At 35.0% G+C, this 72,089-nt stretch overlaps 2 protein-coding genes across 3 annotated transcripts; both read left to right on the forward strand.

Moving 5' to 3' along the window:
- The first annotated feature begins 38,101 nt into the window (after positions 1 to 38,101).
- Positions 38,102 to 41,109, forward strand: LOC145100373 (long chain base biosynthesis protein 2a-like). Its single transcript, XM_079037671.1, has 8 exons — positions 38,102 to 38,708; positions 38,807 to 38,872; positions 38,992 to 39,080; positions 39,221 to 39,366; positions 39,430 to 39,554; positions 39,663 to 39,756; positions 40,034 to 40,582; positions 40,683 to 41,109. The coding sequence occupies exons 1-7, from the start codon at positions 38,583 to 38,585 to the stop codon at positions 40,522 to 40,524; spliced, it is 1,137 nt and encodes a 378-aa protein (XP_078893797.1). The 5' UTR covers positions 38,102 to 38,582; the 3' UTR covers positions 40,525 to 40,582; positions 40,683 to 41,109.
- Positions 41,110 to 44,382: 3,273 nt separating this feature from the next.
- Positions 44,383 to 48,347, forward strand: LOC145102653 (V-type proton ATPase subunit C-like). 2 transcript variants are annotated; one of them, XM_079040105.1, is made up of 12 exons: positions 44,383 to 44,597; positions 44,682 to 44,750; positions 44,829 to 44,956; positions 45,028 to 45,127; positions 45,210 to 45,277; positions 45,372 to 45,513; positions 45,612 to 45,728; positions 45,881 to 46,006; positions 47,221 to 47,304; positions 47,417 to 47,496; positions 47,777 to 47,889; positions 47,995 to 48,347. In XM_079040105.1, exons 1-11 carry the CDS (start codon positions 44,484 to 44,486, stop codon positions 47,871 to 47,873), a joined length of 1,125 nt encoding a protein of 374 aa, XP_078896231.1. In that variant the 5' UTR covers positions 44,383 to 44,483; the 3' UTR covers positions 47,874 to 47,889; positions 47,995 to 48,347. The 2 variants fall into 2 exon arrangements, with proteins under 2 accessions (XP_078896231.1, XP_078896230.1); XM_079040104.1 differs by having other exon boundaries at positions 47,777 to 48,008.
- Positions 48,348 to 72,089: the final 23,742 nt, after the last annotated feature.

A 72,089-nucleotide genomic window follows, 5' to 3' on the forward strand; every position in this document is an offset into this window, starting at 1 on the left:
GAATCAAATCTATCGGAAAGACCACTCCGAAGATCTCCAACCGACATCCTCAGTAGACCAAAGAAGCAGAAACTCCATGTTCGTTGGCGATAGAAACTCGCAACGGACACTCTAGCTCGTCAACTGGCACACCTAACCCCCTACTAAATGTCTAAGAAACAAAGGACCGACTCGCCCCCGAGTCAAATAATACCAAATCAGGCAAGGAGTTTACTAAAAACGTACCTACGCACAGGTACCACATATAAGCATAACACATATATAATAAACAAGGTAAAGGAGAGAAACATACCAGCAACCACATCCGGTTCTGCTCTCGCCTCATCTGCCTTAAGCTGGAAAGCACGCCCCTGAGCCTTCGGAGGCTCGGCCTTAACAGGCCTCCCATCAGCGGTCCTCAAAGTAGCTGGCGTTGGAACCTGCGCCGGCTTAGCGGCTAGCAATGGGCAGTTGGCCTTCACGTGGCCAACCTGATCACAGTGGTAGCACAAACTCATACCCGAAACTGGGGCACCCAAGCGACAATCCTTCGCATAATGCCCCTCCTTGCCACACTTGTGGCATCCGCTACCCGCTCGACATACTCCAGAATGACTCCTACCGCACTTTCCACATGTGCGACTCTGTTGACCCCCAGTCCTAGAATCAGCGGTCTTAGACTGCTTCAGCGCTGGCTGAGACTGTGTCAGGGCCCGACACTGCTCCCTCAATTACAGCTCAATCTCCAACTCACGCCGCCTAGCGGCCTCCTGCAACTCCAACAGAGTATCACATCGTTAGGTAGACACAAACTGAGGGATGTCAGTCTTGAGCATGCTCAGATAACAAGTCACTTGGGCCTGGTCGGAAGCGAACTCTGGGCAGAACATCGCCATCTCTGTGAAGATATGGGTGATCTCCATCACCGACTCTCCATCCTGCCTTAAAATCAAAAACTCATGAGCTAACCGCTCCCACTCCACCTGTGGAACATAGCGGGCGCGAAACGTCTCCATGAACTGCTCCCATGTAACAGCAGCTCTCTGATCATCAATGTACAATCCGGTTGTCAGTCTTCACCAATCCTTGGCCCCTAGCCTCAGCAGGTTCAGGGACATCTGACCTTCTGGTCAGTAGGACAGGAACACATGAAGAAACATCCCTCCATGTCAGATAACCACCTTATAGCTCTAATCGCATCCTGAGTACCATCAAATGTCGGGGGCTTCGTGTTATCGAAGTCCCGGTACTGGAAACCCCGTCCAACTCCCCCTCCTTTTGCCGCTGTTACAGCTGATGCAACTGCGGCGGCAGCCTTCTCTGCAAGAACGGCGTAACGCTCGTCAACATACTCAACCATATCGGTCTTAATAGACCCAAACATCTCTAGTAGCTGCGCCTGGAACAAAGTGGCAACCTCATCATTCAGGACCTCGAATCCTGACGTCTAGCTCATCTGTCCCCATCTGTACCACAGGCTCAGGTGCTACCGGCACCTCCTGGCCTCCGTCCCCTAATCCTGATCCCGACCCGGATTCCGTCACAAAATGTCTCGTCATCACCATGTTGAAAACACACCAACAGATATCACATGGTCGCACAACAATAGGGGACCAACTCCCGACTAAACCCTAGGGGTTGTGACTTCCTTGCTACGTGTATGGGTCTTGTGCTTTCATTAGTACGGGCCCATACTACCTTCCACACCTACCCATATTTGTCTCAAGTATCACCACAACACCCTAACAATATACATCTCGTAGCTAGCGACCAACCCTAATTCCTAGAGGAATGCTAAACTATCTCACGACTGGCCTCACGGCTTCTCACTACCACCTATCCATGAAACTTCCATCAACCCTACAGTACTAGTGAATGCTAGCCATACATAACATTGGACCCTATAGACTTTCGGATATCCGATCCCACCCTAAGGTAGAATTAAACATTCTCAGGCTATAAGATCTTGATTATATACAGTCGTGTTGCATACACAAGTAACTACAGTAATGATGTCAATCTCATATAAGGAAAACCCTAGGCTAGCAGGCATCATGTAATCATGCAATTCTATCATGCAATTCCTGAAGATCCCTAGCCTAGTACTAACATGCTATCCTAGCATATCACATAATCAAATAACTGTATGGTATTTTGGGGTCTACTTACTGGCTCCGGCTGATCGTACGCCCTGCATCCTCTTTTACTTATTTTGAAAACCATTTTAGAAATCATTTCAGAAACCTTTCCTTGATTTGATACTGGATTCACATGAGTGTTCCTCCAATTCACTCAAACGAAGGCTCTGATACCAACTTGTAACACCCATGAAAATCAAGCCAATTTTAAACTTTTAAAATGCTTCCCAAACTCAATAGTTATTACAAAACATGTTTCCAAAATATTTTATATCAGAGTTGTTGGATTAGTGTCTAAGTCCACAACTATTTTGGTATGTACTTGACCCGATGGTGCATGGTCCTTTTGGGTTGTCTTCACCAAAGCAACTTGATAGGATGAATTATGGAGAGAAAGGATTAAATATGATTTATTAATATATTATGGGAATAATATATTAAAGGAGAAATCATATTGTTTAATTAATATTAGTCAATAATTAATTAGTAATTAGTTTTGTGACTAAAAGAGATTAATTAAACTTAAGGGACTGGAATTGTAATTATAAGATAATTGCAATTTGGGCCATGGATTGCCTTATATTAAGGAGTGGACGAATTCTATGGGGAAGCCCATGGGAAATCGTCCAAGGCCTTAATTAAAGGAGTCCATGGGTTGCTTAGGGCTTAAGCATCCAAATTAGGGTTTCCTTGTTAGATAACCCTAATAGCCTCATTATATATAGATCCCTATTGGACCAAAAACGTGGCTAAGCTTTGTTCTAGGGTTTCACACGTTTTAGGGCAGCCTCCATCCTCTCTCCTCTTCATTCTCTTGCTTGTGGTGTTTGTGAACCATTAGAGGAGTGACATTTGTGACTCTAAGCTTTCTAAAGTCAATACAAGGAGATTTGGGATTGTTATTGCTACATAACAATCAAGGTAATATCTTAAACCCATTCTTATGTTAATATGATTATTTGTATGCTAGAATTAGGGTTTATAGTCTTGGATAGCTTGCATGTACAATAGAGAAACCTAGATCCAAGCATTAGGGTTTGTATGAGCACATAGGATGTTCTTATGACCAAAACCCATCAGTGGTATCAGAGACTTGATTGTTTTCTATTGTATTGATACATTGTGTGTTTGTTCAAGTTGCAAAATCGAGTTTTGAGCCATCTGCCTGATGAACTCGGCGAGTACCACAGTGTACTCGGCGAGTAGGCCTCAACTCGGTGAGTACAGTGTGGTACTCGGCGAGTTCGAACGTCAGATGGAGCTATTTTCGGGATTTCTTGTTGTTTATCCTTGAGATACTTGCCTTTATCATATTAGATCAATATAAATCCGATTTTATGATATATATATATATATATATATATATATATATATATATATATATATATGACTATATTCTTGATCTAATAGAAGATATTTATCAATTAATAAAATATTTGTTTCCTTATGTGATAATTGATTGATTATTTTGATTAAATTGGTAAATTGTTTTGCAAGAAATCATTAAATAAATCAAATATGGATAATTATGTGATTAAATGTTAATTAAGATTATTTGTTATTTGATCCTTGTTGCTTTGAAAAGTTTCATATTTTTCCTTTTAGGTTTTATAGTTTAAATTTGAACCCAAAAAGTTTTGTTGTTTTGAAATTTAAATAGTTGAAACCCTAATGTTTTGAAAAAGGTTTCAAAACTTGCCTTCAAGTTTTGGAATTTTAATTTTGATTAATAGTTTAATTTTGATGTATATTTAAATTCTAAACCCTAATGTTTTGAAATGTTTTAAAACTCGCCCTCAAGTTTTGGAATTTAAAAGTTGATTAAAAGTTTAACTAGGAATGTTAAATTCTAAAACCCTAGTAATGTTTTGAAAAGTTCAAATCACTCCCTTATGGTTTTATTAATTAATTAAGGTGTATAATTAAAAGAAGTTTAATAAATCCATAAAATTTTAGGTTAACAATTTAATTGAATTAAAAGTATAATTGTTAAACTAAACCACCTAGTATTTTAAAAGTCTAAAATACACCCTATACTATATATATAACATTAAAAGTCTAACATTATATATATATATATATATATATATATATATATATATATATATATGTATGAGTAAAAGTCAGTATTACCGTTAGTAGGCCTCATTCACGAAGTTGGTCTATAAGGGGTGTTTAAGGAAATTGCCTATAAAATGGCGATTGAATGGGTATCCACTCTTACCCACCGCACTCTTGACTAGTGGAGGGTCGTTAGCCGAACGGGTAGGATAGGACGAAACCTTCCATTATAAGTATAATGAATTATTAAAGTAACTAAATGTTTTCATAAAATTCCCAATCTTAGTTACTTAGGGAAAAGTGAATTAATGCAATTCCATGAAATTACACTTTGTGCCCTTGCAAAGATGTTAGTGGAGCGTGTGTGGTTTACCGGCACACTAAATGGTTCTAAGAAAAGGTAGCAAAGGGTGACTCGATGTTTGTCATAGTTCGGTGGAGCGTGTGTGGTTTACCGGCACATCAAATAGGTGACTGTAACATGTGAGGGCACCATGTAAGTTTGCATGGTTATTCACACCCGCTTTGTGATCCTCGGCATCCCAGTCACAAACTAGAGGGGCATATCGAGATTTAAACATGCCATTGAAATGTTCAATGAATCTCATAGGATCTAGGAGTTTTCATAGATTTAAAACTTAAATTTCTTTTTCGTTTTTCATGGTGGAAATTAGTGAATCGTCATTCACTTACCTTCAAATGTTCTGCAATTTGGGTTACGACATCCCTCTCCCGAGTTGTAGGATATTGTGTTGGGTCCTAGCCTTATTATCTCATTTGGGTGATTTACTAAGGACTCAATCAATCAACTAACTTGAATTCGTTTTCTCCCGTTTTGTAGATGTCAAAGTTCGACAACTATGGTCTTCCCAAATCCCGTGGAACAAGCTTTCCACATGAAGATGATATTCCACGATTCGATCGAGGAACACGAAATCATGCTTCACTTCCTCCACCTCCTCCAATTATTCTCCCTAAGCCACAAGTTCGAAGGCTTGAAAAGTTCAAGGTCACTCAAGCCCTTTTGGTTAGTAAACATAAAGAAGGAAAGCCGGTGTGTGCACACGTCCTAGGGATGAAGTCACACATTGATAGGTTAAGAATGTTGGGATCCATCGTCTATGAGGAAATGGTTGTTGATTGGGTTCTTCAGTCACTTCCTAACTCATATAGTGAGTTCGTAAGAGAGTACTATATGATGAACCACGACGTGATCCTCTTAGATCTCACCTATATGCTTATTGCTGTTGAATCAGCAATGGTTTGGCGCAATAGAAAAGCAAAGTTGATTGGTGAATCTGCCTTCAAGACCTCTATGGATATAGACAATGGCAACGAAAGACATGCTATGATCGAAAAGTTTGATCATAAGAGAAAGGCGATGTCTGAAGTAGTTCCATGTCATGTTCCAAAAGAGTCAATTTGCTTTTATTGCCAAGAGAAAGGGCATTGGAGACGAAGCTGCCCCATTTACCTAAGAGATCTAAGAGATGGGAGAGTCGAAACGTATGGCTCTAATATAGGTAAAATCCATTAACTAACTCTTTTAAGCTTCTATTCTAGATTCTTAATACATAATGTGATAAGATTACAATTGATGTTTTGTAGGATCGAAGAAAAGAAGTGAAGCTTAAGGGAGGAAGTGAGCAGAATCTAACCGTGAAAGAATGGATTTCGATCGCATTTCTCGAAGATTAGATTCTTGAGCTACTACTTAGAGTTAGAATTAGATTGCTAAGAAAGATGTATTAGCATAGTTTTTCAATGAATTGCATTGTAAGGACAAATTTTTCCTCAATAAAATAAATTTTGATTTTATATTATTTATTTATCCTTGCAATGGCATGCATGAAAATTGATGTTTGAAGGTTTCTAATATTAGCAATAATGGATTTGATTCTTAATTATGTTGTTTGTGGAAATGTCGAGAATTTACCAAATAAGGAGAGTTTCTCATCGCCCAAGTTTCAATTGGACAGAAACTTGGAATCATGCAACTTGGTTGCATGATGAATGAGAAATTTCATATTTGGAAATTAGACTAATTCATTGACAAAGTGTCAAGTGAAGGACTTGGAGATCGAATACACAAAGTTGCGTGTTGATCAAGTCCACCATAAGAGTAACAAAGATATTTGTCATGATTTACTAAAGGTTTAGTAAATATGATTATACTTACAAGATTAAGTGTAATTCTGAATTGATTGAAAAAGTTTAAATCAATAGCAGAATGAATAAGAAGAATCAAGTAGGCAGAAAGATAAAAGTTTCTCCATTCTAAGAAGAAGGGAGAGTAGCTTTTATGCTTTATGATAGGTCTTAATGATTAAGAACCATATCTCAATTGATCCTCTAAGTGAGTCTTAGTACAATTGTATGTCCAAGAAGAGGAATCAAGAATTGAAGAAATGGTTAAATCAAGAAGTCAATCATACTTCGTTCCAAAACAAGTCTTAGAGTTAAGATTGTGACATTGAGTGATAAGTATTAAGAAAGTTTATAACATTCATCAAATGTGGAAAGTTGTGATGTCTTGAATAAGACAAAGACCAACTAGGACCAATTTATGAAGTGTTTTGATAAAAACTACACTAACTCTTGAATATTTGTTTGTCAAGAAATGTTTATTGACAAGAGAATCTTATATGTCAAGGAGTCAGTGGGAGTCTTAATGGTCTTGAAAGGTTTCAAGAACAAATCAAAATAGACCTTATTGATCATCACTAGCACACGAGTTGAGGTTTACAACCTATCGTGTTGACATTATTTTGTTTCTGTACCGTTCCAATAGAGTTAATTATGCATGTGAGTCCTATGAGTTCTCATTTGAATGCATAAAAGGCAAGGACCTTGATCAATGGAAAGTACATTGATAAGAAAAAGTGAGTTGCTTAACTACTTGGAAGACATGGTGGGCAGCTGTGCTACAATAAGGCAAGAAATCGAGATTAAGAAAGTTCGATCCATATGAGTTTGAATTTGTCGTAAACTTTGGTTTAGACAAATTCACATGGATAGAAACAAATACACCGTTTAAATCTAAGTGTCATAAGATTTCCTCATTCATGAAAATGATTGTGAGGAAATACTTTCACTAAGAAAGATTTTAAGAAGATAGTGATTGTAATTAGTCTTAATTGTTTAGACACACATATGAACTATCTAAGGTAAAGGTGTATATGTTCAAAAAGCCTTGATAAAAGATTATCAAAGCACTAAGTATTAGAAACATGAACTTAAGAAATTCAATAAGTATTGTTTTTCTGAAAGTTAAGCTGTTTCTGAATACATGTCGAAGCTAGTGGGAGCATAAGTGTTATGTTTTATAATAATCATCATGATAGTGGGAGCATAAATGTTATGATTGTATGATTATTAAGGCACGTATTGCAAGTTGGCAATATTAATTATAGAAAACAAGAGTCATACCTTGCAAAGTCGTAAGGGTTGTAATGTTGTTTTGCTATAATTAAGGGAGAGAATATTATGCTTAATTTCAAATCTAAAGGATTAGGTTGAGAAATGTTAATAAATTTAGTCAAAGGTACATAGTGTGTTCTTAAAATTTCGATTATGATTACGGCATTCCTCTTCACAATTCGAATTTTGAGAACATAGCAAATAAAACATTATGCGTCGTGTCCCATACGCTTCGGGTATAGGATCGATTGCAAATGCTTTAATGTTTGACCATTCTAAAATTTTCCAAATGTCTAGCGCATTTAGAGGGAAAAAGGGACTAGAATTGGTTTTGACTAAAATAATTAAACAACTATCCTAAGTTCGACAAGGATTGGTTGCTTGTGAGTAGTTGGAAGCATGGTATTGAATGGACCATATCGACATTATTATGAATAGAAAATATTCTATTAAGAATGAGTTGTCATATGGAAATTATGGAAATGTTTCTGTATTGGATGGACCATATCGACATCATTACGAATAGATAAGATTCTATTAAGAATGAGTTGTCATATGGAAAATATGGAAGCGTGTCCATATTGGGAATTGAATATTGAAAATTTATGTCTAGATTAGAAACTTTTATGCAAAAGGATGTTCAAAGGAATGTACTTTGAGTGAGAGACATCATATCTAAGGAATTGTTTTGTAACAATCTCCGTTAGAGGACTTTCTAATATCATTGGCAATAGTCTTTGTGACTTTGGTGCAATGACATTATGAAAGGATCGTTGCATAGAATGTTAGAATCTAGCATATTCTACAAGTAGCAAGAATTTGATATTCTTACACTTATGAAAAGGGATTTGGGGTTGTGAAATGAGAATGATTGGAAATGTGTTCAATTTGACATATTTCACAAAACTAAGAGCCATAGGTAAACATTGTGTGCATGCTAAGAGCATGGGACAAGTGTAATAATTCAAATAAGAAGTTGATTACCCGGAACAACAAATAATGAGTAATCGATATGGTGATAAATAAAAGGAGTTTTATTTATACTCAAAGGTTTGAGGCCATATGGGATTAGTATTATTCTTGTGTTTCACATTTGCATGTTTTGACTTCCTGAATAATTGAATTTATTAAGAATAATCGAATTATTCAAACGGGCCACAGTCGTTCATATGTTGGAAGTAGATATGAATGAAGACTGTCGTGAATTGGTGTGTGGATTGTCTAAAAGAGTATTAGACATAAGCAAATGTTTGCTGCAACGTTCAAGAGTGCTTATGAATATGATTTGAGCATTGGATTAAACCCACGCTCACTTGGATCACTCCATGAATTGTATCACGAGTGATTGGTGAGACAATAACATCTTATATTCTTGAAACCGAGATGTGTGAGTTGTATCTTGCAAATTGGTTGCACATTGATAATATATAAACGCACTAGTAACTTGGTGTTATAAAACATATTGTTGTGTGTAATTCGGTGAGTGAGTGCAAGAGAGCATTGAATCAAAGTTTATCCGTTCCTTTTATCCAAAGTAGGATGAAAGCGATATCTTTGGGCCCCTCGGTGATTTAGTGATGACAAACGTAAATGCTCGGCCGGGCTAGGGCTAATTTGATTTGTTCAATTAGTCAGTCGTCATAAATCGGGAATCGAGATATAGAACAAAGAGAATGATTTGAAATCATATCTCATATGATATCGAGAATGGAGGAATATATGATCCCTTATCTAAAGGACACGCGTATCTGATAGGATCAGAGTTGACAGCGGCTTTGGAAAGCTACAATTGCAGATCAGGATCTAAAGTCAGACGCATAATAGTTATTAGACTTATCCAAGTGGGAGACTGTTAGATTAGTGTCTAAGTCCACAACTATTTTGATATGTACTTGACCCGATGGTGCATAGTCCTTTTGGGTTGCCTTCACCAAAGCAACTTGATAGGATGAATTATGGAGAGAAAGGATTAAATATGATTTATTAATATATTATGGGAATAATATATTAAAGGAGAAATCATATTGTTTAATTAATATTAGTCAATAATTAATTAGTAATTAGTTTTGTGACTAAAAGAGATTAATTAAACTTAAGGGACTGGAATTGTAATTATAAGATAATTGCAATTTGGGCCATGGATTGCCTTATATTAAGGAGTGGAAGAATTCTATGGGGAAGCCCATGGGAAATCGTCCAAGGCCTTAATTAAAGGAGTCCATGGGTTGCTTAGGGCTTAAGCATCCAAATTAGGGTTTCCTTGTTAGATAACCCTAATAGCCCCGTTATATATAGATCCCTTTTGGACCAAAAACGTGGCTAAGCTTTGTTCTAGGGTTTCACACGTTTTAGGGCAGCCTCCATCCTCTCTCCTCTTCATTCTCTTGCTTGTGGTGTTTGTGAACCATTAGAGGAGTGACATTTGTGACTCTAAGCTTTCTAAAGTCAATACAAGGAGATTTGGGATTGTTATTGCTACATAACAATCAAGGTAATATCTTAAACCCATTCTTATGTTAATATGATTACTTGTATGCTAGAATTAGGGTTTATAGTCTTGGATAACTTGCATGTACAATAGAGAAACCTAGATCCAAGCATTAGGGTTTGTATGAGCACATAGGATGTTCTTATGACCAAAACCCATCAAGAGTATCCCAGAAACAAAATCATCAAAACGAGGAGTGGTACGATCACACCTTTGCCTTGCAACGATCCCCTGATGTACCTGAAACAATAAACTGAAACTATAAGCCCGAAAGCTTAGTGAGTTCCCCCAAAATACCAATACACATACAATCCATGTAACCAAGTCAACAATATCATAACAAACTGAGCAGCATGTAATGGGTCCACAGCTTTACAGACTGGATTACCCCCCCTGGGCCCATAGTGTGAGTATGGATTGCTTCCCGCCCATAGCTCACAGCAGGCTTGCCATTGAGCCCACAGTACGAGTCTCCCTCAGCCCGTAACTGGAATGCTCTCGGGTTTGTTGGTTTACCGCATGAAGCAGTCTCACCTCAACCCATCCCACATAACATATCAACATATAGTGACATAACTACTGAGCATGCGAATAACATATAACAACACATGTAGTCCTACAGGCCTACCTAACTGGCATAACCACTAGCATGCAACGCTAACTCATACTTAACATCTAACACTGGTAGGATAACATATCCAATGGGCCGGCCTTGGTGCTTTAGACCCCTTAGTATAGTGAGAATAACTCACCTTGCAAATGTCGACTCGGTAGATAAACTCCAACTCTCGGATCACTGCCACAAACTCCACCACCTATTATCATAATATAGCCATACTCGTAAGTTCCCAACCTTTCAAGGTACCCCATAAGTCAACTAGTCAACCCCTGGTCAAATTCAAAGTCAACAGTCAAGGTCAACAGTCCATGTTGACCCTAACTCGTCGAGTATCCTCAGCTACTCGCCGAGTTCCTTAAGATACTCGTCCACTTACCGAGTCACCAGAGTGACTCGTCGAGTTCCTAAGGTTCACAATCGAAACTCTAATGCAACTCGTCGAGTTTCCTCCTTGCAAATCGATAAGTTCACACGCATCCATCAATTGGGGAAACCTTAACCGACTCGTCGAGTTGTTCATACAACTCGTCGAGTCTACGACAATCTTCACCGGACTCGCCGAGTTGTTCATCCAACTCATCAGGTTCATGCCCATCTTCATATGAGTCGCCGAGTCGGCTATGCGACTCGCCGAGTCCCTTCATCCCTTTAACCATGCAGACACTTTTTAAGCCATGCCAAGGCCCCAAATTGCAGATCGAACTTCCTTAGGCATGCTTATCACGTAAAGTTGTAAACTTTATGTGCATGCAAGGCTTTAAGACCCTAAAATGACAAAACTAAGCTTGCAATGAGGTCACATCCTTGAGGGAAAGCTCATACTAGGCAAATCTGATGACTTTATGAATCTAGAAGCCAATGGGAGTCTAGATCTGAAGTTACAACTTCAGATCTTGGCTTAATCACGAGAAACTTTTCTTAAAACTCATGCACAAGAGGGTTTAGGAGAAAATGAGGCAAGGAAAACGATCTAGTACCTTCAAGAGAGTGCTTGCTGATGTAGAACTTGAATCCCACAAACTCTTGCTTCAACTAGCTTGTTTTCCCAAGTGATTCCTTCAACAAAATCCTTCCTCCAAGCTTAAACTCTCCAAAGAACACACACACACACACTCGATTTAGGGTTAAAGAGAGACAAGAGGCTATGAAGGGGAGGCTGGGGGAGGCTAATGATCCTTTAAATAGGGTGCAATGCACCGAAATTTAGGGTTTCATCTGCCGGCTCCTACTCGTCGAGTCTCTTCTTGGACTCAGCGAGTAGGTCATTAAAACGCGTGGACCAACCCATTACTACTCGACGAGTAGGGCGACCAACTCGTCGAGTAGACCCTAAGACCAAAAAGATTCCACATAAATCAATACCTGAGAATCGGGGCGTTACATGGCGGGGCCCACTATCCTATGTTCTGGTTGAAATAGACACTAGGGCGGGGCTCACTATCTAGGCGTGAGCAAAATCAAAACCGAAACTGAACCCAAACCGTTGGGTTTGGGTTTATATTTTTAAAAACAGAAAAATGGGTTCTAGGTTCGGTTTAAGTACTTATAATCGACCCATAGGAACCGATCCACCCCATTGGGTTGAACCCGCCTTAAAGCAGACCAGTCTTATATTATATTTTTAAATTTATTATATATTTTACTAAAATAGTAAATATATATACCTTTTGTTTGTTTTTGCATAGTTATAAGTTTATGATTCAATACTAACCTTTTTTTGTTTGTAGATGAATTAGGGAATGATGAAGTGATTCACATGGATGAAGATTGAGTATTGAAGATTAAACTTGGTTGCAATGACAATTTCAATTTGGTTGTTTTAAACTTGGTTGTGTGGTACTTGTTTTTGTTTCTAAAAACTTGTTAAAGTTTGTTGTTTGTTAAACTTGGTTGTTGTAAACTTTTAGCAACATAATTTTGATGTTGTGTTCATGTTGTAATTGTTTTTCTTAGGTTTTTTAATCTAGGTTGTTCATTTTGTTTCATTTTTTAAGTCATAAAGATTTGCTAAAAACATGGGTTACAACCCAAAACCCACCGGGTTAAACCCAAAACCCAAAACCCATGGGTTGAACCCAAAACCGAACCACAAAAACCAGAACTCGAAACTGACTTAAAATTAAACCCAACGGGTTCTTAAACCCAGATTCCGAAATTTATGGGTTGGGTTCAGTTTTACCCTAAAACCGACCTAACCTGGCCATGTTCAGCTATGCCACTATCGTACGTTCAGGTTGAAAGATACCCCGGGGCGGGGCCCATATGTGTTGATCATGTTGAAATATACCCCAGGGCTGGGCTCATATATGTTTATTCGGTAGGTCTATACCATAGATTTAAGCCTAGTTTTATTATTGGTATGTGGTACTTTGGGGAATTCACTAAGTTTTGTGCTTATAGTTTATGTTTATGGTTTCAGGTACTTCCAGTTCGAAAGGGAAGGGCCTGATATGATGGCACGTCATCCTCCCCTCATGATTTCCGCATTTTTAATAACTGTACTATGATATTTTTGATATTATATTTGGTGATGGTTTTTAAAACAATTAATGAGTGAAATTGATAGTCTTTCAATGAAAAACTTTATCACTGTTTTTGGGCTATTACAATCAGTTGAATATTTGTAGCCAAGGGTAGTTAATTTTTGCTAACTAACAAGTTCAATTATAATTATATATATATATATATATATATATATATATATATATATATATATCACTACATTATGATTATCAGTTTTATAATATTATTAATGTATATGTATGCATGTTTAGATATGAGTGGTATTATGTTAAATAGCCATAATATATATATATATATATATATATATATATATATATATATATATATATATATCAGATGAAGATAGAGTATGTAAGTATGATTAGATGTAAATGGTATTTTGTTGAATACCCACAGGCTGTTAGATGAAGATAGATTATGTTTATATGTTTTATAATCTTATAAATGAATATGTATATATGTTTAGATAATAATGGTATTATCTGAATACCTATATGTTATGAGATGAAGATTTACATTAACGACTTAATTAATTAAGTACTAGATTCATAGTAGAAGATCTTTTAATGAAATGATGAGATAGAAGGTTATGTGACACTTGATATGTAAGACTATAAGAAGATCATAACATTCACATGAAAGATTATGAGAATGTAGAAAGATGATTCCTTCGGGAATGAGATTATGATTCCTTCCGGCAATAAGATGATGATTCCTTTAGGAATGAGATGATGATTACTTTAGGAATGAGATTGATGATCCCTTTAGGAATAATATTATGTGTAGTTAGACAAGATTGATAAAGGTTCCCCTGAGTGGAACAAAGTAAGATGTTTCTTCTAAAGAATCTTGACAACCAATCTGTGAGGAATTATGAGTAAAAAATCCACAAGGGATCATTGTAATCCGCGAGGGATTCAAGAAAAGAGAAGTTGCTAAAGAATCTGCAAAAGATCAAAGTGAGGGGATTAAGTCTAGATGATTATACACCGATAAGTCAGAAATATGTTGTCCGTCTATAGGATATATAACGTTATCATTTGTTATTAGATCGTTGGGTTCTAAATGAGAATAGAATGGAAAAACATGAGAAGTTGAGAATAGGGAGGTAGAATGTGAGATCAGAAGAGTAAAGAGACATGATGAGAATAAAGGAGAAGAAGAGTATGGGATGAAATAAGAAAAGAGCATGAGATGAACGGAGATGAGAAGATAAGAATAGAGTATAAGAAGAGTATGAGGTGAGATGAGAAGAGGTGCAGATAGAGTAAGAGAAGAGCATGAGGTAAGTTGAAAATAGAGTAAGAGTATGAGAATATGTGAAGATAAAGTATGATAAAAGTATGAGAAGATGATAATTAGAGTAGAAGAGCATGAGAAGAGGTGAGAATATAGTAGAAGAGTATGCCAAGATGAGAATAGATGAGTATAGTATGAGAAGATGGGATTAAAGTTATAGAGTATGAAAAGAAATAAAAAAATTATATAGTACAAGAAGAATAGAATAGAGTATGAAATCATAAAAATAGAATGATGTATAACTCACCAGACCTGTGATCTCATGTTGTAGATTTTCATGTATTGCAGAAGAGTATGCCAAGATGAGAATAGATGAGTATAGTATGAGAAGATGGGATTAAAGTTATAGAGTATGAAAAGAAATAAAAAAATTATATAGTACAAGAAGAATAGAATAGAGTATGAAATCATAAAAATAGAATGATGTATAACTCACCAGACCTATGATCTCATGTTGTAGATTTTCATGTATTGCAGGTTTAGGTAGTAGCCATTATACGAGAGGGGATAAAAGCACCAGAGACTTGAACTAGAAGAAGATTTTATTTTTGGTATTTCCTTGTTGATTTCATTTGTGGTTATGATATACTGTAAACCTGATAATATCCTGGGATGTAAAATGTTTTTGAGATTTAGATTTTTTTTATTGTAGAAAAGCTCTGATAATCCTGAGAATATTTATTGAAAAAAGTCAATTCGTTACACCCTAGGAGATTGGGTATTTCGAAAGTTCTATAACCCTTGGAGAGGGGTTATAGTTTTCATAGAAAGTAAGGGGAAGGAGAGAATGTGTGGTTATGAGAGAGCCAAAAAAGAACCACTGAGTTTAATCTCTAGCATCCTATTTATAGGTTGTTGCTTAATATTTAAACAATTCAAAAACCTAAGGATAATCTTTATCCTTTGTTTAAATCGTCCCTATCATTCCTTAAGGCTAGACAGTATGGACTCGACGTAGCTCGGCAAACACCGTGCCAACCCCTCGGCTTGCCGAGCTCGGCTCGACAATGCGGCTACTATTCACCGAGGAGAGAGGGTGTGTTGGGATAAGGAAATATACGTTGGAGGTGGTCAAATATGACCATTTTTTCAAAAAAAAAAATCTTTTTTTTACCTTAAATAAATATCAATTTTCACATATTTTATCTGACTTCACAACCTTCAAATTATCGCTCAAACCATTCAACTTTTTTGAAAAAATGGCTTCCTCCTCCAACCCAAAAGCTCAAAAAAAAAAATACCAAACGAAACACTCAAAACCCAAACGTCTCACCTTCTTCACCAACATTCATCCAAAACCAACGCGATCAACCTATTTATTCTCCACTGAATCTACATTTTGGTGGTGTTTACTACCCATTTCAAACCCAAAATCAACCTCAATACCAAAATCAACCGTAATACCAAAATCAACCTCAATTCCAAAATCAACCACAATTTCAAAGACAACTTCAATTTCAAAACCAACCACAAATGAACTTTTCATCCCAAATGTTGCATAAGTTCAATCCAATTGATGATCTTCCCGAGTCCCCAATGAACCACCAAACTAAATTTCAAACTGAAGCGGAACCCGAAGTGATCCCGGAAACAGAATCTGAGCCAGAAGAGAATCCACCACAACCAAAAAAAGTGGAAGGGCACCTCCAAATCAATGGACATCCGCCGAAGAAAAGACATTAGCGCGTGCTTGGGTGGATGTTTCTGAAGATCCGGTGGTCGGAAACAACCAAGATTGTCCAACTTTCTTCCGGAAAATCACGCACCAGTTTCTGAACGAGGTGGATCTTGGTGATTACCGGGAAAAATGTCAAGTTTATTCTAAGTGGCAAAATGTTAACAAAGTTGTGACGGAGTTCAACAAGTTGTTTTCGAGTGTGAAACGACAATGACAAAGTGGTGCAAACGACGAAACCATTTTGCAAAAATCTCTTGACATGTATCGGGAACAAAAGGGGTGCCATTTAAATTTTTCCATGCTTGGAACATTGTAAAATTGTCAAAAAAAAAAAAAAAGGCAGGATGTGACATTTTCTCAAACCTTTACGGGTGGTTTGTCTAAAAAAACCAAAACGTCTGAAACGATACATAGTCAATCGTCCGATGCGCATATCAGGATTGATCTCAATGAAGAGGAGCATTTTAAGGTTCCAAGAGTCACTCGTCTCATGGGAAGAGACAATGACAAGCGAAACGGAAAAGCGACGGCAACTACTTCCCACGTGGAGAAACTATCAACAAAAATGGACGGTTTGAACTCTTCCTTGGTGCGCTACTTGAACTTTGCAGAATAGAAAGAAAAACTCGTGTCATGTCCATTTTAACGAGACCCAAAACCGAGCTATCCATACGTAAACGAGAAATGACTTTAAAAGCCAAAGAGGAGCTGCAAAAAAATATAACATCTAGTTTAGTTTTTTTTTTTTTTTTTTTATTTCTAGGTTTGTAATTTGAATTTCTAAGTTTTTTTTTTGTGTTTTATTTTTATTTTAAGTTTAATGAATTTTAAGTTTTTTAAAAAAATTTATGTTTAAATTATTTATTTTGTATATTAAAAAAAACAACATATAAAGTGTGACAACTCGCGCCTACCAAATGACAAGTTCTGTTAAGAATATAGCAAATATGATGTGACGCCTACGTGGACCGTGACAAGTGTGCTACCACATCCACCAGCCTAAGGGATTCTAAATCATTCCAATTAACTAACAATTAATTGATTAATTAATATTCAACTCTTTTAATTAGTTAAAACTATTTAATTAATTCCAAAATAATTTCCAATTAACTTATTAATTCATAATAAATTAATAAACTTATTTCTCCTAATTCCTTATTGCTCAAATGAGTCATAAGGGCAATCCAAAAATACAATGTTATTATTATAAATATTATCAATAATTAATAACATTAAATACTCTTTTAACAATTATTCGATTACATTTTTAAACTATGTGATGCTCTTGAATATTGTTGTATACAAAATAACATTTTTTTTGGACTTTAAAACCTAATTAGGCATTAATAACATTTGAAATATTATGAAACATTAATTGAGACCGTATTTTGCACACATGTTGAATTTAAAACCTTTTAATATACAATTAAATAATTTTGTAATTGTTTTTAAAACTACCCTAATAAGGGGTGTGTTTCAAAAAAGAAATGAGAGAAAATAACACGGCCCCAAAGGTAGACAAAAATAAAATGTAATTTGAGACATGTTTCTCAAGTTCGAATTTTGAATTTGGTTACGCGTTGCTTCCTTTTATTTTGGTTTGATTACACGCTATAATAAAATCAGTTATTTTTCATAAAAGCACAAAAAGTATATAAAAAAGGTGATATATAGTTATATATTATAAAAATAAAACTTTTGACATGAAAATGCACATACACGAGATTATTGTTTGCTTATCGGTCTTCTAAACGTACTTTCCAAGAAAATTCGAATACTCTAGTGGTAAAAAATATAAAATGTAACTACAAAAGAGAAAATTTACAGTGCTGTACAATTAAAAAATGCTCTTATGTTCATAGTATGCTACCTGTTAAACAGTGTAATAATATCTTTTATATTTTAATGAATAGGTGAACATGAACATCATTGATTTTATATTCTAATAAGAAATATTGAGGCATGTCATTTTTGTTTATAGGGCGTGTAGAATAAGATGCATGGGTCACATGTAACAGGCTTTGCGACTTACGTGTTTTGTTACCGGGTCAAATTTGATAGTTGATACTTAAAATAATGTTGAAATGGTGAATTTTTGAATGACTACATATATTTCTTTTACTATTGGGTGTGCATCCGCCAAAAGCATGGCAAACAATTATTACTTTTTCAACTAATATTTTTTTTTTCTTTTCTAAAAAGATGTTATTTCACTGTTTTGATGGCTACAAATTTTCTAGCTAAAATGTTAGAAAATTTCTATATCTAACATTTGGCCAAAGATCATGTCTATGTTAAAAAGAGAAACAAAATTTAATTGATGTTGCTTCCTTAAATATTTTCGTTGATTATTTTTTTATCATAATTAATTTTTGTTAATGAAAAGATGAATGGTTTGTTCATAACAGATTTGTACATTAAGTTATTAAATATATACCTCTTAAATTTCAAGAAAAATTCAATATATTTTATAATATAGTTAAGATAATAATGTCTTGTCAACAAAAAACATATACAATTGCATATTTGTTGTGTCTGGTTAGTACGATCGGGGTCGACCTTGAAGAGGTGTATGTGTGCTACTGTATAGGGCTCGCAATGTGAAGGGCCTGGAATTTTAATCCATCACTCTGTCGTTGTCCGTCTAATATTTTAGTTATCTATTGTAGTCTTTGCTATTCGGTGATAACCTATTAATCCCTAAATCAATCGTTATCCAACCGCAATCCGAAATTTATGAGCCTATTTTAATTGTTCGCACAAGACTTTCAAAATCAACATACCGATCATGTAACAATGTCTCATTCACATGAAGTGTAGATGCTAATTAAATAAACAAATTTTAAATGTTACTGTTAGGAAAGTAATATTATGTGTGAAAATTGAATTTGAATTTCGTAAAAGTTAGACGTTCATGTTCGTTCTTTTTAATTTTTATTTTTTTTCAATTGCCGGCTTGATTGGTGCTATTATATTGTTATTTGTGACGAACCGGCTGTGATGAAAACTACACAAAATGGCTGCATGTTGAAAAGTAACGACTAATTACATTTATGGGGCATGCTTGTTGTTTTGTCGTCTCTCACGTTGTTTTCTTTGAACTAACATATGATGTTGAAATTGCAAACAATTGTTTTTTAATGTGGATACATGAAAGTGAGAGGCATACCTACTTTTAATTTCAGGAATAAAACCTTTATATAGTTAGAAATTGGAATACATTTGGTCTTGTTCTTTCACTTTTTAGGCATATTTTGTTTTTTTATTATTATTGTTACTATTATGGCCATCTTGTGTCTCTGATGTAATGATTAAGATTTTATCTTGTAACTTTTATTATTATTGTAATTTAAAAAAAAAAAAAAAAAAAAAAAAAAAAAAAAAAAAAGCCGAAAATCACAACCGACCCAAAGTTGCCTTGGCCCAATATCAATGACAACTTTAAACCCAAACCATTAGGCCACCTCTAAGCAGCCAACAAGGCCCAATAGAAGAAAAATATAGACTTGGGAGAATTTCATATATATCCTTCCTAAAGAGCTAAATATCGTATTTGCCCGGCCTAAACTTTAAATATCATATTTGCCCTTCCTAATATTTTTTAATATCATATATACCCAAATTAATTAATTTGATATTTTTTTATTTATAATTGTTTTTCATAATATTAAATCATTATAATTAAAATACAATTTCAATGGACAATATTGCCCTTGTTACTTGCTAACACTTCACGTTTTCCCCCGTCTATCACAAAATCATGATCAAGCCTGATCGAGCCTTCCCTCCCTGATAAGATAGTTTAAGGCCAGTTGATACAGGGTGGGTGTGGTCGGGATTCATGAGGCCCGCATCATCTTGACAGAAGAAGTTGTTGTTTAAAGATATGTGAAGCTTTTGCTCACGTTCCCTTTTGATCCCTCGACCTGAAGCTGTTGCAGTTGCAGCTGTATGATTGTTTCCCACAAAGTTTATGTTATCCAACATACACCCAACTAGAACTGCATTTTGATTATATGAATATTGAAGATTATTAAACACAATAGATGAAGGTGAATTTTGAAATCGGAAAACTTACATTTTCCTAAGAGTTGAAGTTGAGGCAATGCAGTCATGTCGTACTGTGAGTGTGATCAGTGATCTTCAGGGGAGGGAGGGTATCCGAAATGACCCCAAACATGTTATTGTTGCTTCTGAAAATGATTAATAATGGAATCGAATTCAATAAATCACACAAAAATGACTAATAGATTGTATGTGCATCATAAGAGAAATTTCAGTAAAAATTAACCTAAATCAGGCGACAATTTCAATACCAAATTACAAATCTATATGCAAATAAGATGAAATCATAAAAACACAAATTTCTCTTGATTTTATCAGAATATCACCATCAAAATCAAAATTCCAAAATAACGCAACACCTGAAACAACAGATTTCGATCGGAAGAAATAGAGGTGGATCTGGAGGGAATACCTTGGACGCAATGATATGCGTGTGTGTTTGCGCGACAACTAGGGAAGCAACGATTGGGACCAGCGACTGATTGGAAGCAGAGAATGGCCACAATGATCGGAAGTATCAGGGAGGGAAGGCTTGTTCGATCGTGATTCAGTGATAGATGGGGGAAAACATTATCTCTTAGCAAGTAACCAGGGTAATATTGTCCATTCAAATTGTATTTTAATTATAATGATTTATTATTATGAGAAAACAGTTATAAATAAAAAAAATATCAAAATAATTGATTTGGGTATATATGATATTAAAAAACATTAGGAAGGGTAAATACGATATTTGGAGTTTAGGCCGGGTAAATACGATATTTAGCTGTTTAGGAAGGGCATATACGAAATTGTCCATTTTGATTTACTCCACCAGGTAACCCAAGGTAGCATCCACCCCACTCTTCTGACTTGGCAACGCCACCCTCCCTTTACAGTGGAGCGGACAACTAGTTGCGATGACATGATGATAACAATGTGGGGAACGGAGGCGGACTGATTTTTTCGTGCAAACCCTTAAACGATAATCGTATTTACGATGGAAAAATGATGATATTAGAATTGCTAACACTTATTATAGTGTAAGCACTATGCATTGTATGGGTTCTTGATAGTAATAGGGTGAATGAGTGTTTGATCGTTCATGGAGTGGTTCTTAACAGTGCAGAGGAGGGGAGGTGTTATTGATGGTTGTTATATGATGGTGCATTCGATGAAGAGTTGTTTGTGGCAGAATATGGTGTTAGGGTGGGGGTTAATGAAGGTGTTAAGGTAAATAATAATGAGTTATATACAATCAAATGTAACAATTGGTATATTTACAAAATTTTAAACCATAACATAGTTATTTTGTAAATTCAATAATATATTTTTTTTTTCTTTCCAAAAATGATAAGATTGTATGACATGCTAAATCTAGGTTAATGTCATTCTAGTCCTACAAACTTTTGGTGTTTGTTTTAAAACATTCCTAATGCTTTTTTTGGTAGTCTATGGGCTTAAAATATGTTCTTACCTACTACCGAGGTCACTTAACATATTATGTTTTAACACTTAATTTCACCTTCTCCACCCTCATCTTCACTAGTTCTGAGACTGGCCGACTTAAAGTAAGAAAAAATTGGTAACAATGGTGGTGGTGGATGCTATCCCCTTTTAAAGGAAACTTATCTCTTCTTGACAGCTTCATTTTAACACTGTCATTACCGCCGCAAAATGACGCATGAATAGAGAATCGCAAAACCTTATTTTTTCTGCCTTTCGGTAGAAATCTCGTGGGAGAAGATTATGAATGTTAAAATATACATGAACTGCTATGACAATATGGCGAAATGGAATGATTCAGCTGGTGAAGCAATAATTTTTGAAGCCAAGAAAGGATTTTCGGCTAAAATTAACTAAATCCCAATTGGCAATCCTCAGCCTACTCCTGATCCAGAACTGTATAACCATGACATTGATTGGAATCAAGAGATTGATCTTGAATTAGTCATATTTAAACCTTGATGAACCACAAAAAGTTACTTTTGATGTGATTAAGAACAACAATACCAGATTCACTAAATTAAAACCAAAATCAATACAAGATTCATGGAAATCATTGAAAGTTACTCCAAATTGCAAGCCCTAGAATCCAGAAACAAAACTTACAAGAGAAATTCACCCAACTGAAACATTGGATCAAAACGTATCAAATCTTCACCACCTTTTTTCAATGAATAAATAGTTAAACCAACATATCGATTTCGCAAAGACGCAAATGAATAGCTTAAGATGAATTCGTGCCTTCAAATCTTCATTTCTATTAACCAAAAAATGATTGCAGAGTTACAGTGTGGGAGACGAACACTAAGCTCTATTAAAGAGGGGTAATCAGATTACCCCTTCACTTTTCAGATAATGATGTTTTTAACCATAAAATATTGAGTTTAAGCCTCTAAACTACAAAAAAATATTAGAGATGTTTTAAAACAAACACAAAAAGTTTGTAGAGCTAGAATGTCATTAACCCATAAATCTAAGACTATCTAAGTGGAAAATTGTAAGTTTGAATGAATTAACCAACAAAAATGAGGTTTAGGTTTATATTATCGTAATTCTTTAAATATGATGTCCAACTATTGTGACGTCCCCTACTTTCAGAGCTGATTTTTTTATTTACGCTTTAAATATCTTGGTTTGCGGAAAATCCCAGTACATTAAAACATTTTGAGTACAAATGATTGTCTCAAACTAAGGATGTCATAATCACTACAATACATAAGTTACAACGTAAAGACTTAATGGTCATGAATACTATTGCATGTTTTCTCTTTAATCACTCAACATCATATTCACATTTTCAACAGTTTTAACACCGCTACCTGTGATGTATATAAATTGAGTGGGTTGGGTTGGGAAACCTAGTGAGATACATAGAGTTTTCAATCCCATAATGGTATGCTAATCAAGAACCTGTAAAACCAACTGTTATTCAACAACACATCATAAATATCTATAAGACATTTTCCCGAATTATCTATCCCGTCAATCCCGACATATCGATCCTAATGTAGTAAGATCTATCCTATTGGATCATTATAAACAATGAGTTGACTATACTGGTTCGGGGTATCCTTAGCATTAAGTGTTAGTCAATAAAGGCAACTATGAGGGGGATTGGGTACAGAGAATGAACATACAGTCCATTAACACCTACAGACTATAAGTCTATTAGCGCATTTCACAAGACTAGGTTTAGCTAGTGGTTTTCATCCCACTCCGGAAGATGACTCTGACATACGTGTTGATGGTCTGATATAGACTCACCCTTTCCGACTATCTAAAAAGGAGGGGGAATACTAATATAGTACTCATGTACATAAAACACACCACATCAAATCACAAAAATGTTATTAAACAGAATCCTACTCTCTGTTCCAATCTCACACACACCCTTAATATATTGCTATCCAATATCCAAACTTAATTTAACTCAACATCTCCTCAAGCCCTTAGTGTATAACTAGGCAAGATTACAATGCCTCACAATTAACTTTCTACACAGATCTCCTGCCAATGTAATATCTTTATAATACAAGGTATAACTACGCACTATTTTAACCTGAGCTAAGCATCCTTTATAAGTCTTACTCCGTCACTAGGAACGGCTATAATGCTTGTAATCATCATGTAAAAATTGTTTTCATGTTTGTCACACTATCATAATATAGTATACCTGTTGAATCAATAAATAATAGATCGATAGATTCTAACAAGTGCAATCAAAAAAACAATAAGAACAATGAAGATCAAAATAGTGCTGAATGATTAGATTCAATAGCCTTAGAAGAGTTCAACAAGAACTTCTCTGTAAAGACTACGTAGGGAAATACAACTTATTAACCTTAAAACGGTGCATGCATGCACTATAAATAGTCTAACCCTAATACCATTTAAACTCGGGTGGATGGGCCCAACTCTTTACAATATGTACTATTCTAGTACAAAACAATTGACACAACATTATTTATCCCAAAAATCGCCCCCTTTGTGTCAATTAAAGAAGGTAGATTCTTCAGTGCGACTGTCGTTTCTGAACTTTGAACAGCTTCGGCATTAATCCAAGCAAAGTGTTGCAAACCACGATATACCATTTGATCATATCTGCGAAATACTTCTTATCCGCAACATCATTCTCTTTGTATTTCTCTGTAATCCCCAAAATGTAGTTCAGACAGGATGTAGAATAAAGATGCTTGTCTGGTAAGGAAAACAAGCACTTCTGAGCTTCCTCGCCTTATCATTGTCGAAAATCCACACTCCAGTTATCCTTTTGGATTTTCCCCAACCTTATCTTGCTAATACCATTCGGAGCTTCTTTGGGTTGCACAGTTGGTTTCTTTCTTAACATAGTAGCAATATCTACTTCCATTTTGCCGATATCTTGAATGTAGGAGACTAACATTCTTCTTAGGTGTGCTACTATTGCTTCGAACTTTTGTTCGTCTTTTGACAAAAGAGTGAACAAAGAATCCAATCGTATGGATTTAGGCACGACAAGTCAGCGAGAGTGAATTTAAAGACTGAACTCCCTGCTCCTTGGACAATTTTGAATCGAACGTGATGAAGCTTTATGTTTCAACCGGTCGAAAAACTTTCACTGTAGCTATCTTATTTGGACTCCATGCCTGATATTGAGGCTTTTTGTGCTTAAGATAAAAGGAGAAAATCATGTGATTGACATCGTTATCCGAATAAGGAGCTTTCTCAATCTTATCAAAACAACAAAATAGAAAGGCCTTCTGAGTGATCGGAAAATCAAGCTAAGATTTCGAAGTGTTTTCCAAGTCGAATGATACAACTGGTTCCAACCAGTGAATACTCGGATTGTCAATGGCCTCGTTCATAATCCGCTCCATGGACCAAGGAGGGAAGAGGGCCGTCTGAGTTTTAAGTGTGACCTGTGCATCACAAGCCTTCTTTTCACGAGCTTCAACTTCTTTGCTAACACGCTTAGTCTCATCAAGATCTTTTTCATGTTTCTTTCTTTTGAGCTTTTCCCCTTCTGATAGATCTTCTTCTTTTTCATCATCGTTATCAACCATTTTTTCATTGCCTTTAGATCCAGAAGCTTCATTACCCTTCTAATCTTTTGTTTTCGGCTGTGGTTTGTGTTCGTACTCACCAGAATCAAAAGCAAATGACACTTTTCTTCGGCCATATGGTGAGAACTTTGAATCTCACCCATATGTTTTCAAAATGATTTTTTTACTCCAATTGTCAAAGCTTTAAGTTATAAATGCATGTTTTCCACCTTGTTCTCCTACCATGTCTCCAAACAAGTAGCAATAAGCATGGAAAATCCCTAAACCATTCCACAATAAAACGTCTTTGCTTCTTACCAAATAAGGTAAATTCAAAATTACCCCCTTTGGTTGATAAGGTCATTTAATCAATTATGCTCTCCTTATTTCATCCTTTTGATTAGGATTATAAGATGTAATCTTTGGCCTATCGCTCGGGTTCGAAGGAAGATCATTCAAATCAAAAGATTGTGACACTTTTGGTTTTTGAGTATGTTCATTAGATTGTGGTTCTTGTGTTTTTGGAATAGGTTCATTAGATTGTGGTTCTCGTGGTTTTGGAATAGGTTCATTAGATTGTGGTTCTTGTGGTTTTGACGTAGGTTGATTAGATTGTGGAACTTGTGTACTTTCATTACCCTATTTTTTTTGAAGTTCCTTCACCATTGTTGTCTCCAACATCTAATTGTCTTTTGAAAATTATTAATAGCAACCTACTATCAAAATATATCAACAATCAAATATAATTCTATAACTTGATTTCAATTTTCAACAACAAATAGCAACCTACAATCAAATTATCAAAATATATGAACTATGAACTTGATTTCAAATGTCAACAATAAATAAACCACTAATTATTGACCCTAAGTCCATAATTTAACAATCCTAATTGGTAATTTCTATTTTTTCAACACAATGCCATAAAATTGAATCTCAATTAACCAAGAATAATCACAAAAAATCTACTTACTTGCTTCATTGTACACCACTTTGATCAATAATCACTCACCACCGGCCACCAGAGGATTTCACCGAAAAACAGCCACCGTGATGACCGAACACCGAAAGAAGAAGGATGGGCAACAATGAATCGCATGGAGGACAACGAAGTCGTTAGTCGTAACTCGTAAGTCGGAAGTCACGATACTAGGCAAGTGTCGATTAACTGACTGAATTTTTTGTATTGGACACTTGATAATTGGGCTTAATTAATTTGGAGTTTTGGACTACTTCATGGACTAGTTCTTAATTGGATATATCATTTAGAAAAAACCTAAAAAAAGAAAAAAAAAAATTACGGTAGCCCAAATTATTTTATGAAATTTAAATGCAATATAAACAAAAATTATCAAAAAAATTTATACTATTAAATATGTTTTTTAGGGCCTCCTGTGATACCCATTGTAAAATTTGATTTCATATATGTTTATCTTATTATATTGTTAAAAAACTTACAATTTCGTATATCAACGTAACATTAGAATTATTATTTCAATAAATCTTAACCTACATAACGCACGAAAATTCATAGTTTTACTCAATAAAATTAGGAACTAACGGTAGATATTACATAAAAAATTACGATGCAAGTCAAGATTAATCATCATTTTGTTGGGTTACTATTCAACGTCTTATAATTTTTAAAGCAAATGCATCTTTTCGTCTAGTCATGTTACCTAAAAAACACGTGGAAAGAGTAAATATTGTAACTATATATTTTATTATTATTTCATTTCATATATTTATATAAGTGGCCATTTTAGAAGATCTTGCATCTTTATTATTTAATCTAAATGAGTAAATGAGGGTCCTCATCTTGAATGCGCTTTTGAACTCAAGAAGCTTGGAATAATGCTACACGAGGCATGTAAAGCTATTTACATTCGATTCGATCAGTTGGTTAAATTTTCATTTTGTGGGTTATATTAATTTATTTGGTTTTCGGAAAAAAAACTGAATATACAGTTACAGGGGTGTTTTGTGCCATCTTAACATAAATAAATACATCTATTTCTTATACAATATTGGTGTAAAATGTAAATGTTATTGTAGAAATAGTCCCACGGTCAAAAGTGCCAATTAATATATGTTTTGTTTATCAAACTCTTTGTTAATAAATATATCTATTTCTTATATAATATTGTCAGACTCGTATACTAAACGTGTTAATTATAACAAAATTTTAAATACGAAAGTTTAATCTGTAAATTTTTTTTAAAACTAAAATTAAAGTTTATAATTTGAAATTTGAAATTAATATAGACATTATGGTATGTTTAATTCATGGAAACTAAATTAATAATATATTGAAAAATAAAAAATAAAGTAAATGACAAGTGAAAAAAAAAATATATATATATATATATATATATATATATATATATATATATATATATATATATATATATATGAGTCTTTCTAAAAGTATTTTCATTACAATAATATGTAAAATAGAAAAAAAAAAATATATATATATATATATATATATATACATATATATATATATATATATATATATATATATATATATATAAACGAATAAAATGTTAATTTGAATGTCAAAATGGAACAAGTTCACAAGGGTTGACACTTCATGCCTTTACTATCAATTATCATTAATGTTGGTGCGGAAGGGGGTCAAAATCACTTTGTGACCTTTAGAAAACTAAAATCAGCATCTCAAAATACTTTATTTGTGATTTGTATTTAAACACATGCATGGAGAATAAGGAAAAGAAAAAGGCATATTGAAATATCTTTAAGTAGGAGGTCAATATTTTTCAACTCAGAATTGAATAACAAAAAGTAAGAATTATTAGGCACATAACAAACAAAAAAGGTGAAGTTCTATCACTTATTGTCTATTGGATAACTTTGTGAACTACTAAGATGAATAGATGTATCAAGTTGGATGTCAATGAAATGGATTGCTAGAATATATTCGTTTATGGGTAGGTTGATTAACTTGAAAAATGTTCGTGTAAGAAAAAAAACAAAAGAAGCATTTTTCACAAGTGGACATACTGACTATGGTAAGCCTAGGGGTAGGAACAATACTTGTAGTAACTTCACATCTTTTCATTCTTGACTCCTTTATATATAGTTGTCATTAAAGAACTAGAATAATATCAATGTAGAGTGCAATGTGTGACATTAAGACGCATGCATAGGTAGAAAAGACATGCGATATTAGTCTTGTTCTTCAAGGCAACGACTAAGTTCTATTGCATTCAATAGTTATTATCAAATTATGGGCTCTTCTGTTATCTTTTGATAAATTTAGTTGTTTTGAAGAAGTGAAATGAGGGATGGAAAAGACTTAGGAAGAAAGGTCTTCTATGAAGATTTAAGAGCTATTTGGATAGCCAAGGATGACTTGCCTAAATCCATGAAAATAAATGATTATTGATTGTACTTAATGCAATTAACAACCTATTAAATGGTTCTCTAGGAAGTCGTCTTTGGCTCATTTGAAACGCTCTTATCTTTCATGCGAGATATCTTCTTCCATTACTACTTTTCCCCCTTAAACTACCTTATATGTCAAACATGTCAAAGGTATGTTCATTTGTTCTTTTGATTTATCAGGTCTTTTGTTACTCTATGAGATTTATTCCTAGAAAACCATTTATGTTTTTAAATAATTTGTGTATATAGTAAATAATGTTTTAAACTTTTTGATAAATCAACAACATATTTGGGAAATAGAAACAAAAATAAAATGTGTGCAATTTTTTTTAAAAAAGATTAGAAATTGTCTTTTTATCTAGTGAGTCACTCTCAAAGGGAACATTTGTTTACTGACTTAGGTTAAGTCATATTAGATTCATGAATTATGAAAAAAGGTAAAATCTTACAACAAAAAATCGGACCGAAACCGGTTAGGGCTGAATTAGCATATCTGGTTCGGTTCCCAGTTATGTACATTGGGCTTAATTGGTTATTGTGTATATCAGGTGTGGTTCCATCGGTTTTGGGCTTAATCGAGTCTAAAAAAAACAAGAAGTGACATGTGAAAAGTTTTTTTCTCTTGATTGGTCATTATGTATGCAATGTAGTATCGCACAACACCAGAGAAAAAACTCTTCTAAATATGATCACACACAAAGGTCGTTCTCTTCACTTTTGGTCCCCCTTTCTGACGATTTTTTGCAGTAATCGTCCCCCCTTCTGCTAGTGTTTTTCTGGAAAGTCTTCATTACCAATAATTCTGTAACAACCCAAAAATCATAGAAATTTAAACTTTTCAAAAACAACTCATTTCATCCGTAAAGTGTTTACAAAATCATTGTTTCAAGCATATTAGTCAAGATCAGAGTATCCTAAGATCAAATGTCATAAAAACAGGAAGATGTGCACGATCATGCCTTTGCTTTTCCATGATCCTCTAAAGTACCTGAAACAATAAACTGAAACAGTAAGCCAAAGCTTAGTGAGTTCCCCCCCCCCCCCCAAAGTACCAACACACTACATAACAAACAAAGCATGTAATTATGAGCATCCAACCTGCCTGGACCACCTCGTAGGGCCTACAGGCTATCAGAACAGCTCTATGAGCCGCTAGCCTAACTAGACCGCCTCACAAGGGCTACAGCCTATTCGGACATCCCCAGGTGTCTTAGCCTACAACACAAACCAAGACCGCCTCAACCCAAACTCAATATGTTGACATATGTAACAAACAAACACAAACACAGAACCAACTAAATACAAATAATCATACAGATCTACTAATCAGCCACATACTAGCATATCATTTTCCTAACCATGATAAATAATCTAGTAGGTCGACCTTGGTGCCTTCGATCCACGGGTACAACAAAGAAAACTCACCTGAAATGAAGAAACCCAAGAACAGTACGATACACTTCTTGCTACACTGCATGCTCCCGCGGATCCACTAACACCAGAACCATATAAAATCTTAATCACCGGTCAAAACCCTTAAGTTTGACTTAAAGTCAAACTTGGTCAAAAATTCAATGGTCAACAGAGTCAACAAAAAGTCAAATTCAAATGTTGGTTGAGTACATCTTGCGTACTCAACTTACGCCTAATGTATATGGGATGGTTTAGTACGCCTCACATGAAAATCACGCCCGTTGTACACAAGGGGGTTCCATCTATTCCATTAAGCACTTAATCCCTTAAAAACTTTTCACCCACACTCAGATCTAGCCTCAAAACATTGTCTTAAGTCATAAGGTTTCCACCTTATGACTTTACATGGCTAGGGAAGGTCCAAAATCTAAAATCCTAACTTATTAATCCATTAAGATATCACAAATCTTGCATGGAAGGGATAAAACAACTAAGATCACAATTTTATGGTTCCTAATAGCTCCATAATGGATAAAGTTTCCAACTTTATCCATTAAAATGCTCTCAACAAACAAGATCTAGTCTTTAAGTATCAAAGGGGACCAAAAGTGCATCTTTTTCAACTTAATCCATTAAGTCTAAGTCTGCAACCTTTAGATCTAAATCAATATGATGTTTAGATGGATAAAGTTTCCAATTTTATCGATAACAAGGTCACAAACTTTCAAGATCTAAACCTTATGCGCTTAAAGTGACCAAAATCTCATAACACCCAAAACTGGCTAGATCTAACAATTTCATCATCAAGATTCAAACTTTATACCTCCAAAAGAAAGATCAAGGTGAACAAGGTCTGGATCTACAAGCTCCAATCCAACCAATGCTTCTGCAATGAGTTCCTTCTTCTCTAAGGTGCACCAAGAACACTCCAAAGCACTTAAAAACACATTCTTTTTGCTCACAAGGCTTAAACTGCAGTTAGGGTTTCTAGAGAGGGTGTTAGAGAGGTGGAGGACGAGAATGGAATGGGTTTGGGGAAGTCAAGGAGCTTAAATAGGGCTCAAACCACGAAAATAAGGTTTTTCCTCCTTGACTCCAACACAAACCAAGGGTTTGGATCGCATAACCAATATTATCAACATCCAATAAGGTCTAAACCCTATTCCTTTGAAGCCCAAGGCCTTTACTTGATCCATTTGTTATCCATAATCCCAAAATAAGAAACTTTTTGAAACAGGATGTTACAAATCTCCCCCACTTAAACTAGATTTTGTCCTCAAAATCCGTCTTGGTTACGATTTCTAAAACAACACCAACATATTCCATAAACTCCCTCTAACCATTTCGAAATCAAGGCATCTTATAAATAAAGCTCAAGAGACCACTTGGAAACCCCCAACTGCGAACAACCAATCCAATAACTTGAAAATGCTTAATCACAACAATTTTCTTTCTCTCCCTAACTGTATGACCCAACTTCCAAAGAAAACAATACAAACCGGGAACTCTCAAAACTACAACCACAAACCAACTTTGTCACTATACTCCCTAAAACTGGAAACCCATCAGTTTATACTTCATAAAACTTAACCTAAGACTAACGATAATCCATTTGTCGAACCTACCCCTAGTCCATGACTAGGGACACCACCAAAACGTGTTGAAAGGCTACTCAAGACATACCGATCGCGAACTCTGCCCAATCCTAAATCTGAAAATTGTGCCTAAAACCTGACTCACTTGTCTTCCTGACAAGTCATTACCAACCCACTACTCCCACGAGAATAATTATGGTACATCCAAGAACTGCACATTGCATCCAATTCCTTTTTCAGCTCAGGTGTACCTACACCTGCAAGCAATTAGGTTTAATAATGCAAACACTTTGCAAAGGACTTCTAACGCACAACTATTACTCCCAACAAACCTTAACTCCCCACATGATCTAAATTAGTTGGTCACTGAGTCTCCTGACTTCCAACAATACACTAACACCTAAAGTACCACACACGTAAAAAAAAAATAATAATCACCGGGCCCATAGTCTATATCTGGAATACCCCTACAAGGTCCTCAACATAAGTCTGGATTACCACCATACATAATGATAAGGAAACTCATAACCAACCCTGGATTTACTGTGTTCCCATTTTTTTCTCACAACCTTACCTAATAGTGAAGTACTAGTAGATCTAATAAAATGACGACCCTCAAATAGACTGTAGACCCTATGAGGCGGTCCAAATAGACTGTAGACCCTATGAGGCGGTCCAGTCAGGCCGAAGGCCCGGAGAGCGGTCTGGATAGGATGTAGTCCCGACGAGGCGGTCCTATCAGGACGAAGGCTCGGAGAGCGATCCAGATAGGTTGTAGGCCCTACGAGGCTGTCCAATCGTGTTGAAGTCTCATGTATGCATATTGTTATCTGTATGGTTGTGTGTCGTACTTTGGAGGAACTCACTAAGTTTTGGCTTACAGTTTAAGTGTTACCTTTCAGGTACTTCAAGTGATCGGGGCAGGGTGAAGGCTTGATCGTGCACATCCTTTAGATTTTATGACATATGATTTTGGGATACTCTGATTTATGATTTTGAGTATTGGAAATTATGTTTTGTAAACATTTATGGTTTTGGGGTTGGTTTTGAAAAATGAAAATTTTACCTTGATTTTTGAGATGTTACGAATACCAAGTCTAACAGAACTTCTGAAGATGTGGTTTTGGTTAATGAAGAAAATGACTTCAAGGGTGATTTCCTAGTACAAGCGAATAACCCTTGGTATCAACGGAAAAGAAGTTGATATGATATTTAAATGAGCAACCAACCTTATACAATAAATATTTTGATATTCTAATTTGATGGAAACAAAACGCATATTGTCACCCATTGTATATTGCATGGCAAAATTTATAATCTGTTTTATTTGTATACGTTTTTATAATTATATTATAACAATTTGTATGTTTATGTTGATAGATATTTTTGGAATTCAAATATCTATCATGGTGTCAGAGGGGGATTTTAGTACAAGTGGATGGATATTAGATCTATATCGAACAAAATTTTATACCAACATAGTAAATACTATGGTTTGCACCCTAAATTGGATAAGAAAATCAAGAAAGTTGATTGTAGACAACATCAATGAAGTTTTGAAAGATGATAAGGTCGCGAAATGTAACAATTTCTTGTTATTACTTAATTTCAAAATCTTTGATATGTATTAACTTCCTACTTCATTTTATTTCGGTTTGTATTAGAGTCGGAAGACATGATAAACAATGGAGATGAAAATAACGATGAGCTGACAGATGTTCTCGAGTAGTCTTTTTTCTTAACTTGGATGATGGAATATGGATAATCTTTAATGTTTATATGTATATTATTTTGTATTCGCTTTAGTTAGTATTTTTGTACTATTAATTTATGTTTTATTTGGAAACAACTTAGTGATCACAATACAAAGAGTGAGAAGACAAACGAACAAAAACTTGTGTTGCTAAAACTTTTTGTATAGTAAAACCATTTTATTGAAAATTACATCTATAGATCTAGGAGATATAACATTGTTATAAATGATCCATTGTACTATATTAAGAAGCTCCACAACATCTGGGGCGAGCAAACCAAACATATGAAACACAAATGGTATGAACACTTGTTGATTTTACCACGCACGATTTCTCATGTTTTGTGACATTGCATGTAGTTGCCTTTAAAGCAACTTGTCTCACCTTGAAACCCTCTACCCACAAGCCCACGTGATGGATACCTATGTAAGGTGCACACAAGAGTGTTTCCCTCCAATCCATCCAAAAACCAAAACATCATGTCGATCTAAAGGTTGACCTTCCTTCTGTCGGGTCAGTCATGAAATTCACAGGTACATCTTTCTTGACGGAAACCCCGACACACTTAAATATGTCAAACAAAACATCCTTAATCATATCTTGCATGTATTTGGACCCCGTGAGTTCTTCACAGAGTTAATTTTTTTGAGTTTGTAAAACTAACAAAGTTGTAAATGACATAAATGATCCTACTTCACATGTTCGTTTTTTATATAACTTGCCACCAATAACTTTTTTGAGTTCGTGAAACTAACGAAGGTGTAAATGACATACTATGACACAAACGTCAATATATTTAGATGGAATCTTATGTAACTTTGTATGATGTTAAACCTAAAATGTTTTCAAAGCCATGCATTACTAATTACAATTACAATTATGAACAACCATAAGAGCCCCTGACAATCAAAACAACACTTATCATTGACTAATTATAATAACTGGATAATACAATTACAATCTTGGACGATAAAAGTATTAGTTTCACGATGACACACATAAACGTTTTCAAAGCCATGCATGACTAATTACAATAACAATCTTGGACAACCCCTGCATTTAATTACAATTACAAAAGAACACCTGTTTTCAATTTTTTTTTCTTCCAAAAACAGCCCGGTTCTTGTCGGTTCTCCAGTTCTCACCAAATTTTTTTCCGATTTATTCGGTTTTCTAGTCCCAATAACTGATTTAACCGACTATAACCGCAACCATTTTCTTCTTAACAGTCCGGTTTTTGATACCTATTATTGCCAAATCTGGTTTTCGGTTCTTCCTGTTCTAGTACATCTTAACATAAATAAGTACATTGTTTTGTATATGTTATTGGTGAAAATGTAAACGCTATCGTAGAAATAGTCCCAATCTCAAAAGTGTCGATTAATAAATGTCTTGTTTCATAAAACTCTTTGTTATCATATATGTAAGAGTTTTTATAGAAGTATGTTACTGTTATATAGAATAATAATATGCAAAATAAAATAGGAAACAACAAATAAATAAATATAAACGAATAAGATGCTAAGTTGGATCTAAATTTGTAGGTCAAAATGGAACAAATTCTCAAAGGGTTGACACTTCATGTCTTTAATATCAATCACCATTAATATTTGTGTGGAAAGGGGGTCAAAATCACTTTGTGAGCCTTAGAAAACCAAGATCAACATCTAAAAATACCATATTTGTGATTTGTATTTAAACACATGCATGGAGAATAAGGAAAATAAAAGGCATAATGGAATATCTTTGAGTAGGAGGTCAATATTTGTCAACTCGGAATTGAATACCAAAAAGTCCGAATTATTAGGTACATAACGAGCAAAAAAGTGAAGTTCTATCACCTATTGTCTATCAGATAACTTTGTGAACATCCAAGACGAATAGTTATATCTAGATGGATGTCAATGAAATGGATGACTAGAATATATTCTTTTATGGGTAAATTGATTAACTTGGAAAATGTTCGTGAAAGAAAAAAAGAAGCACTTTTCACAAGTGGACATCTTGACTATGGTAAGCATAGGGGTAAGAACAATACTTGTTGCAACTTCACATCTTTTCATTCTTGACTCCTTTATATATAGATGTCATTGAAGAACTACAAACATATCAATGGAGAGTGCAATGTAAGACATCAAGACGCACCATAGAAAAGACATAGGGTTTTAGTCTTGTTGTTCAAACTTCAAAGTGTAACGACTAATTAAGTTCTATTGCATTCAACATCTATTTTGGAATTATGTCCCCTTTTGTTATCATTTTGATAAATTTAGTTGTTTTGAAGAAGTGCAAATAGGGATGGAAAAGAGTGCGGAAGAGAGGTCTTGTATGAAGATTTAAGAGTTATTTGGATAGCCAAGGATGACTTGCCTAAATCCATGAAAATATAAGGTTGTTGATTGTATTTAATACATTTAACAATCTTTTAAGCGGTTTTCTAGGAAGTCGTCTTTGGCTCATTTGAAACACTCTTATCTTTCATGCTAGACATCTTCTTCCATCAGTGTCTTCCCATCTTGAACTACCTTATATGTCACAAATGTCAAAGGTATGTTCATTTGTTCTTTTGATTTTTCTAGTCTTTTGTTATTCTATGAGATCTATTCCCTGAAACCCATATAGGGCAATATATTTCTTTCAATAAGTATTGTCTTAATAAATGATATTTTTAATATTTTTTTTTTTGATAAAACGACAACACTTTTGATAGAAACAAAAAGAATTTTTCCTTAAAAAAATTTATCTTATATTTTATCTAGCAAGTCATTCTCAAAGGAAACAGTAGCGACTTAAGTTATCTCATTCAGATTCATCAAGACAAAAAAGTAAAAATCTTACTTTGTGAATAACCATATAGCATGGTTTGATTAGCCATATAAAAAAGATAACATGAAGAGCATTGTAGGATATTTCTTCTTTTGCAAAAGGGTCTATGATTATCCTCACAATAAAAAGAAAATGAATGATATGCACCATCACCAATATTCCATTTGATTTCCTTGGGCTTAGGTGACAAGTGGATTTTATGTTCTTTTTTTATGTCGGTAACCTTGTTTTCTTATTCGTGCTTCAATAGTTTCCTAGCAATAAATTATTTATATAATTTTTAAAAATACAATTATATGGCTTTCAAGTCTAAGTCTAACATAATCAGGCCCACATTTGGTCCCCACCTATGATAATTTCTTATAAGTGAGTTATCCTCAACATAGAACTGTGAAAATATGTTTGGTTTTCGTGAAGAAGACATTTTAATTTGTTGACATAAGGTGCCATGTTCTACTTAAAATAATATTCAACATATAAATTAACTATATCCTAAGCATATTAAATGAATTAATTGTTACATTTATTTTAAATATGGATTGCAATATTTATTTTTAAAAGGTAAATCGATTGAGAATTTAGTATTGATGATGTTAAAGTACATATATGTCATCATAAGATAATGCAACCTAACATACTACAAAAACTCTAATGTATATGATGAATCATTTGATGAATAAGAATGCTTTAATATTATTCATATATATTTTTTTGCTTTCTTTTTAATTAGTATTGTTCTTAGAAATCGAAGATATTATAATAATTTTTATTTTATTCATTACCAAACAAGAAGTTGTTTTGTCCAAGTCTAGCTCCAATGTGAAACACATACCTATCACAATCAATATATACAATGTTGAAACCACGTAAGTTTTAGATCTCTTTTGATTCTATAAAGTAGAAACTTCTCACACTCATAACTAAAATTGCACCCATAAATATATTGCCTATCATTTTTCTAGTCCAAGATATATTCTATATCTAGAAACTAACTTTTATACTTGTCATATGTTTATTTGCACAAATTGTAATTTATCAAATAGTTTTGTTCTTTCATTGTGATTTATAAAAGGGCCTTTTATGTTTTCTTTTATTTAAAACACCCCCATGGAGTGTTACACTATGTTTGTTCTATGTTTGTTTTGTGATCTTTATAATCATCAGACAACCTTTTATTAATTTATTTGGCGAACTTACTTGCACACCATGGAAGGAGAAGCGTGAAGAGACTGAATTTAGTTATTGGAGTCAGCATATTATATGTTAGCGGTGATCGCGGTGCGGTTCGATGCGGTTATTAGCTAAAACCTCACCACTAACCGCAAATGCGGTTAATCCATTTTCAAAACCGCATGGTGCGGTTATTTTTGCGGTGCGGTTAGGTGGTTATTTTTGCGGTGCAGTTTTGTTTTTTCTATGTTGCGGTTATTAACCGCATGGATTTGGTGCGGTTATTTTGTGTGGTTTTTAACCACACTTTAGAGCTCAAATGGTTTTAAAAGTTCAAACATATTACTTGTAATAATAAAAAAAAACCATAAAATATAAGACACTTAACTTAAATCACAAACAACTAATATCTTAAAAACGTCAAATCAATAGTAATTAACAAGAAATATCTTAAAATTGTCTAATTTCACCATTTTTCAAAGTTAAAAATAACAAAACACCAATACTTTGGTCTTCTAGTATTTTATCCATCTTTCATCCATGAAACTTGTGTTATTTTTAATAGTTAATATATTAATAATTAATTAAAAAAATTATATATAATATATGTGGTGCAGTTTTTTGCAGTTTTTAAAAACTAATAACCACACCGCATCGTAAATTTGCGGTTTTTGAAAAACAAAAAACCTCACCATCGGTTTTAATTGCGGTTGCAGTTTATACGGTTAATTTTAGTTGCGGTGCGATTTTTGCTCACCCCTAATAATATATGTTAATTATAATACTGTAATGGGGCGTACATATAATTAAAACTGAAACGGCCGCTGCACATGGCCCAAACTATATGAGCATCAAAATATCAAACTATATAAGTACATGGCTCAAACTATATAAGCATCAAAATATCAAATTCAAGTTGAAATTGAAACTCGCAAATAGAACGGAAAAATATACCGAAGCCAAAGGATTCAATCGCTACCGGTAATTGGATTTTCAGCCGTTCCAGAGCCGCCTCGTTGCCGGCGTCGGCGGTTCGTTTCTCCAATTTGCAGTCACTCAGTTTATTGATAGTGCTGACAGGATTTTTACATTCTTCGTTAGATTGACAAGAAGGAGACCGGAGATCCAATCTTGAACATGATTACAATTCCATATTTGACCGCGCTGACCACCTATTTCAGTTACGGTTTGCTCTTCGCTTTTGGCCAGTTGCACGACTTCTTCCGTAGATTCATTGATTGGTGGAAAGCCAGCAATCTTCAGGTTCGTTAGCTCTGTCTGTATTTTATATACCTTTTGTTATTAAAATTTTATGTTGATAACTTAGTATGCTGTAAACTTCATGTTGCGTATATTATCAGGACTATGCACCGATCTGTTTAGGGCTTGAAGATTTCTATATTCGCCGCCTCTATCTCCGTATACAGGTATATTAGTATGCACCATAGATTTTACTCTTCAAGTTGATACAAAAAGTTCATATACAAAAACATGATTCGACATATTTATGAGTTAAAAGACATGATTCCTTTATGTATATATGTAGGATTGCTTTGGACGACCAATATCAAGCCCTCCTGATGCTTGGTTTGATGTGGTGGAGCGTGTTTCTAATGACAATAACAAGACACTCAAGTGAGTGACTGGATTCACATTCTCAGTTTCCAGTTGAGAATCTAGATTTGGTATAAGTTTTTTCTGTCTCTTCTGATTTTCACAACGTATGGATTGTATCATTGGATGCCATAAATTGTCAAATTGTGCACATTATGTAGACGAACTACAAAAGTAAGTAGGTGTCTTTACTTGGGATCATACAACTACCTTGGATTTGCTGCAGCAGATGAATACTGCACACCTCGTGTGACTGAGACTTTGAAGAGATACTCTGCAAGCACATGTAGTACTCGTGTGGAAGGAGGTAATTTTATTCTTCTCTTTTATCATTTGTAAGAGATTCTGATGATGGATTGGTGTCTTTCAGGAACTACAGCATTGCATATTGAATTGGAGGATGTTGTGGCTGATTTTGTTGGAAAACCAGTTGCTATGGTTACTGGCATGGGATATGTCACTAACTCTGCTATCCTTCCTGTATTGGTTAGACATGTATGTGTTGTTCTTATATATTTCATTTAATATGAGTTACATGTATGTGTTCTTGTTCTTAGTTTATTTTGTTCAAAATTTTCTCATTCTTGATGGGAACTTATGCAGGGAGGTTTGATAATCAGTGATTCACTCAACCACAATTCCATTGCCAATCGAGCTCGAGGGTCTGGTGCCACCATTCGAGTCTTTCAACATAACAGTAAGTGCCTGTTTATTTTTGACTTAACAATGGGATAGGATTTAATGGGGCTAAATATATACGAGTGTTTCTTTTTGACTTAATCTATAAAACATGTCTTAACTCTTAATGTGTTAAGTACTTAACTCATTTGATTTTGATTTTATAACAATATCAAATACACAGTAACTTGTTGTTCATTGTCACATCTAAATAAAAGGGTAAAATGGTCATTCACTCATATATATATATATATATATATATATATATTATTTGATACAGGCATATGTTTATTTAGATGAGGCACACAGTATAGGAGCAATAGGCAAAACAGGAAAAGGTGGGTGTGAGCTTTTAGGTGTAGACACTGCTGACGTGGACATCATGATGGGAACTTTCACAAAATCATTTGGATCATGTGGTGGTTATATAGCTGGATCAAAGGAACTTATTAAATATTTAAAGTATACGTGTTCTGCTCATTTATATGCCATGTCAATATCACCTCCTGCTGCTCAACAGATTATATCTGCCATCAAAGTTATTCTTGGGGAGGATGGCTCTAGTCGAGGTCACCATTTTTTTATTATCTTTTTTTTTTTTAATCATATATGGTTGAATGATTATTTTATTTTGTTAAATTTAAGGGCGAAAAAGCTAGCACAAATACGTGAAAACAATAATTATTTTAGGTCTGAGCTACAAAAAATGGGGTTTGAGGTTTTAGAGGATAATGAAGGTTGCGGTTGTGACAGTTGTGTTTCCAGCCACACCTCTACTGTTGGCTAGAGCGCGTATTTGTATTTCGGCTGCTCATACAAGGGAAGATATGGTCAAAGCATTAGAGGTAATAAATAATAAACTTATGTTTATTTATTATTATTTTAATTTTAGTTTTGGTTTAAGGGAATTTTATTTTTATTGAGAAAATTGAGCTTGTTATTTAGGTGATAAGCAGAGTAGGGGACATGGTGGGAATAAAATATTTTCCAGCTGAACCAAAGAAGACACAACCGGAGGAAGGAACAAAAAAGATAGATTAATTAAAACATTAATTTTTCAACACTAGAGATAATTAATTGTTTTTGCTGACGTGATGACGTGTTTAGAGACAGTTTTGTACAGATGCAAGCTGAAATGTCACCTAATGTTGTAAAATCAGGATCGATTTTAAGGCTAACTCAATTTATGTGATGTGAATACGGACTTGACGTGTATTCATATGATTTTGGATATTTTGTTGCGTATTTTTCCTTTAGACTAAAAGTAAATATTTGTAGATTTTATCATTTTTGTTGTACAATCTCTATTTGTATATGATTAAAACGATTTTACCAATATGGATATCAAATTACAAAGAAATTAGAATTCTTATTTTTGTGTAACTTGTTTGATATGTATCAAAATTAAATATAGTGAATAAATAATTTTGGTAATTTAGTTTTGATTGAAAAATTAATCATATATGTTTTAGAGGTGATGATTGTATTTATAGTTCCTTATTACTTTAAAACATGTCATCCAAATTTATAAGTTATAAATTATCAACTATCATACCTTTAGGTCTATCATTTTTATCTTGCAGTCCATAATAGTTTTAAAATTCTCAACATAATTTAGATTATCATTACATAGTCTAACTATATATGACATGTTTTTTGTTTAATTAAAATAAATATATCACTTATCATATCCTAAAAATCAAATTGCTTAATAAAATAAAAAAGAATTACCAACAATCTTTACAACTTAAGTTTGGGTTAATTTTTATATCTATATTTGGATACTTATTAACTTATCGCGATGCGATTTGTTTATTATGAGGTTACTCCAATGGAACACTAACACATTTATTTTTGTGTGAAAATCTATTCCAAACAACCACTAAATAAAATTGATTTTCAGATGATGTCCGCTGCTTAAAAAAGTTCAAAAAAAGGGAAAAAAAAAACTTTTATCCATTTCATAATATTGCGAACAATTGTGCAATGCTCTAAATTTTCTTATGATTTATTTTAAAGCTTTTTTTTTTTCTTGTGGAACTACTAAAATAATCACTAATAAAAAATAGACAAAACTTCAAAAATGGTCCCTGTGGTTTTCAAAAATATCAAGTTTAATCCCTAAGTTCAAAAAACCTCACAGATGGTCCCTGTGGTTTCAAAACTTTTAACATTTGGTCCTTCCGGCTAACTCCATTACCATTTAGCCGTTAAGTCAGGGGCATTTTTGTCATTTCACTACAGAGGGACCATTTATGAGGTTTTTAATTACTTTTTTTAAAATAAATAAATAAATAATATTTAATATGCAAGGGGTCCCACCTTCTCTCTCTCACACAACTTAAGTCACTAGATCACCTGCTTCAAAGCTTATCACGATTGAAGTGTTCTTCATCAGTGCCAAAGTTATCAAGGACGACTTCAACATCAATTTCAGTACAAAATACTTCCAAAACTACCAGAAGAACAAATCAACATCGTCTTCAGCGAGACATCTGACATCGATGAAGAATACACGTCACATGTTATGTGGTTTACACTCCTTACATTCTTATGCTTCCTAGTCCTTTACATATCCTCCCTCTCTTTACACTCTGAGTTTTTTGAAGTTACAAGCATCACTATTTCCTCCGATTTCATCGTTTTATTCCTGATTTTCATGTTCAAATGAAAAGCCCTAAATCTACAATTGGTGTTCTTCACCATTACATATACAACCTGGTATGATGCTGATGGTGATTAGCAGATTCAAACATCGATATATCTAAAATCAAATTCGAAATATATATGTTGCACTTCTAAGAATCAAGAGTACAACTAGAAATCGAAACGCCTCTTCTGCAAGTAGAGCCAATCACATAGAAATTAATAGCTATGGGTATTAAATTTTTGGATTTGCATCTAATTACAGTTTTTGTTCTGCTATAAATTAGTGATCTATATAGGATGTGGCAGGGAGTTTCGATTTTGGTCATTGTTAGCATGCTACTTAGGTTTCATTTAGCAGTTGCTCATAAGACTCGCAAGATTATTAGATATTTGAAATTATGTAATGAATATATCAATTTGATGATTTTGTTGAATGAAGGTCAGGAGATTAGGAACAGGTGTAATCGTCTCTTTCATTGGTAAGCCCAAATCAAAATCACCGAAATCACGAACTGGGCCACGTCTAAACTCGCCGAAATCAAAATCTAAATTGGTAAGCCCAAATAAAAATCTAAAATTGAAACCTAGATTCAAGATCTGTGTGTAATATTTGACATAATCAAAAGCATCATCTCCATTATCGCCTTCCTCTAAAAGCTCTGCATCTGTAAGCTTCGTCAATACAAGCTCACCAGGTTGGGATCTTCCTCCATCGATTTCAATAGGAACCAATCATTTGATTTTTATGGCACTGTTGTGGTAGCTAATAAGAAGAGGTAGCTGAAAGGAGGAGGCGATCGTCAATGTTTAGATGTTATCCAAAGCTTAGTGTTTACTGCAACTCATAAAGAGCTAGAAGATTGCACGCATGGTTATAGGAGGTGGTTCAAGGCCAAAGTCAGGTGAATAACAAGATATGGATCTTGTTTGACACCGATCTTCTCTTTTTCTTGTTATACACAATCTTTACAGTAAAGAAATGGCGATCCAGATGGTTTAGCTTCTTTTCGATCGATCGAGAGAGAGAGAGAGTGTGGGACCTCTTGCATATTAAATACTAGGTGTGAAACCCGTGTATTACACGAGTTTGTTAAAAGAAAGTTTTCGTAACCACAAAAACCATATTCATAAAAAAATAAGTAACAATTGAGTTTGTAACATTTTAATAAACCGTATGGACTATTTATGTAATTTGGTCTAAATTAATCTATATACTAATAAAATTAATTAATATGAATTCACAAATGGAATGTATCATCTACATTAATATACATATACATTAATTAATATATTAATAGAAAAAGGAATTCAAAAATAGAAAGTTATTATGTACATTAATTAATATATTTATAGAACTAATTAATATGAGGTGACATTTAATAGATGAGATTTGAATAAAAAAAAACTATAAAAATGACAAGTGGATATTAAATAATTCAAAAAAATCTAAAAAATGACAAGTGTCAAAATGAAGGAGAAAATGACATGTGACAAAATCATTTTTATTTATTAGGGTAGATTATTTACATATTTATTTAAAAAAAAAGTAACTAAAAACCTCATAAATGGTCCCTCTATAGTGAAATGACAAAAATGTCTCTGACTTAATGGCTAAATGGTAACGGAGTTAGCCGGAAGGACCAAATGTTAAAAGTTTTGAAACCATAGATACCATCTGTGAAGTTTTTTGAACTTAGTGATTAAACTTGATATTTTCGAAAACCACAGGGACCATTTTTGAAGTTTTGTCTAAAAAATAAGTTTACATTATTATCCTCCGATGGACATTTATAAAAAGTGAAAAAAATAGTACCATTTTATTAAAATCTTTCCCATTTTGGTCAATTTTTTGATTTTCTCTTTATTTGGAGGTTTCTAAATATGAAATGTAGAGGTTATCGAACACAGGCGTTAAGATTAGCGGGTCGCCTGGGAGCGTAAATTGGGTTGAAGAAACCCGAACCCGGATTCAACGAGGCGAGTGTTTTAGGAACCAACAGCCAACTGCAATCATAAGAGGAAGATATATCTTTTCCTCTTTCCTCTAAATCTTGGAAGGTCAGAAACTCCGTTCGTGATCTCATAACTTCAATAACAATGGCGACAAGGTACTGGATAGTTTCTCTTCCCGTTCACAGCTCCGCCACTTCTCTATGGAGTCGCTTACAAGAATCCATCTCCAAAAATTCCTTCGACACTCTTCTCTACAGGGTATAACGACCTTCATAATCGCACGGAAAAATCTGTTCTGTTCTGTTATCTTACATACTGAAACTAATCGGAATAATTTTGCAGTTCAATATCCCAAATCTTCGCGTTGGTACACTCGATTCGTTGTTAGCCCTCAGCGATGATCTACTCAAGGTCAATTATTGTTTTTAATTTTATCAAGAGATTGGTTGATTTGATTTGATTTGATTTGATGTGTATGCGATTGTGCAGTCGAATACGTTTATCGAAGGATGCTCTCATAAGATACGACGTCAGATCGAAGATTTGGAGAAGGCATCGGGAATTCTCGCTAGCTCCTTGACTGTCGATGGGGTTCCGGTGGATTCATATCTCACCAAGTAATTTCTTGTACGTGTTTTTTGAATTTGATGAAAGAATGTTCTTGATCTGTTTGAATTTGTGATTGTAGATTTGTGTGGGATGAGGCTAAGTATCCAACAATGTCTCCTCTTAAGGAGATTGTGGATGGTATTCATGTGCAAGTAGCCAAGATAGACGATGATCTTAAGGTAATTGGTTGCCCTGTATCTTGTAATTTTCATTTTTGTAGGTAAAGCTTTTACTTGTTCTTCCTATTTTGCACTTTATCAGGTTCGTATTGCTGAGTATAACAATGTTCGCAGTCAACTCAATGCAATCAACAGAAAGCAGACTGGAAGGTAAAAGTAATGCCTTTTGACACCAATGACTCATAAGTGGTCAATAACAGTTGAGCATAAAAATGTTTATTGTTCTACTGATTTCATTTTCCAGCTTAGCTGTTCGTGATCTGTCCAATTTGGTAAAACCAGAGGACATAGTCACTTCAGAACATTTGGTTACTGTCATTGCTGTTGTCTCCAAGTTTTCCCAGAAGGATTGGTTGTCATGCTATGAAACATTAACAACTTATGTGGTAAGATCATCATCAGTCTTTAATGTAGTGTCACTCTGATCTTAATACAGCTTATAAGTTTCTTGATTTTGTCATTTTGATTGAATTAAATGTTCTAGGTCCCTAGATCCTCCAAGAATCTACATGAGGATAATGAGTATGCTCTCTATACTGTGACATTATTCAATCGTGATGCTGACAATTTCAAAATTAAGGCACGCGAAAGAGGATTTCAAGTGAGTTTGTAAATTAGTTTGTTTGTTTTGCATTGAAGTGACACTGATTCAAGGATCTAATATGCACTGTGGAGTTCTTGAATAAGATACTGCTGCATAATATTTGATAAGTTTGAGTAATCTTTTTCTTTATGATTCCAATTGTGATTCAGATTCGTGATTTTGAATATAATTCGGAAACTCAAGAAGGTCGGAAACAGGAGCTTGAAAAACTGATGCAAGATCAGGAATCCCTGAAAAGCTCTCTTTTGCAATGGTGTTATACCAGTTATGGAGAGGTACTTCCATTTCCCTTCAAATTACAAAGTGAAATCATTTATTTTAGATTACAATAGAAGATCTATACAAATATATTAGATTAATAGTCTATGAAACCATAGGAACCAATCTAATGAAAGAGGATGAATTAAATATGCCTTCTTGCAACCATCAAACTTCACTACTCAACAATAGAGACGTACAACTATAATTATTAAGAAAGCACAAAAATGGGCCTGCTTTCCAGAGGCAACAATCTCTCCCATTTGAAGCTCATTTGTAATATTAAACTAATTATCAGAATTATGCATAGTAATCTACTAATCTCGATCCTTATGTGTGGTTCTAATCTTCCTAGTTGATTAACTAATCCTTATTTCTAAGAAAAGGTTAGTGCTTATCTTGAAACCTTTGGGCCTCTTATCCCATCTTCCTTGACTCTTTGTTGTGCTTTCTTGACAAGGGTGAAGAATTGATCCATTTGCTAGCCTCCTTGTGAACCTTAAAATTGTTCGAGAAAAATCTTATCATGTCCTAAATGGTTGACAACCATAATGACATATTTCGAAAGATAGCAACTTGAAATATTTTGGCTAATACATTTGATGATTATGATATACCATTCAAACAATCCTAAGTATAATAATAGTTTACGTTGGAGAGATGTCTCAACAACCAATATTTAATCTATATATTTAATAAATCAAATATATATAGTACCTATGTATCCTACCAAAAGTTTCTAGCTTTAATATAGTATACCAAAAGTGTAATATTCATCTCTATATATACATAGCTCTTGTAACCAATCATATTCATTTAAGTACAATACACAATTACACCACGTAGAACCTAACTTCTGAATATCTTTATGAAAAATCGTGCACAAGAATATGGCTATGATCTTGCTGTTATAGGCAAACTAGTCAAAAACAAAGACCTTGTAACCCACTATCTTTACATGACTTGGCTGCCAGACAAAGTTGCCCTGAAAACTGCTCTGCAAGAGATGCAGGGACAATACTTGGTGAATGTGAGATGCTCAACTCTCCTAGCATTCTGCTTAGGCTTATAGTTTCACATTACATAGTGAAAAAAATCCTACTTAACTAAAAGTGATTGGTTTCTGTTGCATCTTCTTTACCAGTTACATTTTTATACTCCCACGTTACATTTTCTCCAACAATTATACCAATTTTATATTTTAATATTTCATAAATTTTATATCCTGCAGGTTTTCACTTCCTGGATGCACTTCTGTGCTGTCCGCTTATTTTCCGAGACCATTTTGAGATACGGCTTGCCTCCTTCCTTTTTGGTATTTCAACCAAACATCCCTACTTCCAATTTCCTTTTCTTTTCTTATATAAATCAATGCTGATTCAAAAAACATTTACTCTTTTTTTTTTGAAAAAAAAAATAAATTTCAGTCTGTTGTATTGTCACCATCTGTGAAAAACGAGAAGAAAGTACGTACACTACTTGAAACCCTATGCGACAGTTCCAACAGGTAACCCTGACATCTTTCCACTACACAACTACAAAAAAAAGAAAGAAAAAATGAGTGGTTAATTTCACACAATCATTCTGACTAATAAAAACTGTTGCAATATTAATAGTTAGTCTGAGAAAACCTGGATCTCCTACTCAATCAATAACATAGGAAACAACAGATACTAGATTCTACTAGTGGTCCATTCCACCATTTAATTATCTCTGAAACTGTCGTGATTCAGAACCATGTGATTAAATTTTTTTTTTTAAATTTATGGTGACATTGTGAATTACAGCACGTTTTGGAAAACGGATGAAGAAGGAAGCATGGGTGGGTTGGGTGGTGAAGCTGACACTCATCCTTATGTCTCCTTCACTATTAATCTCATATGATGAAACTCGTGTTGAGGTGAGAGAGAGGGTGTATCGATTGTTTGACGTTTAACGTTTAACGTTTGATTTTGAAATTTGTTTTGTTTATTTATTGTACTACAATATCACTATGTATAAAAAGGATTACAAAAGGCACCAAGATGCATATCATCAAGAGCAGGATGATGAGGTTAAGCATCATAGTCATTGATACCAAAAATCATAAATAACACTCGCTTATAGCTGCAAAACAAGAGAGGACAAGAAGACGAATCACAATGAGCAGATGAAGTTGATGGATCCTTTGATATGATGATGTAAACTACAATGATTAAAAGAAAGTAAATAATCATGAGTAGAAGTCTTTGGCAAACAAATTGTAGAAAAAATAAATAAATTGTGTTTTAAAAGGATTGTTTACTTGTGTAAAATAAAGTGAGAAACCTAATATACTAAAAGGTACGGATTGAGGTCTCTCAACAAAATTTATTTTCACAGAGCTTTTGTGTCCTTAAAAAGAGGAACGTTTTGTATTAGATGGATTTTGTTAGGGGCTCTTTGGGTTTGACCACGGAGTTAAAGCAAGAGTGCGTACATGGATTCGGTTAGGGACTGTTTGGTAACTTCTAAATAGAACCATTTAGAGCTCAAACGAATTTTATATATTACCTTCGTCCCAAATTAATTGTCTATATTTGACTTTTGAAGTTTTTATTCTTTAATTTTTACCTTAAATATTTTTGTTTTTGATAGATAATACTTGATGGAAAATATATGAATGAATTGTACTTTAAATGTCTTTTTAATTTTTATAAGTTACATCAAGTAATATATAACACAAATAAAAATATTTAAGGTCAACATTAAAGAAAAAAGACTTCAAAAGTGGACAATTAATTTTGGACGGAAGGGGTATTTTTTTAAATGAATCAAAAGACTTAGAACTGTCTTTGAACAGTTAAAGAATCTTATATTAACCATTTTAATTTATTATTTACCAAACAACCTATTATCATGTTAATCATTGATATCAATGGATACTGCCTGAACTACATTGAGAGACCAATGGTGATCCTTGATCGGAAGACGAAAACCTTGAGGAACAAGGTTGTGGGATTGGTGAAGGTGCAATGGAAGCACAAGAAGGGTTCCGCATGGACGTGGGATCCGGGAGAAGAGATGGGGAGCATTACCTAGGGTTATTTGTAACAGCGGACTTCGAGGATGAAGTCTGATTCAAGTAGGGAAGAATTGTAACGCCCGAATCGCCAGGTAAAAACTTTTGCAACTATTTTTTATTCAAGGACTAGACCAGAGTACGTTGGGCGTACACAAGGTACGCACCACGTACTCCCATGCATTCACGAAGCGGAGGTATCCCCTGCGTACACTAGGTGCCCATACGTACGTAGGGCGTATGCAAGCCAGTGGCAAACCCTAATTTTTAGGGTTTGCACCCTATTTAATCTCATTAAGCCCCTCAAGCCCTTCACATTATCGTCTCCCATTGCCTTTTTGGTCTAATCTCGAAACCCTAGCAATCTTGAGAGCATTATTGAGCTTACAAAGAGTTTTTGGGTGTTCTTTTGTGATTTTGAAGAAGGAGGCTTGAGGAGTAGCATTGGACAATAAGGAGCTTGTAGATCCAGAGGTTGTTCATCATTTCTAGCTCATTGGAGGTATAAAGTCTGAAAATTGTTCATTCTAAGTCTAGATCTAGGTTTGCAGAAGAACTTAGCATCTTTTGGTCCTATAACTTGGTCTCATGGAGTATGGACTACTCCAGACCATTTGAGTTGTCCTTTTAGGCTCTTAGGGATGCATGAAGTCATAAAAAATTGAATCTTGGAGGTTAGAACTCAACCACGCATGAGTTGGTGACCACTTAAGGGAGATATAAGGCTTAATTCATGGTTTGAGTCCCATTAAGTCATGGAAAAGCATAAAGTTTGCAACTTTATGGCTTAATATACTTTAATGACCTTTGATCTGAATTTGGACGTCATAAGCTTAATGGGTTAAGACAATTCGAGAAGGTTGGTTGTCCGACCAGTACATCGGGTGTACTCATGAGTATGTTGCGCGTATTGGGTCAGCACCTCGATTCCGGATCAGCAATAGCGACGTACGTCGGGCGTACAAGCCAGGTACACCGTGCTTACGTCTGTCTGTGAGCCTTGGGAGTTTTAGGCTTAGAATTAGACGGGCTTTTTGCCTTGATTCAGTTTGGTCCTTAGGTTTAATTGTGGTATCAGGTCATTAGTGGGCTTTAGGCCATCAGGGAGCTCTTGGGCCCATGTTGGGCCTTAAGGTCCTTTTTAGTTGGACTTAGAATTCCTTTGGGCTAGTTTGGACTTAGGCCTTGGTGGGTTAGGCCCAATAAGGAAAGGATTAAGCAGCCTTTGTGCCCTTAAACTCAGGATTTAGGGTTCGGGCTCATGAGTTGGATTATTAACCTAATTTCTAATTAGGGTTTCTTTACTTGTGATTTAGTGGGAGGATTTCGCGAGTCCTCAAACCGAGTGTGATTTTATATCTTCAGTGTGAGTTTCCTTCACTATATCCGTGGGTCGAAGGCACCAATGTCGACCCACTAAATTGTGTTTGTAGTATGATGATTGTCTTCATGACAATTACATGTTATGCATGTACCTATTTGATGTCTCTGTGACTCTTATTGTTATGATTATATGTGTTAGTGGTAGGGGTGAAATAAACCCGATACTGGTTGAAAGATACTGAAGGGGGTGAAATAGACCCGGTATCAGTTGAAAGATATCGAAAGGGGTGAAATAGACCCAATACCCATTGGAAGATATCGAAGGGGGTGAAATAGACCCAATATGTTTTTTATTGTTATATATGTATGGTATGAGGTATTTTTGGGGAACTCACTAGGCTATGTGTTTATAGTTTTCAGTTTATGTTTTAGGTACTTCCAGCTCGAAAGGGAAGGGCCAGACATGATCGCACTGCATCCACCTAGAGGTGTTCGTTTGGATGGATCAGTTTGATCCGATCCAATCAAGTGAATCTAATTTGATTTCGTTTTTCAAAACATGGATCCGAATAGTCCAAACTAAATTCAAATTCGATCCGATCCGATCCAATTACAATTCGGTTGGATCGGTTTTTATAATTCGGTTTTCAAAAACCGAAACATTTTAAAACGACATATAATTATAATATTACCCAATTTTACACAAAAAGTGAAAAAATTATTTAGTTGTGATTTGAAATTTATAAACAACTACTAAGAAAATATATTATAGTTAAATATTTTATAGATAGAAAACTTTTGAGAGATAATACATATTGATGTTTTTTTATCGGGTGAAATGTTTTGAACCTATTTGAAAAAATAAATTACAAAAGTAATAGATAATTATAGATATGTATTATAAATAAATCAATAATAAATGTTTATTCGGTTTTTTTGGACTATTCGGTTCTTATTTTATAAACCAAAACCAATCCGAAATCCAAAATAATAATTCGGTTTATTTGAAAACCAATCCAAAAATCCAAATATCCGAACCAAATAGTCCAATCCAAATTGTCCAATTGGACAATTCGATTTTATCCAATTAGTGAACAACCTACATCCAACTATATTTTTCCGCATCACGTAATTTTGAGATTTTGTACCCTGATAACATTTTACTATGATATACTCTTGACTTTCCGCATCACGTAATTTTGAGATTTTGTACTCTGATAACATTTTACTATGATATACTCTTGACTGTTTTGATATGATTATCATATGTTTGGAATGAATTTAAAATGAAAAATTTATCTGAACTTTTTGGATGTTACATATATGTCTTAAAAGCATCGACTTTCCAGTATATTATGGAGTTATTAGACCTTCTGGAAAGTTAGAGCTCAAGGATTAATGGATTAAGGAATTAAAAGTTTGATTTTTGGCCTCAGACTGTTCTCACAACGTGATACATAAGGTCTCACAACATCAAGAGTGGTTGATCCCGTCTCTGATGAGCTTTTTGGGGATTACAATGTAAGGAAAGGCTGTCACGTCGTGAGGTTGGCTCAAGTGTCATTCCTTGACTAAGTTGGCTAGGTTGAGTTGTGAAGAGTTGGAATCAGACCGAGTGGGCTCTTACAACATGAACAAGGGTTAGTCGCGACGTGAGGATAGATAGTTGACATTATGGGTTGTTGACTTTGACTTTGACTTTGACTTTTGACTTTTGGCTTGGGTTGACTTTTGGTCAAATTCTATTTTTAGAAGGTACACTAAGGGTTTATTTTGCATGGATTGATAGGAAATGTTAAGCACCTATTATTTGGTAGGAGAGCAGTTAGCTCATAGCTGTGGTCGGCGGTTTTGAGCTGAGTTCTAGTCGACTTTGTAATTCAGGTGAGTCTCCTCACTTTACTAGGGGGTCGAAGGCACCAATGTTGGCCCATTAGCTTATGTTATATAGGAAGCCCAGGGGTGGCCCTTAGTATTTGTATGGAAGACCCGAAGGTGGCTCTCGACAAATTGCATGCAAGACTAGGGACTGGACCCTGGAAGATATATGTAATATGCTCATTGTCTCCATGATACTTACATGGAAGACCAGGAAGTGACTCTTGGCACTTGTTTGTAAGACCCATGGTTTTGGTCCCCGACCTAGCAAGGAAAGACCATGATACGGCTCATGGCACAATGGCAAGACTATGGTTGACAAAAAAAATCTCAATTGTCTGTATGGTATGTGGTATTTTGGGGAACTCACTAAGCTTTGTGCTTACGTTTTCACATTTATGGTTTCAGGTACAACATCCCCTAGAGTTTTTCACACTGACAATTAATGATATTACTCTGATGTTTAAATAATATATCCACTTTGATCAGGTTTGGAACAACTCATTTCTATGATTTATTGTTCTAAAAATGAAAATTTTATTATGAATTTTCGGGACGTTACAAGATCTAGCCTTGAAATGGAGTCTAAATGGATAAGTTGGAAACTTTATCCATTAAGTCAGTGTGGGGGGAATAGATCTAGAAGTATGAGCTTAAATCTGAAAGGATTACGCTCTTAATGAGAGAAATGACATTTCTCCAGTAGCTACGACGTGGCGAAGTTAAAAATCGCGACTATCCTGTTTTCGCATGGCCACAATGTGGCCAAGGAGGGCTACGATGTGGCGTTGACTTTGACCAAGTTTGACCGTTGACTTTTTGTCCAAATTGACTTTGAGTCAAACTTGAAGGATTTGGGCTGTTAATTAAGACTCTTCCATGTTTTGGTGATGGAGGGCTCGTGGGATCAAGTAGTGTAGAAGGGAAGCACATCACAGTGTTTCTAGGTCCTTTGTTTTAGGTGAGTTTTCCTCACTACACTTATAGGTCGAAGGCACCAATACTGGTCCACTGGATTTATGTATCCTAGTATATTGAGTTGATGTTGTGCCGGTTATGTATTAGACTGGTAGATCTGTATGATTACCTGTACTTGTTGGTTATTGATTGTTAATGTATATGTCGACATGTTATGGTTTGTTGTTGAGGCGCTCTTATTTTGTGCTGAAGGCCAAGATACCCAGGGCGATCCAAATAGACTCTAGGCCCTGCTAGGTGGTCCAGTCAGGCAGAAGGCCCGGAGAGCGGTCCGGATAGGAAGTAGTCTCGACGAGGCGGTCCTGTCAGGACGAAGGCTCAGAGAACGGTCCAAATAGGTTGTAGGCCCTACGAGGCGATCCAATCGTGCTAAAGGCTCATGTATGCATGTTGTTATATGTATGGTTGTGTGTGGTACTTTGGAGGAACTCACTAAGCTTTGGCTTACAGTTTAAGTGTTAAGTTTTAGGTACTTCAAATGATCGGGGCAAGGCGAAGGCTTGATCATCCACATCCCTTAGATTTTCTGAGATTTAATTTTGGGATACTCTGATTTTTGATTTTGACTATTGGAAATTATGTTTTGTAAACATTTATGGTTTTAGGGTTGGTTTTGGAAAATGAAAATTTTACCTTGATTTTTGGGATGTTACAAATACTGAGTCTAATATAGAACTTCTGAAGATGTGGTTTTGGTTAATGAAGAAAATGACTTCAAGGGTGATTTCTTAGTACAAGCGAATAACCCTCGATATCAACGGAAAAGAAGTTGATATGATATTTAAATGAGCGGCCAACCTAATACAAATAGACTGTAGGCCTTGCAAGGCGGTCCAGTCAGGTCGAAGGCCCGAAGAGTGGTCTGGATATGATGTAGGCCTGACGAGGCGGTCCAGTCAAGACGAAGGCTCTGAGAGTGGTCCAGATAGGTTGTAGGCCCTACAAGGCGGTCCAGTCATGTTGAAGGCTCATGTATGCATGTTGTTATATGTATGGTTGTGTGTGGTACTTTGGAGGAACTCACTAAGCTTTGACTTACAGTTTAAGTGTTATGTTTCAGGTACTTCAAATGATCGGGGCAAGGTGAAGACTTGATCATGCACATCCTTTAGATTTGATGAGATTTGATTTTGGGATACTCTGATTTGTGATTTTGACTATTGGAAATTTTGTTTTGTAAACATTTATGGTTTTGGGGTTGGTTTTGAAAAATGAAAATTTTACCTTGATTTTTGTGATGTTACAAATACTGAGTCTTACAGAACTTATGAAGATATGGTTTTGGTTAATGAAGAAAATGACTTCAAGGGTGATTTCCTAGTACAAGCGAATAACCCTTGGTATCAACGGAAAAGAAGTTGATATGATATTTAAATGAGCGTCCAACCTCATACAATAAATATTTTGATATTCTAGTTTGATGGAAACAAAACACATATTGTTACCCATTGTATATTGCATGGAAAAATTTATAATTTGTTTTATTTGTATACTTTTTATCATTATATTATAACAATTTGGATATTTATGCTGATAGATATTTTGGGAATTCAAATATCTACAGTGGCGTTCAAGGGGGCTTTTAGTACAAGCGGACAGATATTAGATTTGTACCGAACAAAATTGTCTGCCAACATAGTAAAGACTATGGTTTGTACCCTAAATTGGATAAGAAAATCAAGAAAGCCAATTGTAGACAACATTAATGAAGTTTTGAAAGATGATGAGGTCGCGAAATGTAACAATTTCTTATTATTACTTAATTGCCAAATCTTTGATTATGTATTAATTTCCTACTTCATTTTTATTTTGGTTTGTATTAGAGTTGGAAGACATGATAAACAATGGAAATGATGTTCTCGAGTTGTTTTTTTTTTCTTTTTTGCTTAACTTAGGATGATGGAATATGGATAATCTTTAATGTTTATATGTATATTATTTTGTATTTGCTTTAGTTAGTACTAGTCGAATGCCTGCGAGTTGCGCAGAAACACCTATATAGTTGAAGTTTTTACAAATATATGTTTTTTTAAATATAAAAATAACGTTATTGTTAAATTTGATATAATATTTCGTATACTAAATTGATATAATATACTGATTATTTTGAATTATATGATAATATATACATCTATTATAACTGCATAATCTCAATCGTTTGAATAACTTCTACCCGTGAGTTACTCATGAATAAAATTAAATATAATATACGGTTTAATGTTATTTATAGTTGTTGTTATTATTGATTAATTTTTAAAATTATTTGTTTAACGTTTTAATTTCTATCATTATAATTATTTAAAACACCAAACATTGTTTTTTGATTTTAAAGGTAACAATATAATCATTTATATGGAGTTATTTTTAACTATTGTTATTGTAAGTTATTTTAACCAACTTATTTGAAAACTTTTAACGATTATAAAAATATCTTTAGAAAATATTTTAGTTAAACTGAGATTACAATTTAGTTTTTGCATTTATATTACAATTTATCACTTTTAACTATTTACAAAATATTCTTTGGTTTAAGTGCAACTGAAATTTATATTTAAGTTGACACTGTAATGTTATATTTAAATTAACAATTTAAGTATTTTTTTCAAACTGTTCAAAATTTGTAGCTTTAAACTAATAATGGTTTACATACAACAACATTTTAAATATAATAAATTAAGTATAATATGTTAAAAGTTAAAGAGATAACTTTATTAGTAGAAGTAATGATATTATTTTAAAATTAAAATTTAGTTTATTTATGATTACACTTTAGGTTTGATATTTATATAACCTTATTAACCAACTTATAATCATTATTAGAAAGACATTACAATTATCACTTCTAACTATTTACAAAATATTTTTTGGGTTGTTTAAGTTAAACTAAAATTTATATTTAACTTGACCCTGTAATGTTATATTTAAATTAATAATTTAAGTATTTTATACAATTGTCCAAAATTGAATCTTTAAAATTATAATGGTTTACATCCAATAATATATTAATGCTAATAAATTAAGTATAATATGTTAAAAGTTAAAAAAAAAACCATAACTTTATAAGTAGAAGTAAATATATTATTTTAATATTGAAATTTAGTTTTATATGACTTCACTTTAAGTTTGATATTTATTTAACCTTATTAACCAACTTATAATTATTATTATAAAGAAATTGAAAAGTCATGGGAGTTTCAAAGGAACGTGTTAAAAGGAAAAATGCTTCCTTTATAAGTATACTAGGCGAATGCCCGCACATTGTACAGAAACACCTATATAGTTGAAGTCTTTACAAATATATGTTTTTTAAATATAGCAATAACGTTGTTGTTAACTTTGATATAATAATGCGTATACTAAATTGATATAATATATTGATTATTTTGAATTATATGATAATATATACATCTTATAACTGCATAATCTCAATTGTTTGAATGACTTTTATCTGCGAGTTACATATGAATAAAATTAAATATAATATATGGTTTAATGTTATTTATAGTTGTTATTTTTAATTAATTTTTTAAAATTTATTTACTTAATGTTTTATTTCTATCATTATAATTATTTAAAATATCAAACATTGTTTTTTGATTTTAAAGGTAACAATATAATCATTTATATAGAGTTATTTTTAACTATTGTTATTGTAAGTTATTTTAAGCTACTTATTTGAAAACTTTTAACGATTATAAAAATTTCTTTAGAAAATAGTTTAGTTAAATTGAGATTACAATTTAGTTTTTGCATTTATCACTACAATTTATCACTTTTAACTACTTACAAAATATTATTTAGTTTTTTTAAGTGGAACTGAAATTTATATTTAAGTTGACATTATAATGTTATATTTAAATTAACAATTTAAGTATTTTGTCCAAACTATTCAAAAGTTGTAGCTTTAAACTGATAATGGTTTACATACAACGAGATATTAAATCTAATAAATTAAGTATAATATGTTAAGAGTTAAAGACATAACTTTATAAGTAGAAGTAAAGATATTATTTTAAAACTGAAATTTAGTATATTTATGATTACACTTTAGGTTTGATATTTATTTAACCTTATTAACCAACTTATAATCATTATTAGAAAGACACTACAATTAATCACTTTTAACTATTTACAAAATATTCTTTCGGTTGTTTAACTTAAACTAAAATTTATATTTAATTTGACACTCTAATGTTATATTCAAATTAATAATTAACATATTTTATACAAATTGTTCCAAAATTGTATCTTTAAAATGATAATGGTTTACATCCAACAATATATTAAAACTAATAAATTAAGTATAATATGATATTATTTAAATATTGAAATTTAGTTTATATATGATTACACTTTAGGTTTGATATTTATTTAACCTTATTAACCAACTTATAATTATTATTAGAAAGAAATTGAAAAGTCATAGGAGTTTCAAATAAATGTGGTGAAAGGAAAAATACATGAGAGTTTCAAATGAATGTGGTGAAAGGAAAAATGATTCCTTTATAATATAGTATGATATGATATGATATGATGTGATAAAGATTTTTGAACTATTAATTTGTGTTTTATTTGGAAACAACTTAGTGATCACAATACAATGAGTGAGAAGAAAAACAGACAATAAGTTGCTCCGCTAAAATTTTTGTATAGTAAAACCATTTTTTTGAAGATTACATCTACAAATATCGGAGATATAACATTGTTATGCATGATCCGTTGTCCTCTATTAAGAAGTTCCACCACATCCAGGGCGAGCAAACCAAACATATCAAACGCAAATGGTGTGAGCACTTGTTGATTTTTCCATGCACGATTTCTCATGTTTTGTGACCTTGCATATAGTTTCCTTTAAAGCAGCTTGTCTCACCATGAAACCCTCTGCCCTTAAGCCCACGAGATGGGATACCCCTATAAGGTGCACACAAGCGTGTTTCCCTCCAACCCATCCAAAAACCAAAACATCTAATGGTTGACCTTCCTTCTGTCGGGTCAGTCATGAAATTCACAGGTGCATCTCTTTTGAAGGAAACCCTGGCATGCTTAAATATGTCAAACAAAATATCCCTTACCATATCGTTGCTGTATTTGGACCCCGTGAGTTCTTTACAATTGGTATTTGAACTTGGATTTTTAATGGAAAATGGTATTTAAATATAACTTGACACAATTAATTTTTTTGAGTTTGTAAAACTAACAAAGCTGCAAATAGGTGGCCACTCTGATGCATCTCTTCTTCTGTTAGCCTCTCTGATGCATCTCTTCTTCTGTTAACCTTTGGTCTACCTGGCACTCTTCTCTTCATTGGTAGAAGAGGTGGTATGAAGTCAATAGGTGGCCACATGTTGCTACCATTCATCCCCTGAATTAGATACTTATAGATGTTCTTCTAGACTACTCCATAGAACATTGTATCAACATAACCACCAACATCTCTATTGAGGAATGATATAGTTGCAACTGAATGCACACATCCATACCCATTAAGTTGCCACACTCTACAAGTGCAAGTCTTCTTGTCCAGGTCAATAGCATAGGACTCAACCATGTTTCTTGTTTCAAATTGGTTTAGACCACTTGGTAAAACCTCCCAATACCTAATGTAAACATTGATGGGTTTTGGGCATTCTAACACTCCTATGGTGTACATGCAACCTTATAAACCTTGGATCTATGTTTTCTCTATTATACATGCAAATATTAAATATTCCAAGGTTTCATCCTAACTAGCATATTATGAAGCACCTATACTACAAATTTCTAGTTAGATGGCATATCTTTTGATGTAGCTTGATGTCTTAAAGCTTTAAAAGCTTAGCCCGAATAGTGTGGAAGCCTCAAGTGGAATCACAAATCACCAAGACACCTTGGAAGAACTTGAGAGAATATGTATGCACACTAAAATTGGCCCACTCTTATGTGCTCACACACTAGTGCCATTTCTTGTGCCAAATACCTCTTTATATAGTATGGAGGATTAGGGTTACATCCATGTAAACCCTAATACCCATGACCTTTCATTTCATAGGATCCATGGGTTAAAACTCCATGGACTATTCATGATAGCTTAGCCCAACCTAAATGAACTTGGCCCATTCCATATATATATATATATATATATATATATATATATATATATATATATATATATATATATATATATATATATATATACAGTGTTCTAAAAGGCGCGCCATGGCGTGAGGCGTGGCTTCGCCGTTACGAAAAACCTTATAACGTTGGTGTTAGGCGTGGCGTGTGGCAAGGCGCGATATGGCGCGTCATGGCGTGTTATGGCGTGTTATGGCGTGTGTTTTTTCGTTTGAGACACAGTTTTTTGCTATTTGTTATGTCTTTTCTAATCGGAGATACAAGTATTTTGGTTTTTGTTAACTTTTTGTTATTAGTTATTGAACTAATATTGCTAAAAGTAGTTATATTTAATATAAATTTATATTTATGTGGTAATATAGTTTTAAATTAATACAAAATTCCCGCCTTACATCACGCCTTGAAAAAACGCCATGGCTCGTCATGACTCGTTAAGCTTGAGGCTTGGCCTTGCCGCTACGCCACGCCTCACACCATTTAGAACCTTGTATATATATATATATATATATATATATATATATATATATATATATATATATATATATATATAAGAGTCCATATTTAATTAGTTCCTTTTGATCACTTAATTAATACTAAATTAATTCTTGATCAATACTAATTAAATAATATGATTCCATATTAATATATTAGAACTTATAATATATATATTAATATAAATCATAAATATACTATTCTCAAAAGACTATCCATATAAATTGTGTCGGTGAAGTGCAACCCAAATGGACCATGTCGGGTCGGGTCAAGTACATACCAAATATAGTTATGGACTTAGACATTAATCCAACAGTCTCCCACTTGGATAAGTCTAAAACTATTATTGAGTATGAATTCAAAATCTAACTGGCAATCGTAGCTCTTAAAGCCGTTGTCGAACTCTGACCTTTGTCAATGACTTGTCCATTAGATAAGAGATCATATATTCCTCCATTCTAGATATCATATGGACTGAGACATGGATTATAATCATTCTCTCTGTCCATTTGTTGTTTCCCGATTTCCGATTCATGACAACTGACTGATTGAACAAATCAAATCAGTCATGGCTTGGCCAAGCACTCACATGTGTCATCATTAATCATCGAGGGGCCCACAGATATTGCTTTTATCCTGAATGTAAAAGGAATGGAAAACTTCGACTCATATGGCTTGTTCTACTACTTGTTGAGTCATACACAAAGGCACGTTTTATAACATCGAGTTACCGAATGCGGTTTCGTGCAATCAATGTACAACCAACTCATAGTAACAACTCATATATCTAGGTTTGAAGAATATAAGATGTTATCGTCTCATGATCACTCGTGAAAAAATCCATGAAGTGATTCAAATGGGCGCGGGTTGAATCCAATACTCAGAACTTATGAGCACTCATGAGTGTTGTAGCACAACTTTGTCCACCAACTTGGACCTCTACAAGCCAACCCATGACGGTCTTGATTCATATCTACTTCCAACATATGACCGACTGTGGATGGTTTGAATAACTTAGTCATTCTGGAAGAATAACCTAGTTATTATGGAAGTCAAAACATGCAAAGTGAAACACAAGAATAAATGAATCAATTATGGTATCAAACCCTATGAATATAAATAGACCACTTTTATTTATCACCATATTGATTACTCATTATTCATTGTTTCGGTTTTATCAACTTTATACTTGAATTAAAAACACTAGTTGTCCCATGCTCCAAGCATGTACACTATGTTTTTTCTAAACAATAGCTTTGTCATACACCAAGTATGCACTCTATGTTTATCTATAATCCTTACTTTGTGAACTAGATCGATTGAGCGTAATTTCAATGATTCTCTTTTCACACTTCCAAATCCTTGTCGTAAATGTAAGAATTCCTAACATTTATCGAAATTTGTTTAGATTTTATACTTATATGCACTGTTCCTCTTGTAATGGTTATGCACAAAGTCACAAAGACTTGGCAACAATCATTACAGAGTATTCCAATGGAGAGCAATTCCATGGAAACGATGTCTTAAATTCAAAGTGTATTGCTTTGAACATGCTTCTTGCATTAGGTTTCTTTAACCTTACACATATTGCTTCCACCTATGAAGACAACTCTATATTCCCATTTTGACTACAACTTCTGAACAAGAGTTGCCTCTTTTCAGACTATGTCAATATGGTCCTTCTAATATTAACAGTATACTTCCAACTGTCCTTGAGCAACCAATCTTTGGTAAACCTTAGATTGTCCTCGACAATTGCTTAATCACTTTAGTCATATCCAATTCTCGACATTTTCCTCCTTAATGCCCCAAGGCATTTGGAAAATTCAGAAAGGATAAATATTATAACACATGTAATCGATCTTGTACCCAAAGTATATGGGACACGATTCATGATGTTTCACATAAAGACATGGTTCTAGACCAGTCTTTTGGCATAATAATTTTTTTTTGTTTGCCATATTCTCAAAATTTGATTATGAAAAGGGATGTCGTAATCATAATCGAATTTTGAGAACACAATATATAGAATTTTCTTAAGTTGAACCAATCCAACTTGAAATTCATATATATATATATATATATATATATATATATATATATATATATATATATTATTGACTAAAGGTGATTAAAATCTCAATATAAGCTCTTTGGAATGATTATAAACTCAATCTAAGCTTTTTAGAATTGAAATGAAGTATAATTTCCTCTCCCTTAATTATAGCAAAACAACTTTTCCAACCCCTACAACCTCACGAATTGAAACTTTTGTTTTTCTATAATTAACATTGCTAACTTGCAATACTTACCATAATTATCATGCTCCCACTAACATGATGATTATTGGCGTAACACTTATGCTCCCACTAGCTTTAACATGTATCCAGAAAACAGCTGGACCTCTAGAAGTCAATACTTTATTGACATTCTTACCAAAGTTCAGATTTCTGATACTAGATTGCTTTGATAAGACTTTATCAAAATCATACACCTTATCTTAGATAGATCGCAGGTGTGTCTAAACAATTTCAGAACTATGAAAAGGGATGCCGTAATCATAGTCTCAATTGTTTATATTTTTGCCATTTCTCATAAGTCAATGTTAGTGTGCCGGTTAACCACGCACGCTCCACTAATGACTTTGAGAACTGCAAATATCACAATTGTTATCTACTTAAAATCTACTTAGTGAAATAATTTCCTCACCATCATTTTCATGAATCGGAGAGAAACCTTATGACACTTAGATTTTATGGTGTATGTGTTCTTATCCATGTGAATTTGTCAAACCATAATCACAAGACTAGGTTAGTGACAAATCCTAACTCATATGGATTGAACTTGTGCAATCTTAACTTCTTGCCACCTGGCAGCTCAAGGGTCTGCCATTGCTTCCAAGTAGCTATGCAATCAATTAAGAACATGTAGAACTCAAATGTATAGCCAACTTAGCTGGAATGGGCACAAAAATGTCAACACGATAGGTTATAAACCTCTAGTTATGTGCTAGTGATGAAATACATGTTTTATTCTTGATTACTTCTTGAACCCTTTCAGGGTATTTTAGACTCCCAATGTCTCCTTGACCTATAATACTTTCTTGCCAAATATTCAAGAGATAGTGTGGATTCTAATCAAGACAGAAACTTAACACAATTGGCCTTAGTTGGCCTTTGTTTTATCCAAAACATCACAACTTACCAATTTCAAATGTACAAGAGTAGAAAACTTTTACTCTTACATTTGACAGGTGTTTTAAACCTTCTTTAAGATATGTCACTCAAGTTACAATCTTGGAGTATGACTCTAAGAATTGTTTTTGGAACGAAGCATGACTTATCTTCTTGATTTAATCATTTCAACAATTCAAGATTCCTCTTTTTAGTCATAAGAATACACTAAGATGACTCTAGAGGACTAATTGTGACATGCTTTTTAAATCATTAAGACGATCACAAAACATGACGCTAAAGTACTCTCCCATCTTTTCAGATTTGAGAAACTTTTATCTTTCTGCCTAAGTTGATTCTTCTCTTTCGTTCTGCCATACATCGAAACTTTTCCAATGTTTCAGAATTATACTTTAAACTTGTAAGTATAACCATATTTACTAAGCTTTAGTAAATTATGACGAATAGTCTTATCGATCTTTTGTGGTGGACCTGACCAGTGCACAATAATGTGTACTCGATCCCTTAGTCCTTCACTTGATTCACTTAAACATGTGAACAAGGAATTAGTCTTAATTTTCCAAAGATGAAAATTCTCATTCATCATACAACTTGCATGATTCCAAGTTTCTATCCAACTGAAACTTGGGTGATGAGAATCTTTTCTTGTTTGGTAAATTTAGACACTACCACAAATGAAAGAATCAAATCCACTTTCCAATATTGCTATCAATGGAATCATATAAACAACAATTTTTCACAAATGCCATTGTAAGGATACTTAGAATAAATAAAACCAAAAATTTTATTTTAAAACTTTGCGGAAAACTTATCCTTACAATGCAAAAGCATATGAAAAACTTGTTTTTATCTATTCCTAAGCAATATTACATAACTCCTAAGTAACAGCTCAAAATTCTGATAACCAAACCATGCGATCGAAATCCATTTTCGTGATCATAATCAGCATATACTTCCTTCTTCATTTTTTCTTTGATTCTTAAAACATCAATATGTGACCTAGTCACATCATGTAATAAGAATCTCAGAATAGAAACTTAACAGAGTTTGATAGTAGACTTTACCTGAAGATCTTTCAGGTAAATTTGGCAGCTTCGTAACCAATGCCCCTTACCATGTACCATTGTCAATGTCCATGGAAGTTTGGGAAGTTGATCTTCTAATCAAATTTGCTTTACTAGTCCTCCTAATCATTGCTGATTTAGAAGCACCAAGCAAATAGATAAGATCATTAAGGGTCATGTCATAGTTTGTTCCATAGTAGTCTCAAAGGAACTCACTATGTGACATAGAAAGTGATTGAACATCCAACTTTCTCAAGACTTTGACACCCAACTCTCCCGGCTTGTCAATATGTGACTCTATCTCCAAGATGTGAGCACACATAGACTTTACTTGCCAATAGGGCTTGAGTGACCTTGAACTTGTGGGTTAGGGAGAATAATTGGAGGAGATGGAAGAAGTGAAGTTCCAAGAGATTTGGGAAGATCATAGATGTCTGAAGTAAACATATTTTGGGAGATATTCAAGATAGTTGATTTAAAGTCCTTAATATAACACCCAATATGAAATATTAAGGCTAGGACCCAACACAATATTTTATAACTTAGAAGATGGATGTCGTAATCCAAGCTATAGAATATTGAAGGTAAGTGAATGACAATTCACCAATTTCCACCATGAAAACGAAATAATTTAATTAGGTTTTACTTGGATTTGAAACTCCTAGATCTTATGAGATTCACTGAACTTTCAATGGCATGTTTCAATCTCGAGTGTGCCCTTCATGTTTTGTGATTGGGATGCCGAGGATCACAAAACAAGGTGTGAAGTAACCATGCAAATTACTTGGTACTCTTAAGTGTTTACCCCTCAATCGATGTGTTGGTTAACCACACACTCTCCATCGATACTATGATAAACATTAAGTTACCCTTTGCCTACCTTGTTAAATACGAGTTAGTGTGTCGGCTAACCACACACGCTCCATTAACCGACTTAAACAAAGTGCAAAGTGTAATTTCATGGATTAACACCTTATTCACATTTTCCTAAAGTAACTAAGATTGAGAATTATAAAAAACATTTAGTTACTTTATATTTATCATTAATACTTTTAATGAAGGGAGAATTATAGTCCTTGTCCTACCCGTTCGGCTAACGACCCTCCACCAGTCAAGGAAGCGGTGGGTGAGAGTGGACACCCATTAAAATGCCATTTTATAGGCAGTAACCTTATACCCCCCTTATGCACCGGCTTCGTGAATGAGGCCTACTAATGGTAAGACGACTTGCTCTTATACATACATACATACATACATACATACATACATACATACATACATACATACATATATATATATATATATATATATTATTAACTTATAATATTATAAAGTATAAGGGTTGAATTTTAACTTTTAAAATTCTAAGGGCTAAACTTGGAACTAAAGTATTCATGGGAAAACTTTACAAATTCCAAAACTTGAGGGCAAGTTTTGAAACTATTCAAAACTCTTGGATTTTCAAACTTAAGAGTTTAATGGTTCATTAAAATGAAGACTCTTCAATTTTTTATGTAACATCTTATTCTTTAATAACACTTTTAAAGAAGTGACTCTTAAACATCCATAACTTGATGACAAGTTATGGAGTCATAATACTATTTAAGGAAAAAGACTCTTCATTTTTTTTATGTAACCTATGACACTTTTATGAGTTTTAAGATTCATAAATATGACCTTTTATGTAACTTGAGGACAAGTTACAAAAACACATTTTATGAACTACCTCTAGATTAATTAGTATTGAAAACAATTAAAACACAATTTTTTTCCATTAATCTAAACTAACTCATAAATCAAGGAAACATAAAACTTTTGGTAATCCATAACTTATGAAGTTAAATGCTTGTTTTATGATGAAACTTTTCATGTTCCGTATCTTATGGAGGTTTCAAAAAAAAAAAAAACTCTTTAGATCAAACGTTTAAAACTAATAAAATAATCATATCATTTTATCTTTTACTAAATTTGACCTAATTAAACTCATATAGCAAATGATTCAAAATTTACAAATAATTATTTTTTTCACAAAAACAAGTAATTATCTTAAAATTTGACAAACGTCATGTTTTTTTTTCCTTTTTTTTTTAACTTTGAAAATAAAACATTTGCATCAATATAACAGAAAATAACTCATGGCTCTGATACCACTGATGGCTTTTGGGCATTCTAACACTCCTATGGTGTACATGCAACCTTATAAACCTTGGATCTATGTTTTCTCTATTATACATGCAAATATTAAATATTCCAAGGTTTCATCCTAACTAGCATAATATGAAGCACCTATACTACAAATTTCTAGTTAGATGGCATACCTTTTGATGTAGCTTGATGTCTTAAAGCTTTAAGAGCTTAGCCCCAATAATGTGGAAGCCTCAAGTGGAATCATAAATCACCAAAACACCTTGGAAGAACTTGAGAGAATATGTATGCACACTAAAATTGGCCCACCCTTATGTCCTCACACACTAGTGCCATTTCTTGTGCCAAAGACCTTTTTATATAGTATCGATGATTAGGGTTACATCCATGTAAACCCTAATACCCATGACCTTTCATTTCATAGGATCCATGTAGCACCTGGTTCCTGGAGCGTAAAATTTATCTTAGTGTTTTTCATTTTTTTTAGCCTTGGACTCGGCGAGTTGTAGGCCCGACTCGCCGAGTAGAGACGGGATCCGGAACACGTTTAAGTTGGCGACTCGCGAGTCCATATTCTGGACTCCGCGAGTCCCCGTTGTCTGATGAAACCCTAACTTCAAGGGTTTGCCCCCTATTTAAGCTAGCTTGTGCGGCCCAAGCTCGCCCCCTTTCACCCTCAAAGCACCCTACATCAAACACTAACTCGTTTCTTGTGAGATTGAAGTGATTAGAGTGATTCCTTGAAGATTTTGGGAGAAGAAGGAGAGTGGATCAAGAAGAGAAGGAGACCAGATATCTTGGTGCTATTTCAGAGTTCTCTGAGGTATATATCTGCTCCATTCTGTTTGTATGCTTAAAACCCCATTAGAGCACCTTTTGAGCTCTTCTTGAACCTTTTCCAAGCTTGTGCATGAAGTAGAATTTGTATTAGGTTGATTATCTACTAGATCTAGTCATGTTTGAGCTCCAGAAGCTCAGATCTATAACCTTTATGGGAGTAAATTGCTTGAATGTCCTAGATCTACCTTCTTAGCCCTTATTTCGCCTTTAATCCCCATTCTATGCATTTCTACACGAAAAGTTGGAAACTTTACGTGAAAATCATGCCCTAAGAACCCAGATTTGTAAATGGCATGAACTTGATTCGAACAAGATCGAGTGTATAGTATTTGCATGTGGCAGACTCGGCGAGTCGCTCATCGGACTCGGCGAGTCGAGTCGCGAGTCCCCGAGTTTTTCCCCCCTTTTCGTTTATGCCGAGTAGAGTAGTGAGTCCTGGGTGGACTCGGTGAGTTGGAAGCCGAACTCATCCATGAAGGAACTCGGCGAGTCAACGCCCTGACTCGGCGAGTTCAAGGCAACCTTCTTAGATCAAGAACAGACTCGACGAGTTGTTCATACAACTCGACGAGTCACAACATAAAGTGTTCATCGGATGAAGATGAACTCGGCGAGTTGTTCATACAACTCGGCGAGTAGGATGAATGACTTGGACATCAGTTTAGAAGGCGAACTCGTCGAGTCAATGCCTAACTCGACGAGTAAAGACGGGATTAAGGACAATCGAATGGATGGGACTCGACGAGTTGGCGAGCCAACTCGGCGAGTCGGGTCAACTGGAAGTTGACTCTCACTTTGACTTTTGACTTGATTAGGGGTAAAATGGTCATTTTACCCAAGGGGCAATTAGCGGTGTTTGACTGAGTATTTTGTGGGAATTATAGTCGGAGGATTTCCGGAGCGGCAACAGCAGCAGACAGTCAATTCCCACACTGATCAGCAGCTATTTCGAGGTGAGTTACCTTCCAGTAGTGGTGGGTCTAAGGCCACAATGCCGGCCCACCAGTAGGAGACGTATGATAGATGATTGTATTTGTGATATCATCTAGGTTTGCTACTACCTGATATGTTATATGCTAGCATGAAATGTAAATATGATAGTAGTAGAGTTCGGTTGTTCGGACCAAAGGGTAATCAGACACCCCAGATACGTCTGACAATATGTGATGATATGTTTGCATGTTGGCTTGTTATGTTATATGTGATAGAGGTAGTAGTAGGGGACTAGTCCCCGAGGGTCGGTTTTTAGGACCGACGGGTAGGTCAGCACCCCAGAATGGCTTGACGCGGGTAGGTCAGCACCCCAGAATGGCTTGACACAGGTAGGTCAACACCCCAGAATGGCTTGACACGGGTAGGTCAGGCACCCCAAAATTGCCCGGCAGTATGTATGCTATGTGATTGTATGGTATGTGGTATATTGGGGGAACTCACTAAGCTGCGTGCTTACAGTTTTCAGTTTTGGTTTCAGGCACCTCTTCGTCGAAGGGGAAGGAGCTGGCACGGTAGCGGTACATCACACACATGCCTTGCTTTTCGCATCACGAGATCCTCCTGGGAAATTATACTCTGACACTTTAATGTTTTATAAAAATGTTTTCTAGACATGCAGTATATTTTATGAAATGATATTATCGTTGAACATTTTATCCCTAATGTTTTGCCAAGTGCATGTTTTAAAAATGAAATTTTTGGCTCGTATTTTTGGGACGTTACAAGTTGGTATCAGAGCCCTGGTTTGAGGGATTCGGACACACCTTCGGGGGTGTTTGAACTCAAATCGAGGGATTAAAAGATTATGGAAAAAGAAAATGTTTTCTAAAAGGCTAAGTAAAGGGTTTTAAGAAAGAATGAAGTGTGTGATGTGCGCGACCGGCCGAGCTCAAGAAAGTATTCCTCAGAGTACCCATACAAGATTATGTTATGTTTATCAGTTTCAGTAGAACATCATGCTAAAATAGGACTAAGGATCTAGGAGTGATGCCTTATGTGCCTGCTTATGTGCTTCAGTGTATGAAAAGTTGCATGCTAGAACTGAGTAGACAGCAGTAGGATAGCCTGTTTAGGTTATGCCTGATAGTACGAGTTTAGCATTGTATGCTAGTTTAGTTTTTCTCTACGAGGATAGAGTTGCTTGAGATTGTTTCCTTTTGTCCAAATGTTGTTTGCTTTGTGCTATGTGGGCTTTGAGTGATGGGAGTTAGCTGTTAGGTGAATACGTTAAGGTCACATGTGATCAGGGTTGAATAATCTCAGAGTGTTGGATTTGACCCTATTGCGTAGCTCTTGTTTGAGTCCTAACCGTTGTAGGGATGAGTCCCTTACTCGAAGGATTATCCGAGCCTCATCACATGTGATTGTATTCAGGTAATAGCTAATTGGCATCACCAAGAGACCTTCAGCAGCTGAGGACTGGGTTGGGTGGAGTCAGAGGTTTCCTAGGGTAAGCCTAGGATAAGAGTAGCAGAGATCAGCGGTAGTGAAAGGGACCTGGTGGAGTCAAGGCAGTCCTTGGAGAAGGTACGGATAGATGTGGAAGGTAGTATGGGCCCGTACTACTGAAAGCAGAGGATCCGTACCCGAATCGAGGAAGGCCAAGATAAGACTAGGGAACTTGTAGTAGGTGTGATCCCTCCAGAAGTATCAGTATCGCTAACAATTGTTATTTCTTTTGTATTTCAGAATGGTGGTACTACGCTCGAGGCCAGCAGTTGGCAGCACAGGAGAGGGATCGGGTTTGGGATCAGGTTCCGAGCCAGTAGATGAGGGGCTAAGCGAGTTCATCGCATCAGAGATCACCAGAGGCATCCTTGAGTCGACCCCCATTATCTTCGGGTCGATCAAGGAAGGGATATTGGAGTTGATGGAGGATCGCCTCCGGGCATTTAGGAGCAACATGGCATTTGGCCAGTCGGGATCTCGCACACTGTCCTTCAAGGACTTTCGGGGCAGTGGTGCGCCGGATTTTCACGGGGCGAAGGACCCCATAGCTGCCAGACAATGGATTGCAGACATTGAGTCTGCACAGATGATTAGCTTCTGCCCTGAGGGGTCGAAGGTGAGGTTCACAGTAGGGTGTTTACGAGATCGAGCTAGGGATTGGTGGGAGTCCGTGGGGGACTCGTTGGGAGCCTCGGCTGTCGAGGCTATGACTTGGTCAGACTTCGTGACCAGGTTCAGGACAGAGTTTGTGTCGGCTGTCGAGCTTTAGCAGCTGGCCATGGAGTTTTTGGACATGAGGCAGACGACGGAGACTGTGGCAGAGATCACCGCCAAGTTCCGGGAGAGGGCATTGTTGGTGCCCCAGTACGCGAGTGATGAAGACATGAGGAGGACCCGCTACCACGACATGCTACGCGCTGATATTCGGGAGCATGTCAGCTTTTCGGCTTGCCCTACCCTAGACTCTATGATTGCCAGGGCGAGGGAGAGGGAGATAGATTTGGAGCACATACGAAAGAGGAAGTCAGAGGAGGGACAGACAGGAGGGGCTTTGGGGAAGAAGCCCAAGGGATACGATGGTAGGCCGAAAGGCCAGTCAGGACCGAGCCACTGCAGGAAATGCGGCAGGCCTCATGAGGGGGCATGTAGACTGGGATCGTCAGGCTGCTATAAGTGCGATAAGTTGGGGCATATCAGCAGGGATTGTACCGCCCCTGCACCTGTGATTCAGACATCTGAGTTGCTTTGTTTCCATTGCAACTAGAGGGGCCACAAGAAGGCCAATTGCCCCCAGTTGACAGCAACAGCGCCAGTGAAGGCGCCAACTCCAGCGACCCTGCGGATCACTGATGGTCGGCAGGGCAAGGAAGAGGCTCCGGTAGTGAGGAGTCGGGCATTTCAGCTGACTACCGAGGAGGCACGCGTCACACCCGACGTGGTGACGGGTATGATTCTTTCCCTCTACTTTATTTTATGATGTTATGATATTGATATGTGCTCTGTGTATATATGTATGCATTAGGATCGTTCCATGTGAACGGTATCCCAGTTCAGGTGTTGTTCGACTCGGGTACCACTCGATCATTTGTTTCCCTTGCGCTTAGCAAGAAGTTTCCTGAGTCTTCGGGCATGTTGGATTGCCCTTTGGAGGTAGAGATTGCTGATGATCGATCGGTGCCAGCGTCGATGGTGTTTCGGAATTGCGTGTTGCGGTTGTTTGAGGAGCGCTACTTGGTAGACTTGGTTCCTATTCCGTTGCGTGGGAACAAGGTGATTATAGGCATGGATTGGTTGAGCCCTAATGGGGAGGTGATAGATTGCGCGCAGCAGCTAGTGCGAGTCAGGACCCCAGGTGGGGGAGAGTTAGTGATTCATGGTGAGAGGCCGCAGAGCGGACCCACAGTATGTTCAGCAGCGAGGGCTAGACGCTACCTTCAGCAGGGATGTGCAGGGTATGTCGCGTACGTGATGGATACCCAGGAGGCGGGTAAGGCGATAGTGAGCAAGGTTCCGGTGGTGCGAGATTTCACAGATGTTTTCCCAGAGGAGCTCCCCAGGATACCTCCGGAGCGACAGGTGGAGTTCAGGATTGACCTCGTCCCTGGTGCGGCTCTGATAGCCAAGGCACCGTATCGGTTGGCTCCTCCTGAGATGCAGGAGTTGTCTACGCAGCAGCAGGAGCTGTTAGACAAGGGATTCGTTAGACCGAGTAGTTCACCCTGGGGAGCCCCGATCCTGTTTGTGAAGAAGAAGGACGGGTCGCATCGGATGTGTATAGATTACCAGGAGCTGAATAAGGTAATGGTGAAGAACCGTTACCCACTCCCGAGGATTGATGACCTCTTTGATCAGCTGCAGGGAGCATCTTGGTTCTCCAAGATCGATTTGCGTTCAGGTTATCATCAGATGAGGGTCAGAGAAGAGGATGTACAGAAGACCGCGTTTCGGACGCGCTATGGCCATTATGAGTTCGTGGTGATGTCGTTCGGGCTCACCAATGCTCCTACCGCGTTCATGGACCTCATGAACCGCATGTGTAGACCGATGTTGGATTGGTCTGTGATAGTTTTCATTTGATGACATCTTGGTTTAT

This window comes from Lactuca serriola, chromosome 4 (assembly GCF_051521515.1).
Source record: "Lactuca serriola cultivar US96UC23 chromosome 4, Lser_US96UC23_V15, whole genome shotgun sequence".
Lineage (NCBI taxonomy): Eukaryota > Viridiplantae > Streptophyta > Magnoliopsida > Asterales > Asteraceae > Lactuca > Lactuca serriola.

Coding starts and splice junctions, on each gene's coding strand:
- LOC145100373 (XM_079037671.1), top strand. CDS start 38,583: ATGATTACAATTCCATATTTGACCGCGCTGACCACCTATTTCAGTTAC. Junction 39,081..39,220: donor GACAATAACAAGACACTCAA/GTGAGTGACTGG, acceptor CACATTATGTAG/ACGAACTACAAAAGTAAGTA. Junction 39,555..39,662: donor TTCCTGTATTGGTTAGACAT/GTATGTGTTGTT, acceptor GAACTTATGCAG/GGAGGTTTGATAATCAGTGA.
- LOC145102653 (XM_079040105.1), top strand. CDS start 44,484: ATGGCGACAAGGTACTGGATAGTTTCTCTTCCCGTTCACAGCTCCGCC. Junction 45,729..45,880: donor CACGCGAAAGAGGATTTCAA/GTGAGTTTGTAA, acceptor ATTGTGATTCAG/ATTCGTGATTTTGAATATAA. Junction 47,497..47,776: donor CTATGCGACAGTTCCAACAG/GTAACCCTGACA, acceptor TGTGAATTACAG/CACGTTTTGGAAAACGGATG.